This window comes from Salvelinus alpinus, chromosome 4 (genome assembly GCF_045679555.1).
Source record: "Salvelinus alpinus chromosome 4, SLU_Salpinus.1, whole genome shotgun sequence".
In the NCBI taxonomy this organism is placed as follows: Eukaryota; Metazoa; Chordata; class Actinopteri; order Salmoniformes; family Salmonidae; genus Salvelinus; species Salvelinus alpinus.
In genome coordinates, this window is record NC_092089.1 from 45,991,045 (window position 1) to 46,056,286 (window position 65,242).

Below are 65,242 nucleotides of genomic sequence, written 5' to 3' on the forward strand. Positions count from 1 at the left end.
GACTCTGCCCTGCTGAGGTGCACAGTAGGCCTGGTGCGTGGTGCCGGAACTGGAGGTACCGGGATGACGGCACGCACTTCAAGGCTAGTGCGGGGAGCAGGGACAGGGCACACTGACCTCTCGAAGCGCACTATAGGCCTGGTGCGTGGTACCGGAACTGGAGGTACCGGGCTGAGGGCACGCACCTCAGGGCGAGTGCGGGGAGAAGGAACAGTGCGTACAGGGCTCTGGAGACGCACAGATGGCTTAGTGCGTGGTGCCGGAACTGGAGGCACTGGGCTGGAGACACGCACCATAGGGAGAGTGCGTGGAGGAGGAACAGGGCTCTGGAGACGCACAGGTGGCTTAGTGCGTGGTGCCGGAACTGGTGGTACTGGGCTGGGGCGAGGAGGTAGCGCCGGAAATACCGGACCGTGTAGGCGTACTGGCTCCCTTGAGCACCGAGCCTGCCCAACCTTACCTGGCTGAATGCTCCCCGTCGCCCGACCAGTGCGGGGAGGTGGAATAACCCGCACCGGGCTATGTAGGCGAACCGGGGACACCATGCGTAAGGCTGGTGCCATGTAAGCCGGCCCAAGGAGACGTACTGGTGGCCAGATATGTAGAGCCGGCCTCATGGCACTTGGCTCAATGCTCAATCTAGCCCTACCAGTGCGGGGAGGTGGAATAACCCGCACTGGGCTATGCACACGTACAGGAGACACCGTGCGCTCTACTGCGTAACACGGCGTCTGCCCGTACTCCTGCTCTCCACGGTTAGCCTGGGAAGTGGGCGCAGGTCTCCTACCTGCCCTCGGCCCACTACCTCTTAGCCCCCCCCCAAGAAATTTTAGGGTAGTACTTGCGGGCTTCCAGCCTTGCTTCCGTGCTGCCTCCTCATAACGTCGCCTCTCCGCTTTCGCTGCCTCCAGCTCCGCTTTGGGGCGGCGACACTCCACTGGCTCTGCCCAGGGTCCTTTACCGTCCAGGATCTCTTCCCATGTCCAATCCTCCTTTTCCCACTGCTGCTGTCGTGGCTGTCCGTTAACCCGCTGCTTGATCTGGGTTTGGTGGGTGATTCTGTAACGGCTCTCTTTCGGTGAGTGAGTAGACCAAGGCGCAGCGGGTGATGAATACATAATGACTTTATTGTAAGACGAAGACAGACACGAAATACACTTGACTAAATATACAAAATAACAAAACGAACTAGACAGACCTAAACTACGAACTTACATGAAACGAAGAACACATGAACAGGAACGACCGAATGAACGAGACGAGACGAGACAGTACCGTGTGGTGCAACAAACACAGACACAGCGACAATCACCCACAAACAAACAGTGAGAACAACCTACCTTAATATGACTCTCAATTAGAGGAAAACGCAAAACACCTGCCTCTAATTAAGAGCCATACCAGGCAACCCAAAACCAACATAGAAACAGCAAACATAGACTGCCCACCCAAAACTCACGCCCTGACCATCACACACATACAAAACAACAGAAAACAGGTCAGGAACGTGACAATTTCAAAAAATGCTTGCTAGTTCCTCATAGAGGATGATGTCATCCTCCTGAGGAGGATGAGCTGGCCAATCAGCGGTCTACTGTCATTAATATTTTTTATGGTCAGTATATGCCCACACCATTCTGTTGTTGAGGTACTCCCGAAACATTCCAAATCTAATCAAATTGTATTTGTCACAAGAGCCGAATACAACACGTGTAGACTTTACTGTGAAATGCTTATTTACGAGCCCTTTCCCAACAATGCAGAGTTAAAAGTAAGAAAAATGTTTAAATAATAATAAAATAAAAATGTGCTAAATAAAACAAGGAAAATAGTAACACAATAAAATAACAATAACGAGGCTATATACAAGGAGTACCGGTACCGAGTCAATGTGCAGGGGTATGAGGTAGTTGAGTTAATTGAGGTAATATGTACATGTAGGTAGGGAGAAAAGTGAATAGGCAATCAGGATAGATAATAAACAGAGTAGCAGCAGCGCATGTGAAGAGTGTGAAAGGGTATAAAAGACTGTCTGTGTGAGTGTGTGTGTTTGGCGTCAATATGCATGCATGTGTGTGTGTGTGTGTGTGTGTGTGTGTGTGTGTGTGTGTGTGTGTGTGTGTGTGTGTGTGTGTGTGTGTGTGTGTGTGTGTGTGTGTGTGTGTGTGTGTGTGTGTGTGTGTGTGTGTGTGTGTGTGTGTGTGCGTGTGTGTTGGAGTGTCAGTGTAGTATGTGTGAGTGTGTCGGTAGAGTCTAGTGAGTGTGCATAGAGCCAGTGAAAAAAATATGTATACAAAAAACACAGAAAAGCTTTTTAACATACTTCATTACTGTTTTTTGAAAGGAAAACAATTTTACACATATTGTAATTAATTATAGGCCATATTTGATACAAATCTGACTTCAGTCTCTTATGGGTGATATCATTAGAGAGCGGAAAACATGAGGTGAGTTGAACCGTACTCATCACTAGGTGTGTCACTACCTGCTGAGCATTGATGTGATCAGTTTGCTAAGAGAGAGAGGGGGGGATGACCTAATACCCAAGAAAAGCGATGAAGTCATAGCCACCTGACTCATATTCCCAGCTGAGACCAGTTTTCCCAATCTCCATAAGCCTGTGTGTGTGTGTGTGTGTGTGTGTGTGTGTGTGTGTGTGTGTGTGTGTGTGTGTGTGTGTGTGTGTGTGTGTGTGTGTGTGTGTGTGTGTGTGTGTGTGTGTGTGTGTGTGTGTGTGTGTGTGTGTGTGTGTGTGTGTGTGTGTGTGTGTGTGTGTGTGTGTGTGTGTGTGTGTGTGTGTGTGTGTGTGTGTGTGTGTGTGTGTGTGTGTGTGTGTGTGTGTGTGTGTGTGTGTCAGTGCATGCAAGAGAGAAAGTGAGTGAGTGTATGCCTGTCCAGGGAGTTGTTGGGGAGGATCATGCCTTTAATAGCGAAAGAGGGTGTTGAATAAACCTTGGTGTGGATATGTTTGTCACACCAATCCTACCACTCTCCTGTTACAAACACATTCCCTAACATACAGTAAATGGAGCTTGCCTTGTAGTGAGAGAAACACATTAACAGCCTCACTCACAAAGAAGTTTTATGGGGCTGTATTTATGGATTGCCGTTCATTGAGAAAATGCTGCCGTTTCATTGACAACTTCTACAGTGTTCAGGGAAAAAACACAATCAATTGGATAAAGTCAAAGAGGCAAATGAAACCAGCAAGGACCAGGTTTAAGTGAATAACATATTGATAAGTGTCATGTTTGTCTAAGTCAAGCTAACTGATTATGGTTTATGTGAAATAATCTGCAATATTAAACTGATCCTCTTACAGAGGATTCTATTGCCGTCTTGTCTGCGCAAAGCTGATGCAATGCAGGGCATTTTAGGCTATATTCGGCTTAGAATGAGATATTAGTGCAAGATATGACATGGTGACATCATATGCAGGAGGAGTTACGTCATCCACATGTGCTGGTTCACTGTATGACATCAGCATTTGGCGCCAGGCCAACATCTCCATTGTGCTCATAGCATCATTCAGGCGACAGCGGGGCACCAAACATGTCATGAAAGGACATCTGGACATGAAAATCAAAGGGATGCCCCTTGGGGGTTTCTTAAAGATGTATTTACACTCCATTAAGTCCCCTTTGAAAGACAGACACTGTCCATAGGTGGATACGGTGTTTGCATGAGTTGTTGGACAAAGAGATTGTTGTCTGTCTCTGTGGCACAGTAAACCAAAGCACCTCCCCACAGATGCAGCTTCCCTTTCAGAGGGTGCAGAAGGGAGACAGGCATAATCAAACAGCCAGATGGTCAAGATCATTGAGAGTTTTTTATGTGGGCATGTAACATGACCTCAGCACTCTGGGTTTTATCAAGCATCCTCCATACACGCACAGCTGATGAGTTTGTACACTCAAACTACTAGGTAATAACATCTGGATGTAAACCAGGCCTGCTGTGTCTGAACTTTTAGCGGCATACTGTGTGAAACTTGTACTGGGGTGGGGTCAGATCCGGGTCCCTAAATGTAGGTTTATAGAGAGAAATTAAGTAAGGAATACAGTATCATCACAAACAGGCCCATAACCCGGAGCCCCAGACATCCAGACAGACTGGGGTGGGGGGGAAAGATTATCCCTGATCTGTCCTCTTTATTGATTGGGCCTTGGGCTCCCTGCAGACCCCATTAATGGAGGCAGATGACCTCTTGGACAACACTGGCTCTGTGTGTCACTGAGAAGCTGTTCCTTCTCCAGCGTCTGCCCCAAAGCCTCTTCCCCATCCTCACACTCTCCCCAGCCCTCAAGCCTCTCTGCTGAGTTAGAGGGATACAGACTCCATCCCCCAGTCCTTTATTCATCCCCAGCAATCAGGCTGTTGGTGCTGTTGTTGTCATAGATGCCTTGGGGTTAGGTGGACTAATACAGGGTTTTTAATCCTGTATTCCTTTGTACATATTAGTTCCCCTCTCCTCATGGGCCAGCCTTGGGAGAGCACTCCTTTCTGATTAGCACCCAGGGCAGGTGTCAGAGTCTAGACTCTCTAGACTATGATTATGCACAGGTACACCTGAACTGACCTTTGTTGTGACAGTGTCTTTCAACACATGACATAGCCTACTCATCTGTAGTGACTCAGTCAGTGTCTCATGTGACCAGAAGAGAAAGTTGAGGGATTTCAATCAAATGTCTTTACACAGGATTCATTTAACTATTTACAAATGAATTACAGAGATTATGGATGAAAACATTAGCTCATCTGCAGACTCTGGCACATTTACAGTACATTAATGTGAACACTGGAACGTTTACTGACTCATGTGAACTATCCCTGTAAAAATGATTTATTGAGTAATTGTTTCTCAGTTTCATACATACTCAAATTGTAATGGTTGTAAAAACAATTATGGCATAAACATCATCATGGTTATAAATTAGTGTTTTTATGAACGTATTAGGCTAAGCATTCATTATGAACATGTATTACTGCTGTATTACCACATTATTAGGTATAGTTATTGTATAGGGATTTGTGCCCATGAAATGAGTGGCAGACTGTCTGATCACATACCCAGTCTGTCACATCCCAAAATGAAGGAGAGTTGTTGTTGTTATCAGTAGTGTAATGCATGACAAGGCCACATACAGTATATGGTGACAAGTGATTAATTGAACTCACTCAGTGGGGTTCAAGTCCTCAGATAATCTGGTTAAACAAGTCCATCCAAACCATATCCCCTTATAATAATACAAAGAGAGCATCAAATACAAAGAAAGCATCAGATCATCCGATGATATTCATAATCGGTTAGGCTAACTATAGTTGTGTCAGTGCTGAACATATCACCCATTTGAGGGTGGCTTTGGTGACAAACGTCAAGGTTTCCACAGTTAGTTCGAAGGACACCAGAAACAGCAAGATAACATAATTGCTTATGCGAAGTGCACAGTAAGAAGTAATGGAAACGGTAAATTACCGATCAAATGAACCGTATCGTCGTTGGTAAGAGAGCAAGCAGTGATGCCCCCCAGTTTGCCACAACACTGCCATGCGCACCCACACTGAGCCCGCGACAGGCACTATAGGCTACATTAGAGATAGACTACTGCTCCGCTCCAATTCACTATTGAGAGTTTGTATTGTTCACTTGTGAAATGAGACATTGGAGACCTTTTAACTTAAAACACTGGAGATAGATTGTATTATTCAATTGTACTATTATTTGTATTATTATTATTACTACTAAGCACATGTGTCTTTGTGTTATTATACAACCATGCCGCCAGGCGTGGCTTCTCTAGAGGACATTTTGGTATGTAGATTTCGCGAGGCAAACGCGGTTCTTTGTTCGCGCCAGGCAAGAAATGCTGCAAGCAAGAGCTCTGCTTACGGGAAATATGTAAGGACATTTTTTTTTTAAAGATCCCTGCTGCACAGGGTCTGCAACGCCTGTCTGACAACTCCCTTTCTCCTCTCCTCCTCACCCCCTCCTCCTACGTTACAGCCCCCATGCGCAACGGCGCCCGAGACAACAACGCGGTGACCTGCCGCAACCCACGACGAGTGGGGTGGGCGGAACCCCGAAATATGTCACTTAACTCCTTCATTCTCGATAGACAGAATAACGCAAATCCTCCCCAAGACAGTGAACGAAGTCGTTAAGATTTCACAAATAAACTCCATCCAAAGTTAATCTATCCCTCAGTAGGCTACTGCGTCCCACCATAGATAATACAACATTGGCAATATACCAAAACAGTACGCTCTGGTGCCCAAATAGTAACTTGAATCGGGAAACAATCCTAAATGCATCCACTTTTGACATTTTATTGAGGGGGAATTATTAAACTATAGCCCATGCATCCTTGTGTAAGTAGCCTACAGTAAAAATACCGTTGCGGTCTTGCATTGCAGGGATGGGGAATGAGTAGCGTTGCTTGGATCTAACGCATGGCTGATATGGACAAAGGAAAGGTGGAGGGAATATTTTTTATTTTTTTCCATACGTGAGGAAAAACGCGGGGGTTGGTTTCTGAGATGCCACAGGCTTGGGAACCTGAGACGGAATGGTATAACGGGAGGGCGGTTCGTTTGTCTCAGCAAGGAGGGGACTGTGTACCAGACGGGGTGGAGTGATGCATCGCCTAGCCCCTCTCCGTGTAGACGGCCTTGTGTCCCGTTTGCCTAGAGCTGGGAGACTACTGTATTGCAAGTAGGCCTATAGCAGACAGAGAGAGGGGCAGGTCTATGGGAGGGACTAGCGCAGAGGGAGAATTGGAAGGAGGAGGGGGCGGGGAGGCGGCACGGGTGCTGTTTCTCCAGTCTCTTTCCCCTGTCTTTGTCTCACACTCTTTTGTTAGCCATGCCTAGCCTGCTGGTTCTAGCAGGGATCATGGAGAAAAATGGGGGCTACGGCGGGGATCTAGCCGGCTCCGGGTTCGGAAGCGAAGGTCTCCTAGTGCCACCCGACGAGGAAGAAGACGACTCCCGTGCCCTGAGGGTCGCGCTGGGCCAGCTGTCTCTACTGGGGCTTGGTGAAGGCGAGGACGGTGGCGGGGCTCCTGGAACGGGAGTACAGGATCGGAGTAACAATAACAATAACCATCACAACCATACCAATAATATTGGCGGAGGTATTGGTGACACAGGGCTTTTGCAAGGGAAGAACAAGTTATGTGTCCTGTACGAGGGTTCTTCAAGTGAGACGAAAGGACGAGGCTGCAACATAACAGAATGCGTCCCCGTGCCCAGCTCAGAACATGTGGCCGAAATAGTGGGGAGACAAGGTAAAGATTCCAACCAAATGTTCCTATTGAAAGTTATGTTGCAGTACTGAGCTTAATGTGTGTCCCTGTAGTTTGTAGGGTGTTTTGATAATGCTCTATAACTGTTACGTTAGCTGGTGTTATTGATATAGAAAAGGGAGTGGTGTTATTTTTTGTTGTATTCTTCTACACAGGCTTCCTTACCACTCTTTGGCCATGGTAACAAATCTGTTTCAAGTTAACATACAGTGGCAGAAACTGCAACATTGTTGCAACTAGGCTCTGTTCTATTGTCTGTCTAGTGGATTTCAAACGTGGGGAGACACAAAGCAGGACTGTAACCGTTACCTCATGGGCGCATTATTCTACATCCAGCCATCAATGTCAGCTCACAGACGCACACTTCAGGCAGGGATAGCACTTGCTTCCTTTGTCGTCTGAACGCGCGAGACTGTTAAAAAAAAACGCAACGTGCTGCTGGTAACGGAGGAATCTCGTTCGCCCTGAAATGTTTACAAATTATTTATTCTCTTTATTGTGAATAGAACTTGTATTTGAGTGACGATTGATGTTTTCAAGCTGTTGTTTTCGGTTTCGTAAATTCTAATTATGTTAATTGTTTTTTGTTGCTGACTGCCCCAGTGACACAATTAGACAATGGCAAGTGTGTTTCTCTATATTCTCTTTTCTTGAGCAGTTTAAAAGTGAATTCACAGATTTAAGATGGATATATCTGTGTATTGAGTAATTATCGAAGACCTCGACATGAACTTGAATGACAGCAGCTGTCAAACAAAGGTGTGAAAGTGAGGGGAGGGGTACCTTATTAGGCAGTGTTACCAGTAGACACTTGGGATGATCATAGGAATCGAAGCGTGACTCAGCCAGAAGTTGGACCAACGTGTCGAGTTGAATGTTGTGTGGTTCTTCTATTTTCTGATATAAAATAAGAACAAATAATAACAAAATATGTTGCCTTTTTAAAACCTATTGCCCATATTGTTATTGTGATCAACTCAAATTGGCTATTTATCAGACTGTAATATATTGATTCTCCAGATTGCTTGTAACCTGTACGACTCTCAGAACCAGCAACTTATTGCTTTGTGCTACATGGTGGTTTTGTTTGACTGCACCTATTGTTGTGATGAGTCCAAACGATACAGAGGGGTTGGTTAGACAAGCAGGGATAAATGGATGGGTGGATGGTTGGTGGGTCAGAGGCACTGGGTATTAAAAGGGAGTCACACCCAAACCAAGCGCTCCCTTACCTAATGGGGGGGGGGGGGGGGGGGGGGAACCAATTCAGCTAGTGGATCCTAATTCATGTTTTTGGGGGTTACACAAATCCACAGGTCCCTAAAATGTCAACTGGGTCCAAGGCAGCAGAGACCATTTGCTTCAACTCCATTTTTTCTACAGATGTGGGGATCTGGTTTTTGTTGTGCCGTTAAGTGCCCTCATCTTCCTGTGCGTCTCCTGTTCATTACTCTGAAGTGTAAGCTTCGCATTTTAATGGGGTAACTGAAGACAGCCGGAGGGTGGATCCAGTGAGCACAAGTGCAGCAGAGGGCTTTGTGTTGACTGAGAAGTGCTGATTTGGGGGATTTGGGATGAGCTCTTTTTGATTCAGGGCCTCGTTAGTTAGTTCACATTCAACGCCCTCCTTCCCAGGGACGACTACTGCCTGGTGAATCTGGCAAGTTAATGTCCCGTCCTGGAGAGGCGAATGTTATCATTTTCTCCTTTGTCAAAGTCATTTGAACTGAATCCGGCCGGAGGATGCTTTTGTGTCGTCTAGGGCTATATTATAACGACTTTAGGTCAAGGGTGGGTTTGCTGTGCATGCGCCACTAACAATGCACACAGTACTGGAAAGCATGCTCTCCAAGTGAAAGAAATGACATACAGTTGTGGAATGATTTAGAATGATCTTTGTCATTTGCCTGAAGGAAATTGTAAAGGTTCCAGTGGAGTACTTTTCTTTGTCTCCTCTGTTCATAGTTTTACGTTTTATGTCACCTATTGGTCTCAACTTAAATACCCATTCACCTTCCTGCTACAAAGGATCACAAAACCTTACATCTATCCTAAGTTAACACATGGTTTAATATAATAACATTGTGGTTATTGCATGAGTTATAATTATTATACATATATATTAAATAACTATCATACATATTATAAAGCTTGAGTGTTCCATCTAACACCATCATGCTTGAACCCCAACTAATATCATCACCGCCATCATCCTCAATAAATAAATAATAATTGTAGTTTGAACTCTTCAGCCCTCAGAGTGTCACTGAGTCACTCAGTCAGTGCCATCTAGGCTTCTGAAGTTTGTGCCCTAGTAAGTGGGGCTATTTAGTAGCATTAGGGAAGCACATCTCCCTTGGTTAGAGGTGTTCAGACATTTGATCCACACCGCTAAAGTCCCTGCCCAGGGACTGCAGTTGAAAATAAGTAGGCTGGCTAAAACTGGCACTTTTATAGTAATGTTGATTAATGTGCACTGTCCCTGGTAAAACGACATTTAATAAAGTAAGTGAAGTAAAGCGTATTTAGGCTACTGATGTAATGGTGTGCTGTGATTTGTAGTGCTACTCAGAAAAACGAGCTGAGACCTGACCATTGAATAAATTGCTAGTTATTGTTACCAGACCACAGACATACATAAGCCTCTTAAATACACTGCTAAGGGGAGACACTCAGGGATTCTTAGAGGTGGAACATAAACTTGCATTTCAGAATGAGAACGGTAGCTGCACACCTGCGTATATGTCACCACAGGCTGCCGTAGTGGTGCGTTGCATGCCGTTTCCTGTTGGGTGTAATATACACTGTACGGCTGTGTTTACCATATCCCTCTTGACCTCAAGTGCTCTTAACCACCCTACTCTACAATTACAATTTTTTTATTCCCCTCTTGTATTATTATCTCGTCTCAGTATTAGAGGCGAAGGTAATTTGACATGATATAGCATTAGCCTGTACTCTCTCAAATCTAGACTCTCGCTAAAAGCACTTAATATTGTCAGCTTTTACACACTGATCAAAAACTGAACATATGCACTGCAATAAATGACCCAAAAATGATGTATGTGTGGGCCGGAGGTACCAGACTTGTCAGTTCAAGGAGAGGGGCTGGTTGTTCGTGGCAACACTGTTGAATGCATCCATAACTGTAGCCATAGCACAGAATAGTTCTGATGTCCTTTGGAAATGTGTACAATAACTCATCTGTTTAGCAATGTTAGATATAGGAAATCAAATAATGGGGTGTTCTAAAAATACTTTGAGGTCTACAGTATCTTCAATTATTTCAGATTGTACAGCAGATTGAGACTTGATGCCATGTGAAAACATGTGACTTAGTAATGATAATCTTGGCAGAAATGGGAAAAAAAGTGTAATACTGTAAAATGTTGTAAAGGGGATAAAGACTAGTGACCATTGCTGGACTGTCTAAAAACTCTGAAGTTGTGAGCATTTTAGCTTAAAATTTGCCATCTTTTAAAAAGGTATGTCAAAGGTCAACTATCAATTCTGTCTTTGTTTCCATAGAAGAAGAAAAAAACATAAAAAATAGCTTTGTATTACCATGTAGTAGTAACAATCTTAGCTATTCCAAATTCCTCATCTTTGATGAGTGTATCAGAAAATTGAATAAAAATGGTGTCCTTGGCTTTTTAAAAACTTTGTCTTTTGTTTCTGCAGGTTGCAAGATCAAAGCCTTGCGGGCCAAGACCAACACCTACATCAAGACTCCCGTGAGGGGCGAGGAGCCGGTGTTTCTCATCACGGGCCGAAAGGAGGATGTGGCCCTGGCCCGGCGCGAGATCATCTCTGCCGCCGAGCACTTCTCCATGCTCCGAGCTTCCCGCAACAAGCTGGGTGTGTCGTTCAGCGGTTCCCCGCCTGCGCCTCTGCCGGGCCAGACCACCATCCAGGTGAGGGTGCCCTACCGCGTGGTGGGGCTGGTGGTGGGGCCCAAGGGTTCCACCATCAAACGCATCCAACAGCAAACCTGCACCTACATCGTCACCCCTAGCCGAGACCGTGACCCCGTCTTCGAGATCACGGGATCACCTAGCAACGCCGAGAGGGCCCGTGAGGAGATCGAGGCGCACATCGCATTCCGAACGGGAGGTCTGCATGACCACAACAACGAGAATGACTGCTTGGGGCCGGATGGCGGCAGCCCAGTAGGCTCCGGGGGTCTGGAGAGCCGCCTGCAGCAGGTGTGGGGTCTGCAGGGGGGCCAGCGCAAGCCGTTGACCAGCAGCTTCCGCCAGAACTTCTCAGATGCCATGGTTGGAGGAGGAGAAGGAGGTGGGGTAATCTACAGCAAGGGCAACTTCAACAGCCCTGGAGAGAAGCCCTGCTCCTACTTTGGCTCAGAGGGCACCCAGAGTTGGGGAGACCCAGACTACCCAAAACAGGTGGCCTTCTATGCCCAGCAGCGCTCCAAGAGCTTTGGAGGCCTGCCCCTGCCCCTGACCAGACTCTCTCCAGGCCTTCCTGACCCCTGTGGAGGGAACAACGGCAACTCCTCGGGCACCAGCATCACTATTCTGTCTGGCTCTCCTCATGCCCAGGCCCGCCGTGCCCACAGCGAGCCAACCTCGGGAGCGGGGTTCCCTGGACGCCTCCCTGTACCGGACTCGCCACCGGCCATCCTCCGGGACTGCATGACCTGCTTCGAGAGCAAAGTGACGGCCGCCCTGGTGCCCTGCGGCCACAACCTCTTCTGCATGGAGTGTGCCATCCGCATCTGTGAGCTCAACCATCCAGAGTGCCCGGTGTGCCACACCCTGGTCTCTCAGGCTATCCGAATATTCTCCTAAAAAACACCACGTCAGTTTTTATCATTCGTTTTATCACAGTGTTTGTTCGACAATTATTTACTATTATTATTATTATGATTATTATTATACTTTTCTTTTCTCAGAAAATGTTAAAACAAACAAGCAGATATTTTAGAAGGCACTGCTTGCTTTACTAAAAAGTATAAGAAATATTTTGAATTTTTTCTTTTATATATATACATATATATTTTATAAAAGTTTTGTTTATAAGAAAAGTATAGTACCTAGCATTTTTTCCGTTTTTTTTACTGCTGCTGTTTTTCATTCACGAATCACAGTATGGGCGGAGTAGTAGGAACGTGAACATTTTACGATTCAGATTTATTTTACCATGAAGTGGTTTTATATGGAGAAAAGGAAGGAGGTGATAATTGAGGTTTAGTTTAACTCCCTGGTATCTTATCTGTACCTGAATGATATGGGAAGTCAAAATCAAACAGAAGGAAAAAGATTGAATCTTTCATTGCACCTTATAATCGTCTTAGTTTCGGATAGTCAGATTAATGATTGTCAATCATCCCGAAAAATAACGTAGCTGATGAAAAGGTAAATCCCTCAATGTGGCTCGAAAAAATGGAACAAGCTTTGATATTGTCATTGAAAGTCTAAATTTGTTCCAATCGAAGGACAGACTATTCCATCATTGTCATCTTTCTGACATTTGTGTCCCTTTACAAGCTCTTTGTTATACCTGGTAGTCCTCCCTAAACACCTGTTAGAATGGTAACAATATGGGACAGAATAGCAGACAAACGCCTTTCTTTATGCAGATATGTCTTACAGATTTCCTTTTTCACAAAGAGGTGAATGAATGCAACACATTGTATTGCTGAAATATCACTGCAGTTTGGTGAAAAGTTACAGCGATGCCTGTTCCTCGTGGCACTTGAAAAGCATGTTTCTTTCGCCGGTGTTAAGCACTGATTTAATTTGTGAGGCCAAAAGCCTTGGAATTCATCCAGTTGGCTAATTTGGGAGATCCGTCTCCCCGACGGACTAGTTTCAAAGCCAACTTATACCCACTTTATTGTCTTATGTGGTAATTTAGCTGTTATCTGAACGATGTAGGACAAAAATGAGAGCCACTTTTGACAGGCATCTCTCTGAGGTTTGCGCAGTTAGAGCGTCAGCCATTAGAGTGGACAGAAGCTGAGGAAAACACTGAGCTGTTCTCTGAATTGGTAATAGAGTGTGCCTAAATGGGCGAAAAGCTCCTAGAATACAGTACCACCATCCACAACGCTCCCTCGCCACCCCCGTCCAGCAGCTTTGTATTTTAGCTCAGAGGCCTATAATTATCAGAGCTGTGCAGAAGCAGGTGTTTAATAGCCCCCTCTTTTTCTATTTTCTTTGGGAGTGGCTTACCCCCCCTCGCTTACTGTTCGATCGTTGGCTGTTGAAGGTAGTAATGACTGCAGCTGACCCACAATGCATTGCCTCCCTGAGTGGGGCGTATTGTCTGGGCCCAGCGGTGGCGTGGGCCCGGAGTGCTCGGACACGGCCCGGAGAGACTCATTGATAATTAGGCAAATTGTCCGGTCCAGGTGCGGACCGTGTGGCGACCCTGGTGCTGAATGGGGGGTGAGACAGAGTCCCGGCGTGGGCTGCTGACCGCCCCACCCCTCTGTCACAGGCACAGAAGGTCCAGTCTGGGTGCAGCTGGGCGAATGGGACCCCTCCTTCCATATCCCCCTCCCTCTTTCCTTCTCTGCTGCTCTGAGCTATCCCTACTGGGGAGAGGGGCCTCCTTTGTCCCAACACTCAGGAAAAAAGCAGCATATGAAAGAAAGAGACCAACTGAACAGGCTGCCAGCTCTGAAATGAGAGTGAGGGGACTTTGGAGAAAGAAAGGATATCTACAGTGTCAGTAGATACAGTAATTACCTAGTGTACAATTCTGACACACAGATCCAATTCTTTGAAATGCCCCACTGAACTAGATGTCTCCATGTGTTCTCAATAAGATAAGGGCATGAAAACATGCAGACATATATCATTTAAGAGTACGAGGAGTCTGATCACTTGGAGTTCATCGCCCCCCCAATTTGGATGGAGGCCTTTGTGACAGAGAGCGAGTGCAGATCGAAGTTTCCATAGAGAGCACCCCCGCCCCCCTTTATCTCCTGTCTGTATGGGACATCCTGCAGCTGCCCACTCACCACAGACACACAGGCTTAGCCAATGGCAGGCTAGCACTGGGCCTTCAGAATGAAATCAGACGATTGTAATTGACAGGAAAGCGGAGGAAACGCCCCATTTAGCCACCACTCATGCTGAATCAAATTACACACCCTTTGCCTCTGCCTTAGCCCCAGCCTGGGGATTTCAGAGGGAGGGAGGGGGGATTAGAGCCGTTGGAGGATAAGAGGGGGGCTTTTTGGGGTGGAGAGAGAGAAGGCTGCTCCCAAAGAAAAGAGAACCTGCAGATCTAGTCTTTGTGAGAGGGGTAGTTAGAAGGCTGCTGCCTCATGTTTGCTGGTGGTGGCAGGTGAACAAGGACATGCTGGTGATTCAGCTGGTCTCCCACTAACACTGCATCAGATCGCTCTATTAAGTTGTTTTTTCAGGAGAACTCTTTTGCTCAACTTTTGTCCATCAAAATATGATGAATAGTTACAATAGACTGTTGTCCCTAGTCTAGGCAGCAACAGAGCCCCCCTTTCCCCCATTCTATTGTCAGCAGACCACTCCTGTTGTCCATGGACTGTGAAGAAATAGAACTGTACTTTCAGAGTATCTAAATTTTATTACATATTTAGAAATCAATTGACTATTTATTAATGGGGAGAACTGCACAGTGGTTTGGTCTGAACTGTCAATGACAATTTCAAGGCAGTATAACGCTGTTAACTGAATATAGTATTTTCTATTCTTTTTTTATTTTGTTTTAAGCCTTAATATTTTGTATTAAAAGATAAATATTGCTTTCACTTTGGCATGAAAGTTTAGTGACATACAGTAGGCCTTCAATAGTATTGCCCCTTAAAAAAAACTTTCACGTAACTATTTGTCAGAAAAGAACGTGAATCAACCGGGTTGGGTGGGATTAAATGGAATTGGGAAATTAGCCTCTTAAACCCTTTACATTAAAATATAGAGTAAAGCACCTTATTGTAAGAAAACACATATAATTAATACCAAACCGACCACTGATGGTGAATATTTCTTCATAGATTTTGAAAAACATGCACATAAGGTTTCCCTATCATGTTTTTATAATATAATTATTGTTATTCCTTGTAGTAGTGGTATTATGGGAGACCTCTCATCCATTCAGTCAGTACTGATGACTTGGTTGAGTTTGCACTGGTTTAATGTAGAGGGCTTTTTAGAGAGTCTCACTGTTTTAGAGGCTGTGGGAGAAATTTGCATTGTGCTTTATGAGAAAGGATTCTGCGCATCTGTGTGTATATATATATATCAGTAATTTACATCCAGTCAAATGCCTGCTATATAAGTGGGATTTTGATTATTTTTACAAGGTGAAAATATCCTTTTGAATTTGTTTGTTTATGGAATTTTAAGATCACTTTGATTTATATATATATATATAATGTCCCCTCATCCTTAAACATAAAGACATATATTGATAGGCTACTTATATGTATGGATCTAATAAACTTAAGCATTTCATCAAGTCAAATATATAGATAAGAATACCACAATACCACATACTGTAATGATGAATACAGGGCTGTATTGATGTTTCCACTGACATATACCGATACATTCTCTCAAATATGTAAAGACATGTGTTCTAAAATATTCCTAGATCCTTTTGGATGAATCAGGTTTTATGTACATTAGGATGAAAAGCAATAATGTCAATACTGCAACAGTAAACAAAAAAGCCAGTTTAGTAAGTTCATAGAATTCAGCACTATCCATAACGCAACCTTGATTCATTTGAATATTATTCCATTTTTGGTCTAATATCTTCTAAAAATGCATATGGATTTATGCCAATGTAGGATGAGAAATGTAATTAATTAGTAACAGTTTTAGGCACAATAGCATGTTTTTGTTGCTTTCCTACGTCTTGCTTTTAGTAATTTTTGACTGCTTAATCCCGTCTTTTTCACATTGAATATTAATAAGACTGCAAGTATACCTCAAATACAGGGTGTGCCAACACCAGTGCAACCTCAAGATTTCCTCCTCTTAGTATATGTGGAATTTTGAGATCACAATACCTATTATTTGGAAGAAACCAATTGCATTGTACAAGTAAGCTTTTCAGTGTAAACATACAATGCTTTTCAGAAACATAACATGAACAATTGAGGCATTTCCTGTCTGTCGAAAGCAGGAACTCATAACAACTTAAATCACACACTAAAGTAGACACAATGGTAAGACAGAAGGTTGGATTATTTCCATAGGATCTGTCGAAGACCTCTTCCATATGAACGTATTCTGATGCCCAATGCATTGAGCCAAACATTTTCATCACTTGGGAAAGTAGCATTTATTTAACATGTATTACTCTGTATTTATTCATGTTTAGGGAGAAACGTTTATAGTTACCATAAGCATATCATGAGAATATATTTCAGTTTTTAGATTGGTTCCAAAACATATTTTGTAGCTGATTTGATGGCACAAATTAATTATTTCTTTATGCTGTCTGTTATAAGTAGTTGTCATTATCCAGCATTTAGCTGATTTAAAATAAAAGGTCAAAAGGTAGCCAAAGAACAAAACCTTGGAAGAGGTTCGAGGACATCTATAGGAATGATATTGCGAATCGTAAGCTTACAATTCTACGAATGTTAACACATTTCGACCTTATCATAGTTTGGATTTATTGATGAAGGTGGCTGAGGTCAATACAATAATAATCAGCTTTCATTTTTAATAACCCGCTAGTGATAGTTTTGTCAAAAGTCATACAGCATACAAGCTTCAGTCAATATCTGTGAAATGGAGCTTGTCTCAATAAAGACATCCTGTTTCAGTTTGGTCTTTTTTTTATGCTACAGTAGCTTCAGTGATCGAGTACCCAATCACTGCCCAAAGACACCAGTCCTAATGCATCACCCTCTTAAGTTTTATTTATATTGGTATTATTGCCAACTTAGATTTATGAATAATGATGTCAATAAGTTTTGTTTCATCATCACAGCTCTTAATATGAAAACGCTAGACTTGTCTTGGGAAGTTTATGTTTCTTCAGAATGGGGCAGGAACACATACTAAATGAGAAAAATAAGGGTTCGAGATTTGTCTCGAACTTCAGCTGAAGGGCTAGATTCGTCTCAAAGACCCCAGACTGAACAATAGTTGAATAATGCATAAGAAAGTTGTTAAGATTACACAAATACCCTGCAGTACCTTTGTTAGAGTTCAAAAATAATACTGCGGTTTTAATTTAATATTGTTTCTAGTTAACTCTATTCTCCATGTCGAAGTATGATAGCTGAAGTTTAGTACAGTACATAAGAGTAACAGTAAAATTAAGATCCTATGGCATTAACATATTTCATCAACATAACCACAAGGTGTATAAAAAGCTTTAAAGAAATTAAGATGGACATATTTCATTCCATATATTTACCTTGAGGTGTAATTGATATAGAAATTCAAATAATGACTGTCTTATAAGATGAGGTATAGCTTGATATATGCACCCAGTATATGAAGTACTCCACTTCCTTTAGTGGTGAAACAAAGATGGCGGTGAGAACTCTTAGGGGGGATGTCTATTTCATTAACTATTTTTTTCAATTGTTAGTGTTCTTTATAATATATTAAAGTAACCATAGAAACTCTGAACAGTTTTTTTCTCTTTAACAAATGTACAACTCTTTATGCATTATGTATAACAATAATAGCACCCCTTTCAAGGAGTGATAGGAAATCCTTTATATTGATGCACTTAAGCAATTATTCTGACCTATCATAATCACAAGATGAGCAAGTAATGCATTTGAATGTAAAATAAATTACCATTGCACTCTTTTTACCTTTTGGTTTATACATTTTAAAGTGAGCTGGAAAGAATTTGTGAGAAGGTTTCACCGCAGTCTATAGAGTTCTTCCACATACATTTATAGAAAGCAACTTTAAAAAATGAATATTATTACAGTTTCTTAAATCTATTTTGCTAACATGGGTTATTATTTCATAGAAAGACGAGGATTAAGTCAGTTTCAGGATGTTATTTATGAAAATCTTAAAATGAAGAAAACATATTTATGAGTAACCTCAAGAAATTTGTTTTTAAATAAAAATACAAGAAGTTAATATATTTCTAAACACAGGGAAGTTGGTTTCTACTAACAGTTAAAAAAATAAAATACGTTTTATTTATGAAAGTTATGGACTCACCTCCACTGTATTTCATTGTAAATGAAATAAGAGCTGATGTGGGTTCCCCATAGCTTATATTTTAACTTCCGATATGCACTATTTCAAAGAACACCAGTGCATTCACAGTGGAATTATGACAGAAAATAATATAATATTTTTAGGATTTGGAGGTATTTTAGTCACTGAGCATCAATATTGTGCCTCAATTACACATTTATTTCTTGCATCAGCACTCTCTCTATGCTGCTTGCTTACCTTTTCCCCTTTGACTAACCCCATACTGACTGGCCCCATTACACATTTCCTCTGGAGTCTTAACTTGCTTTTATTAATCTCTAACTTTTTATGCTAACACAGCTTCAGTTGTGATTGCAATGCTGAGAACGAGTGATTCAGGTGTCCCGCAGGGGCACATGTTAAACACATTCAGATAAACACATTCATATGTCTACTACTTGGGACCCTTTGTGATTGGTAAGGCAAGAGAGGACATCATCAAAGCCTTAATGAATGATTACCTGAAAATTGGGCTCAAGTTTCTTTGTGAAAACATGACAGGGTGAGAACTGAGCTGAGTGATCAATAGTTTAGCACATAGGCACACTGTGTAGTAGATCTATGGTAACCAGCCACACACACACACCAACACATTCATAACCGTACTAGTTTGCATGTATCTTGTATGGTCACCTAGACTGGATAAACACCACAGATCCTATGTGTTTGGTTTTAACACAAGGGGTCTGGGGCTGGTTGTTCCTTGTAGATTTTCATAGTTGGCGCCCCTTCAGAAAACAGAAAAGGACAAGTGTTTCAGGTGAAGCAAAGAGAGGCCGTTTCTGTCCCCATGTGACACTCAGTATTTTACCCTTTTCATTTTCTCATCCCAGTTCTATAAAAAGGGAAGGAAAGCTTGATTGTCATTCCTTCACATATGGATGAACCTAAAATGCATTTATTTAATCTCAAAACTAGGTAGTTAAAAGTTAATATTTGTCGTACATTTCAATATGTCAGGACGGTATATTTTCCGCCACAACTGACTGAAGCACGGGGACTGAAATGACCTTCCGGCCTTCACGTCGTCCTCTTCTGAAGGGACCACCGCAGTCTGACAATTTGTCTTTGGTAGTGTTTCTTCAGATTCTCCCGGCACCGTAGAAGTGTTTCATACCGGTCTTATAGTGGTCTTAGTGCATTAGTTTTGGGTCAGCATCTCCTGGCTTTAGTTTCTGGTTTCTCTGTGATCAGTGAGAGAGGGTTCGCCATGTGGCTGGCCGTCACTTTGATAAAATAAAGTCTTTTTTGAACTGTTACAGTGTGTCATGCCCGCAAGAGGCATGTGATATTGCAGGTTTATTTCTTAGCACATGTTTTTGTGAATAATTTGATATTTTATTATTGTATCTGCGCCATATTAGTTTTGGTTTCTGTTTTTTTAAGATTCAAGATGTATTGTAAATGTTTCTAATAAAACAAAAATGAAATAATTTCCAGATGGATGCTCTGCTTTGTCGCATGAGTTTAAAAAAAAGTTGCAGTTGTGAAATGGCAAACAAGTACCATACAGTAACTCCACAGTATGCCATTTTTCAATGAAAAGTAGGCACAAATAAGGCATATGGTTAAGGCATAAAATAAGGAGCAAGACTTAAGAAATTACATTTATTTAAACATATGCAATCTAAATATACACATGAGAATTAACATTTTAAAAACCTAACCTTTACTACCCAATTTACTATTGGGAATGCCACAAGGGAGAAAAAAAACTCAGCAGGATAATGACTGTTTACACTTGACCTTTTGGCCGTGGTAATGGCACCCTGAAACCTTCCCCACACCTCCCTTCTTTTGCCAAACTAGCAGATCTATAAGGGCTAGCATCCTCCATAGTGCTTACTCTTACCAACCTGACAGAACTAAACACACCCAGAAAAAAGAGAAAATAAAACCATACAAAGAGACCTGGGATACTCTTATGGGATATCCCAGAAGGCATGATACTGTTCCAGTTACAATGGAGTTCATTTACAGTAAAACAAGCCGTCTTGTGTACATCAGAGACCCAGCAGCGGGCAAGGCTGATTGCCCTTACTACCCATCTCTTGCAACATGAGCTGTCCACCCATCCAGGACAGCAGGGAGGGCTCCACTGAGACCATGGTATATGACCACCACCACTACAAACAATATCCCCTCATCACCCTTCCATATCTCCACAGCCACGGGGAAAACGAGAGCAATTCAGTTAAACCAGAAAAAAAGATGGTTCACGGCAGTAAAGGAGCAAGACTGGTTTGTTAGCAAAGAAGACATAGGCCTATGTGAGAAAAATTGCTGTGCACAAAGTACTTTGTAATGGGTTTCATCAGAAGAGCAAACTTTATTCTGTGTAAAGACAAAGGGAAGTCCAAGTGCACTGATAAAATGGACATGAAAAGTTCTCCACGGACCCCCATTTTGTGCAGTTTAGATTGGCCTGACATTCGACCAGGTACATTGGGGATGAGATGGCTTAACTCCTCGTTCCCCATTAGCCACGGGTAGTTACATTTAACAACTCCATTATAAAAGGATTTGATTACCAGTGAAATCAAGAACAAAAAGATAGACACCCTTCATATATAGTAAGCAGCTTCAGATCAAACCCACCCAGTGTTGCATGTTAGCACAAACCCTTTGGTCAAACAAGACCTCAATATAGTGTTAAATAAATATCATTGGGACAAACTCAAATACGTTTGGGAGGAGCTGACTGACAATGGAGAGGGGGGGGGGGATTACACTTCAGTGAAGTCAGGTCTTCACTGCTGAATCTTATTGCCCTTTTTCTGTGCTATGGAATTGGGTGTGTTCACAGGCTTATTAAATTGAGCTGACAATGGGGGATCAGTTCACAATGAGTGAGACAAAAACTGTGTAAAGACATGGCGGACCATACCCTAACATGCTCAATTTCTCAATTCATGTAAATGAATTCAAATCATGTCCTCTTTCATATTTAAAACCGATCAAGCCAAGGCATAACCATAAAGCTTATTGAATTAGATGGGGACAGACTTCACAGAAGAAACAATGCAAAGAGGCTACAGAAACACTTGGTTGCCCCCCTTTGTATCTCTCCCCTTGTTTCTGTCTGCCTGTATCCTTGTCTCTAGGTTTCTCTTCATCTCCCAGTCCTCCCTCCCCGTCTACCTGTCTGTCCCTGACTCTCCCTGGCGGTGGTGAGGCCTCAGTTGTTCTGGCAGCAGGCACTGGACTTGGCAGCGTTCTGCGTGGGCTGCACCGTGATCGGCACCACATTGGAGTTGGGCGAGAAGTCGGTGTCGCTGCGGCCCGTCATTTGCCTCTGAGACACGATGTTGTAGATGGCTGCAGGAGATGGACAGAGGCAAGTGAGAACACAACAGTTGCTGTTGGGTTAGGTGATGAGAAAGGGAGCGTGTTTCGTCAAAGACTACAGTGGATACAAAACTCAGGTCCCCATTGCATTACCATCTTGTTCTAACAGCATTTCACTTTCCAGGGTTGTGTAAATAAATATCAAAACAAACATAAAATGGAGACAAGTTGTCATAGAAACCAGCAGCACCCTGTGGCTCCTGAAGTTCTGCACCTTCCCTAGGATTACTCGAGTCTGGCACGCAAAAGTAACTTCAGACTGACTCATACATGCCACTGACTGATGGTGAATCCCCAAGTCACTTCCCTGCCTCTAAATTAGCAAGAGCTTGAAAACAAGCAGACAAGATGACCTCAACTAACCCTTGATCTGGTATTTCAACGACTAGCTACAGTCAGCATGCTTCCCGGGTCAGGGAGTCTCTAGTTCAATTCCTACATGGCTGTGTTTGAGCACTGCTATGCACTCTGTTCTCCTCTCTTAAATTAGCTAATTAGAACTATCATTAGCGCAAGTTTCTATGAATGAAAAATTTGTTGAAGAGTAGAATTACTAATTGTACAAATGCAGGCAGTGGGAATTGTATGTGGAGGGGGAAAGCAGAACACAAATAGCAGGGAGCATGCTGACAGCCCTTTATCAACTGATTTGAAGGCCTCACTCAGTGAGAAGCTTGTTCCTCAGACACTCTTGGGTTTTTGAGTTGTCCGTTGCTCATTTTCTATTTTATAGCGGCCACACATTAACAAGGGCCTTTCTAAGGTGTGGCTAATACGTCAGTAAGTTGCTCTTGTAGAGGTACTTAATGTGAGTTGTTCTGGGTGTGAGGGACTCAATTGTGTCTTCCTAAAACGATGAGACATCTGGAAAGCTCATATTTGCATTCCAATGTACATATTGCAGCCAGACCCAAAATAAATGCTTTAGTGGTTTCCTGTCAAACATCAGATCTGATTGAGAATCACACAAAGTGTGATTGTCTGAGTGTCCTTTGAGCGTGCCAATTACAGATGCATTTGACCTTAATAGAAAAGTGTCAGGTACTGTTCAATTTACTGCAGAGTAATCTTACAGTAGAGGTCTCGTAATAACCTGGATTTTGCTGCCATCTATTGGTGGAAGATGAGTCACCCCTGAACAAATGGATTACAAAGCTCTCAAGAGTACAAATAAATAAATAAATATACACTAAAGGAACGTTTGGTATGGCCGTTAATATAAGATGTGTGAAGGGGAGGCCTTTACGTGGACAAGTGACTCTTTAAGCCTTTTAAGTGAGAGTAGGCCAGCTGTTTCACAAGATGGCATGATTCTGTGTGCACTACAGGGTGAATACAAGTTGCTTTGGGGCAATTTCACTTTAAAATGTATACCAAACAAAAACCATTGATTTCAAAGTTGAACAAAACATAGAACCCTATACATAAAGACTAAATGTAACAATTTCCACCGGCAATTCTACAAAAACACATTTACAGGAAGAACTGCGCAGATACAAAGTTTGGTAACAGAATAAAACTGAGGGAGATTTTACCGTAATTCTGCAGTTTTTCCAATAATTTACTTCAAAAATATTAAATCAATGGTTTATGTTTGGCATCCATTTTAAAGTGAAAAATCGGAGTCACAGTGTAATTCCGTAACGATGGAATCGCCCCTTGTTAAAATCACAAGCAGTTCTAGTGTATATGGTAGGCAGTATACACTAACCTGTGAGAATGGTCTGGAAAGCCAGCTCCACATTAGAGGAGTCTAACGCCGAGGTCTCCAGGAAAGACAGTCCATGCTTCTCTGTGGAAAGTGGAGAGAAAAAATTAAAATAAATAAAAAACACACTCACAGGCATTATTCAGTGTCCGTACAAGTAGGCACTTCATAAAACAGCCATCCAGTCATTATACGTCACCAATTAGGCTATTTGCAACAGCCACCACAGAATAGGCTAACTGATAAAAATGACATGATGACGATGACCTTTTGTAGTCGTGCTGCATGAGCCAACCCTGGTGACAAATCAATAGCAGAAATTGAACGAGAGCCTGTGATATCACATGGCATGCTTGTTTACTCTACACAATGATGTCTTCTAGAACAATTCCATTCAAGAACAATTCCATTCATTCATATATAGCCACTCTTATCAAGAGCAATTTACGAGTCAAAGTGTATTCCATGCATGAAATAAGACTCAAGGTCATAAGTAAACACTTGAAACATTATGCAGAGCTACAAAGGAGAAGTGTGATAAGCTGGAAATGTCACATTGGAGTGTGTAGAGAAGCTAAAATCACAAGTCATAATGGAGCCAACTCAACTGGCTTTTTTCCCCAATTGCTGGGGATGTGCATTCAGAACCATGGGCTGTTAATCACTGACAGTGGCAGCCTGATAGGAGCTCTGTTGTCTCCACATCAAAGAGCAGCCCTAAGGGGGAAGTAGACAGTGACAGAGAGTGAAGAGCATTCCCTTGTCCACTGTGAAGCTCAGGTGCATCACTTTCCCCAGGCCCAGATTCTTTTTGAAATGTGTTTGAAATGCCCTTGTTCCAATTTTGAAAGCAAGATTATGGTAATACTTATCAAAAAAATTGTAGTGTGTTGTTCAACTTTCCGCATCGCTTTATGTCCACTGTTATTGCGAATAAAAGTGAAAATTATTGAGGGAGAAACAACTCTCCTGTACTGTCTCCTTGGCTTGTAATACTGTAGTAGAATCAACACAAACAGATCAAGTAGCTATAAAAACTAGTTGATGTGAGGGTACCTGCCAAGGCCTTGGCCTCGTCCATAGGCACGGCCCTGAGGTGGCGCAGGTCACTCTTGTTGCCCACCAGCATGATGACGATGTTGCTGTCAGCGTGGTCCTGCAGCTCCTTCAGCCAGCGTTCAGCGTTTTCGTACGTCAGGTGCTTGGCGATGTCGTACACCAGCAGAGCCCCCACTGCCCCACGGTAGTACCTACACAGAGGACAGGAGGAGGGAACTAAGTGTTACTGGGAGCAGCGGTGGACAGAACACCTGAGCATTGGCTGAGTCAATAGAGTGGTAGATTTAGTTTGTCGTTCCCTACATGAAATGCTATTGCATACATCATAAGCAAAGGACTCAAAGTTGTCAACAAGATGAGAACATTAGTACATTTGCAGAAGTAGGCTGGAATGTTCTGTACGCACAAACATCCTCAATGGCTGGGTTTACACAGGAAACCCAAGTCTGATATTTTTTCTATTAGTCAGTCATTTGACCAATCCCATCAGATGTTTATACATCAGATCATTCAGAGCTCATTTGTGAAAGGATCTGACGGATTGGTCAAATGAACAATTTGTTAAATAAAGATCAGAATTGGGCTGCCTGTCTAAATGCTGCAAATATGTCAAAAGATGCCTGGCAGACAGACACAAAACAAACAAATCTCTAGCTGTGTTAATACTCACGCGGAGGTGATGGCTCTGTAGCGCTCCTGTCCTGCCGTGTCCCAGATCTGGGCCTTGACGGTCTTGCCCTCCACATGGATGCTGCGCGTGGCAAACTCCACCCCAATGGTGCTCTTGCTCTCCAGGTTGAACTCGTTACGGGTGAAGCGGGACAGCAGGTTACTCTTCCCCACTCCAGAGTCCCCAATCAGCACCACTGGAGCACAGAGAGAGGAGCGAGGGCATGAGTCAGACAGATACCACCAGAATAACAATACAGTATGTTACCCACTGTACAGGGGTCGACAATCAACTTGTTTTCTACGATGTAGGAACAGGAACACTCAGTGGGGGTAAAACAGGTCTGACAAAGAAAATCATGGTAGAAGAGACGACAGCTCCTGATTGGGTCTAAGAGCATCGCCCCATGTGTCTGCTGCTCTGTTAGTGATTAACGGTCTACTGAGAGGGCCTGACTGTACTTGACTGTAGTTCAATAAACAATATTTGTGCAAAACACAGGCCATCTGGCTTGTTTTTGCTATAGACAAAAGACCCATGAGGTGAAGTTTCAAACTTTGTGAGGTAGCGCCTAGGCTAAGTATTGTCATAAATGACCAAAGATTGATTTAATTGACCAAGAAGATGATGCCTTGTGAAGTTTAGCCTATTCACTTAGCGGCACCACCTCTGAACCCTGCCATTATGGAGCAATGAAACATTTGGCACATGTTCCCGTTTTGACACCCATTCATTTCCAAACACAAACAGGGGTGTGTTGGGAAAGAGGATTTTACAATGACTGAAATCCAGGTGAGTCAGGAGGAAAATCCTAACTCATAAGCTCACCACCCTGTTATTAGGAAATAGGAACTGGTTGTGTGTTGACGAGGCCTTATTGACACATCTCCCACAGAACGTAGGCAAAGCTCATCACATGAAAATACTACAGTGGTGCAACAGACACAGGTAGAAACCTGCCTACCAATTGACGATTGCGCCGACTGACTCAAGCTAGGAGAACCAAACAAAAGTTACCTTGTTCCACAGGCAATTCATCGGCAACTCTCCATATAAGTTAGTAACATGAGAACTGTGACTTTGTAGTTCCAAGAATATCCTTGTCAAGAAAAACTCTGAACTACAATTCCATTAGACTTGCCTATCTGGTAACCGTGATAATACGGTGGCTGAGGAAGGAACAAAAGCATCATGCAACTTTCAGTGGACTTGTCACCACAAACATAAGATCACCAATTTAGGCTACGGTATTGTGTAAGCTGCATTCCAGAGTTATAATGCTACAACCATTGTTTCATTATTGGACGCCATCATCACATAACTTAGGCCTAAACAAAGGCCTAAAGAGTCTAGTCGCTCTTCCTTAAAAATCTCAATTCTGGCCTCCCGAGTGGCACAGTGGTCTAAGGCACTGCTTCGCAGTGCTAGCTGTGCCACTAGAGATTCTAGGTTTGAGTCCAGGCTCTGTCGCAGCCAGCCGCAACCGGGAGACCCATGGGGCGTCGCACAATTGGCCCAGCGTTGTCCGGGTTATGGGAGGGTTTGGCCGGCAGGGAAGTCCTTGTCCCATCACGCACTAGCAACTCCTGTGGCGGGCCGGGCACCATGCACGCTGCCACGGTCACCAGGTGCACGGTGTTTCTTCCCGACACATTGGTGCGGCTGGCTTCCGGGTTAAGTGGGCATTGTGTGAAGAAGCAGTGCGGCTTGGTTGGGTTGTGTTTCGGAGGATGCACGGCTCTCGACCTTCGCCTCTCCCGTGTCCATACGGGAGTTGCAGCGATGAGTCAAGACTAACTACCAATTGGATACCACAAAATGAGGGAGATAACAGGGTAAAAAAAAATATATATCTAAATTCTATTTCCCAATACAGTATAAGGAAGTTATTTTAAGTAGGTCTATCTTATCTAGAAGTCGAATCAACAAGAAAGCATTTCATTATCTGTAAAGAGAGCACTCAGTTTAAAAAGTACACAGTCATTTAAACAAGAAAGCTGGTCAACTTGCTGTGCAACATTTACAGGCTCCTAGTCGAGAGCAGTGATTCAACCACTCACCTGACTGACTCATGCCTAAACAGTGAGGGTGCAGTAAAGAAAGCAACTAAACACAGGAAACTGGAGGAAGAGGAACCAACTGGTTATGTGGCCTACTGACAGTCCTCATTTTAGGCTCTATGGGGCAGTGCGTTCTAGCTGTGTACCACTAAATTCAGATAATTGTGCTATTTGGCCAGCACCAAGGTATTTTATCTGAAAGTGAAGTTATGCTCATCTTCCTTACTGTCAGAGCCCTTCTGTATAGGGACACACACAGACAAACACACACTCACTTGATTCATGCAGGTCTTTCCAGTTTGACAATGCATGTTCAAATGTAAAACCCCAAACAAAGGATGCTGTGCACTTTATTTCCCTTGTCCAGGACAAAACAACCCACAATGGAAGTAGTTCGTGTAAGTGAGTACAGGGGAGCAGTAAGTATCCACTATCATTGTAACATACCAATTGTTGCTGTATTCTTACAAATGTAGGCCTACACATTCTCATGTGTAGGCCTAACAATAGGCTACAGTGCATGTGCACAGAAAAGTCTGGGAAAGGTATGACTAGACAACATAGAACACAAGGTCCTGACAAGTCATGTTGAGAAGGGGCCAATAAGCTTTCACTCTATGCTATCTGTTAGATGAATTAGATTTCATTTGGCCAAGGTCATCTTTACTCCACTTCATTCAGATGTCAACATATCGTGGAGATGACCACTTTCTCTAAACCCAGAGTGACCCACCACTACACCAGGTCAATGGAATCCCTACAAACAGAATGGTGCTTAAAGGCTAAACCATGTGTTCACTGGTCACCTTGGGGCAATCGGTTTGAGTAAATGTATTTTGAGGTGTCATCCTGCCATAATCAGTGGGCTATATGACTCATGTTGACCAATACTTCCTCTCCTGATGATTGCGTCATAGGCCCACCACAAGATGACTAAACAGATATCACTTTGGATAGCTACTTGGTGCTTATTAAATGTCAGTGTGCAGTGCTGTTGCAATCAACTAGCCTACTACACAGTTGTATCCATATTTCTACTGGTTTGAAACAATAGTTGCAGAAATTCAGAGTGAAGTTGTTACTGTAACTGGTAATGCTACGCATTACCTCATGTCATCGAGAATTGATTTTGGCAGCGCTCGTTACGTAGTTGCAGCAACACAGTCCGATTACTTTTGACAGGGCGGAAGCGGCGACAAATGAAATGTATTATATTGAAATCGGTGTGGTGCTGAACCGACTCTAGGTCGAAATGACTACACTCATGAAATGGCAATGTCCTAGTAAAGTATCGTAAACACACTCACCTTTGAAAAGATAGTCATATTCGTCTTCTCTATTCGTCATTTCTTCAACGTTTCTACCTATGGAATGCGAAATGTTCAAACCCTCCCGTGGTGGTTTCTCTGTTCAATTCGACAAAACTTCTTGACCATTTATCTCGCAACCGACCGCTTCGGTAGAACAAACAACCGAGTCAAAAAGGTAAATTCTCACTATTGTCAACGCCTCTAATATATTATTCGACTATAGGTCTCATATTTCACTGTGAAATTTTAAAAGACAACAAACTACCTTTCACAAACTTTCGACTCCTCTTCCCTACCACTTGTAATTTGCCATTTGTGAGCGACGTAACAGCGAGTTTCTAGCCCCGCCCTTTACCCAGTTTCGACTGGCCAATCAACGACAGATACCTGTCACTGGCTTTCCTGTGATTGGTCTACTTTGTTGTCATTCATGATTTTCCTCCATTGATCCTACTCATCGCGTCTTGGGTGATGTCTTTAGTCTCAAGCCTTTCCAGGTATGCTGATGCCGCGTTCAAAACAAATGGGAACTCGGATCTCGGGAATCTCCGACTTCGGATTTCAGTGCGTTCAAATCAACTGGGAACTACTGGCACACAGCTCGGACACCCATGCATACCCCACAAGACATGCAACCAGAGGTCTCTTCACAGTCCCCAAGTCTAGAACAGACTATGGGAGGCGCAAAGTACTATAGAGCCATGACTACATGGAACTCTATTCCACATCAAGTAACTCAGGTCAGCAGTAAAATTTGATTTAAAAACCAGATAAATACACCTTATGGAACAGCAGGGACTGTGAAGCAACACAAACATAGACACATACATACAAACACGATAACATACGCACTATACACACATATACACATGGATTTTGTGTTATATATATGTGGTAGTAGAGTAGAGGCCTGAGGGCACACAATATGTTATGAATGTATTGTAATGTTTTTAAATGTATAACTATCTTAATTTTGCTGGACCACAGTAGTAGGCAGCAGCTAATGGGGATCCATAATAAATACAAAGCTCTGAAAAAAATAATTCTGACTGGGAAAAATCTTTTTGAACGGTCATCCAACTCGGAATTCCAGGTCGGGAACTCGGACCTCTTTCTACAGCTCCGACATCAGGATTTGACCACGTTCTTTCAAAGTTCCCAGTTGTCTTGAAAGCACCATGAGCCTCAGGTTTAATGGATCCTTAGCACAGTATCATAATGACATCACAGCACTGCAGCACTTGAACTGCAGGCTATGCTTATGCAGCTAAATAAATGCAATTAATATATACTTTTGTGTCTGGATGTAGGCCTATCGGCCTATTTATTGTATTTTTTTTGCACCTTGGGTCTGAAAAAAGCACTTTACAAATTAAACGAATCATTATTATCACTACTTATGAGATCAATATGGTCAATGTCTGATCATTAATGGGATAACTTCATTATATTCAAAAGTAATCCTCACAGATGGAAAATGTAGGCTATTCCATTATGTTCTTGTCTATCAGTTGCTGTTTGTGTATTATACTTATTGGCATATGCATTTTTAGATGTATTATTATGATGAATTGGCTATTATTGTGAAGGAAATCTAACGTAAAAAGTGATAATTATAAGGCAAGTAATAATGAACCTGGCATTTGAGTGCAAAAAAAGATTCCTGTATTGTTGTAAAATCACCTCAATAAGAATCAGCAAATTGAATTAATCATGCTTTGTGTAAAGTGATAAACATGGTTTTGGCACCTGTTGTCAAACCTCACAGTCACTAAAAATGAAAAATATTCTGTACATCAGTTGACTACCTTTAAAAATAAAATAAAATAATCCTTCTAAGCAACGTTGAATCTTAGAAGTTTACACAACATTTTTGTTTGATATATTTTTATATTCAAATGATTGCTGGATTCTTTGGGCGGGGGGGGGGGGATGGACCCTCAGCCATGTACATACACATTACATCATCTTTAGGAATGGAAAACTCATTCTGTCTGCCAACATGTAACTAACTATGTCACATCAGAGTGGTCTTGCTCAGCATCATTCTTTTCAATCAGGCTTGCACCCTTTGGGCACACTAACTAGAGGAAGATGGAGTGCTCTATTCCACATGAGGGGGTGGGTGGGGTTTGCAGCTCCATACTGCTCCACAGTCACCCCTTTTTGCACACCCCCATCACTGGGTGGTTTGTCCCATCAGAGGTAACTACAGCAGGGCTTCTTCTCTTCAGGGTCGCCTGCAGCTCTGGGGACGGGGCTGGCCAGAGACACGGCACTAATGGACCCCCGAGTCACCTCTTTACTGCTCACCTTCCTGTGAATCTCTGATGGAAGAGGCACAGGGATACAGTGTGAATTCTGGTGCAACAAACAGTGACAAAAAAACATTGACCACAAACTGCCAGTGACACAACTGCTTACACAAAACAATAATCGTGGCACAAGCATTTTGTTCTGCAATGCCAACTTTCCACTCAGTTTAACTGATGAATTACTGAGCATTAATTGCACTACTATTACACCAAAAAACAAGGTTAGCTAGAGAGCTAAAAACAAACAAATCAATAATAGGGTTGGTACTGTAAATATATAAAAGTCAATTACCTCCAAGGACATTTTGGAATGCAGTCTCAACGTTTGTGGACTCCAAGGCTGATGTCTCTAAGAACAATAGGCCATTCTTTTCTGCATAGAGCAAGAGAGGTAGTGTTTACTGAGTATTTTCTCAAAATGTAGGTTTGTCAAATTTGGGGTGAACTAGTGACTCAAGCCCAGTGCTTGACATGGACTGAAATAGGTTCTGGTACTCATTTTGGGTGCCGATACTGTTTATATTTACAGTAGGTGCAGGAGCTCAACAATACCTTTGAGCTAATATTCTATAAGAGGAACAGGCGCTCAAGCAGTAGAACATTTGAGGTGGCGGTACTCAGCTCCCAAGTCAAGCACTGCTCAAGCCACAAGTTTGGACCATTAAAGGCTATTGGCCTATTGGCTATTGTGAATATTAGTATATTAGCTAGGCAAAACCACAATTCACTATATAAGGGAACAACATTTTGAAGTTTGAAGTTTATGCAATTTATTATGTTTATTACAATGGAGTCATTGTTATTATCCTAGGATATATTCATGGTGCCAGAGTCTTGGCAGCTGTACCTGCAAAGTCCTTGGCATCCTCAGTGGGCACTGATCGCTCTGACCCCAGATCAGTTTTGTTGCCCACCAGCATGACTACGATGTGAGGGTCTGCATGGTCATATAGCTCCTTAAGCCAGCGCTCCACACTCTCATAGGTCAGATGCTTGGTGATGTCATAGACCAGTAGCGCTCCGACAGCCCCTCTATAATAACTAGGGAGAAAATATGAAAGCGAAAGAGGTGGTGAGATAAGTCAACACCTTACCTGTAACCTGATGTTTTTATTCATATTTATAAAGTATGTGATGGGTGATGCCTCCATATCCATATCCCATTTTTCTCTTGAAATGCCTTGTAGGCCTCCATAGTACGAGACATTGAACCGACAAAAGCATTATAACATTCTAATAGACTTGGTTTTTGATTGCAGAAAGACATTTCTAGGGAAGGAAATGTGCATGAGAGAATTATTCAGTAAAGTATTTACTAAACTCTGGACAGAGAAGAACTAATCCTGCTGTGGTATAGCATATTCTCAGATTTTCCATGTCATTAAATTGAATGGACACAGTTTTATTGTTTTGAAACGTGTTTCCATGCCATTAACCCTTCCAGAGTCTTTACAAAAAAACAAGTCAGGAATTTCTTATTAAGTCAGAGAAGAAAAATGTTTGGGTCTGGATGTGTATTGAATATGCCCGGCCATAATGGATATTTAGACCAAAATGCACAAGTAGTAAATGACTGGAACAGTGAACCTGCTGTTTATTCCTCCAGACTATCTGGGCAAAATGTGAAACCAGTGCCTCTCTACGTGGAGTGTTTGGGCCTATAATGCCACCCAAGATGCCCACACAATAGTGAGAAATGGTCCCTTTGTGTGTGTGTGTGTGTGTGTGTGTATGTGGGTCCACAGTTTCACCCAGATTACTCACGCAGAGGTGATGGCCCTGTACCGCTCCAGCCCAGCCGTGTCCCAGATTTGAGCCTTGATGATGAGACTTTTCAGTTGAATTGTGCGTGTGCTGAACTCCACCCCGATGGTGGTGCGGCTGTCGTGGTTGAACTCGTTCTTGGTGAAGCGGGAGAGCAGGTTGCTCTTGCCAACGCCGGACTCACCTATCAGAACCACTGGAGAAGAAAGAAGGGGGAGAGGAGGGCATGAGTTCTAGTGCACCAGAAAGATGTTTGAATATGTGCTTTACATCCCCAGTGAGTCTCTATAATGTGAATGAAGGGGACTAGGTGTTTCATCCTAGACGGGGAACACTTTATATTGCCATAGTGCAGACGCACAATAGTATCAGGTGTAGAGCCTCAAGGTGCCATTTCAGGGCTCAACACATATGGAATTACAATAATGAGAGTAAGTCATGTTTTTTTCACACAAAAACTATGATTCTTCAATGTATCTCTTTCTTTACTGTAATAATCTCACTCATGTCATCGCATTGATTAACACCAACTCATAACTACAATAAGGCTGCTCCCTGAACTTCCTGCACATAGCGTAACTCTTAGGTGAGGCCTAGGTGTGTCCTCAAACAGCCCACTCAATATCACTAACCCTACCCTAAACCCTCAGTCTTAGTCTGCTGTCCATTATTCCCATTATATCATTAGGACTCTCTTCACAACGGTGTTCTATGACAGAAACAGCACCACACCCGTGCAAATAGTTACTGGGATAATTATGTTAAGTGAGGAATGTAGAACAAACCATCTGAGAAGTAGCATCAAAATCATGGCTCAGGTGTCTTTAAAATGAATTATCATTCATGTTCGTGTTAATTATCATCTAGGAAATGGGAGCTAATATGTTATTATTTCGCTGTGTAGGTTAAGAGATAAGAGATATGTAGTATATACAGTGATGAGGGGTCAGTTGTTGAAGAGAACCAAAGGAGAACCAGCGGGGGGGGGGGGGGTTATTGCATTGCTCTTGGGGAATTTCCTGTAATGAAACAGGCCTTCAAAAGAGGAAGTAACTAATAAAATCAGGTGGTACAGTTTACACTGATACTCTATCTTGCTGTGAGCAATACTGAGTCCAAACAGATGAGGTACAAGGAACAATGAAGCCCCCCTGTATGTTTCAGTGACTCATGTGTTTGCTTCTAGTGTGAGCAGCTGACTCAGAAAGCCAGCCTTGGCCTACTTGACAAACATATAGGAAAATTGGACCACATGTCACAATGACACCGTGATTTCAACACAGCCGACTGAGCTGAGCCAAACACCAATTTCTGCTTTAATCTCAACCATGAGAATGTGAGCTGAACCAAGATAGGCATCCAAGTTCCAATGGCACACCAGCAAGAAAGATCTAAGAAGTAAGTACCCAGGAAACCAAGAATGTGATAAACGGCAGTGTGCAGAAGGTTAAAAAAAAAGAGTGACATGTTTATTCAGTACGGTCACCTAATACATATTCTATTTATTGCCCTCCAAACCACTAGTGGGGATAAGATATGCAAGTATTGATTATCTTCCCTGCATGCTGATTTATGCTGCAGAGCTTTTAACAGGCGATAAGATATTTGTCAAAAGCAAAAATGTTGGGATCATGCCTGTTCATGTTCCCAGACTTACATTCTAAAGCAACTATCCAGTTTCTGGTCTCCGAACCCAGTTTAGATTTAACCTGAGGTGTAAAACAGGCAGCAGGAAAGAATGTTTACGAGATGTTCTACTTTGGTTTGTTTTGGGTAATTGTTCACTCCATTGGCAGATCATTGTTCTGCTTTTGGTTTTTATTAGGTGAGATGAAAATGTTGCCATTTCCCCTCAGATACTCAGTAACCTCTTATGCAAACAATATCCCTGGTTTCCATGGCAAATAGGATAAGAGGCCTTGAAGCATTCTACTGGCCTGGTTTGACTTTGTTCTGAGGCAAAAGGGTATTAAGTAAGTTGCGGGAAAAACTCCTCATCAGATTTACTTGAATTGATTTATGACTGAGCAGTTCCCTCAACTTATTTACATATAAAAGCTGCATTTACTTTTAGACAATCAAAGCAGGGAATCATTTCCATTTTACTTTATGTCTGGATGGTTTAAAAAATAAAGCTATAGTAAAATTAGGCCTAGTTCTTCATTCCAGAATGAATGGCAGAAACTTCCATGTGGTTCAGTGAAAACACAAAATTTGACTTCATCAACATCCCCTGGTCCAACTAACCGGGTTTTCTTGTTTCCCTAATCGACAAATCACTTCACCTCATCATGCACAACATCACCTCCTCTTCCATGCCTGTAGCATATAGGACTTAGTAAGTCATGTAGTGAAACAGCACACATGCTTCTCTGGTGTGACTATAGACATAATGGAAAGAGTGATAGGATCAAATATTCAGGAATGTGTGTTTTCATGGAATGATATTGACAAGCTTGTGAAACTCACCACAATAACAGTTGGAGGTCAAGAATGTATTCAGTTACAGAGAAATAGCATTCAAGCTCATAGAAATAGCAACATTCTTGAAGTAGCACTGTCTTGACTTGTAAAATACCAACAGTAGCTTATTAATGAACCTCAAGGTGAGATGCATTCTTAAAAGTACTGGATAAAACTCCTAGACCTGGGCTCGTATCCACAAAGCATCTCAGTGGGAGTGCTGATCAGGATCTGTTCATACAGTCATATTCATCATGACCTAACATGCTAAACTGATCCTAGATCAGTACTCCTACTCTGAGACGCCCTGTACTACAGGACTGGCGTAAACATAATTGCCAATATTTCTTGAGTGTATGCACTATGCAAGGCAACTTGCTTCTGAAACAGGGGGTGTCCTGCTCCAGGACACACCCTAGACTTTTTCTGTAATTTCAACACAGGTGGGAGTGACCTGCATCCTATCTGTGTGGCAGATGTGTTACTAACAATCTACTGTGTGCTTTTGATACTGTGCTGGCACTTAGCTTCTAGCCTTAGCATACACACACCAAGTGAGAGAATCCAATGGTTGTCTGTACTGAGCAACACTGCACTAGCTCTAACTACAGAAAAAGTAGGTTTCAGAGTCACTCTGTTGACATATACACTATATCATCATGGTGGCTCAGTTAGTAGAGCATGGCACTTGCAACACCAAGGTTGTGATTTCAATTCCCATAAAAGACCAGTAAGCAAAAGTCTGAAAATGTATGCAATCACTACTGAATTTAACAGATTTCAGAAATCAATCTGTTAAATGTGAAAGAACAAGGACTCACCCTTAAAGACAAAGTTGTAGGCCTCATCTGAACCCATGAGGTACACCTTCAGTGGTCCAGCTCTCAGAGTGTGAGGGGAGAAAGGAAAGATGACACTTCCCCAGAAGCCACTCACCCTAATCTTCAGATTTAAAAGAGCCGCACAAACACTTTGCAAGTCACCTGTCCCCCTCTACGTTTAATAGAAACCTAGATTGTTTACAAGGAACTTGCTCCACTGTGTCATCAGGTAGTTCTGCTGAGGAATGATGGGGGTTGGGGGAGTGGCTTGGTGTAAGTCTATGGCAGGTTGAACAGGTAGGACAACTACATGAGCAACTGTATTGAAAAAAAATAGCTACATGCCACCTGCTGGACAAACCAAATGATTGTCTTCATGAAATTACTGTTTCCCTAGCCCTTTTACATGGCGAGAGACAATCATTGCTTCCTCTGAGGTGTATTCACTACGAACCAAACGGAAGCAAACGAAACAGGGAGGGACCTACCTGTCAAATAGAACCTAATTTATTGCAAAACGTTTTGCTACGGTATGCAACTAATGAATAAACCCCTGGTTCTGTTAATCTCAAACCAGGAACACAAAGCAACAGTAAAAGGGACCTAGAAACAGTGTTGATAAAGGTCTGAATTGTCAAACACAAATATATATCAGTAAGAACAATACTGTCAAACAACTGACAAGGTAATGCAATCTTAGTTCTGTTCAGCAAACCTGTAATGTCAGTTCTGCAAAAAACTCCTTGGTACCACTAGAACTAAAAATCTAATGTATGAATCAAATAAATGGTTTTATGTATTTCATATCTTTGAAGACAAAAAAGTATAGATTTTTAATTGAAAAAAAATACAGTTTATGGATAGCCTGTTACAAAAGGATATCACAAGTGGTATTGCGTGGCAACAACAGACAAATGTAATATTCTGACTAGGGTGAACAGTGAATGCCTTAAAGTTAATGTGTCAGCATTTTCAGCAGCTGGGAAAGGAGTCCTCTTACAGGCAGTGAAATTCATTGAAGATTTACATAGCTAGCCTTACACAATGTGTGAACTTGACATTTGAACTGCATGCCACAAATGGCCAAATTACTAAACTCAAGCATTAAGTTAGAGCACACGGAGTATAAATACAGTAATCAGAAGACAAATACTCAGTTCATTCATACACAGACTGCAGTGGTTCATGAAGACCAGGTGAAGCATTCACATAAGCAACAAGTGTTCATGTATTATCACGGGAGACAAAATTGAAGACAACGCTCCAGCCAGACTTCCCCTATGATGCAGCAACTTGGGTTAAAGGTTCCTCCAGGTACAGTACCAGCGCTTCAGCCTAAAAATACCATACAGACAGGAGATATATGCTTAGTATGGTATGCAGACATGGTCTGTGCTCATGGCTCTTTAAAATGACATACATACTTGTTCTCTTCAGGAAATAGTCATTGGTGTTTTGTCCTTTCAAATACAACACAATTTGCACACCAATGTCATCCACACTCAAAGTATTCTTCCTCACCTTGGCTTTAAGCATTCCAAAGCCCACTGTCTCTTTGGCATACATGCACAGCAGTAGGTTAGCTACCCGTGTGATGGCCACCCTGCCTTCCTGCAAAGATAAGATAAGAAAGGAATAGATAAAAATGCAGTGGGCTCCAAAATTACTGGCACCCCTGACTGGCAATGCACAAACAATACTTAAAAAAATATAAACAATATAATTCTAGAGAAACTCAAAATACCAACATGTGAGAAATACAGTACTTTATTAATGTTTCAATGGAACCCACCAAAATCATACAATTATTTAATACAAAATACATTTCACCAATATCAAGGTTTCATAATTATTGGCACTCCTCATTTAGTACTTAGTGCCACCACCTCTGGCAGGGATAACAGCATGGTCTTTTCCTGTAATGTTTGACAAGGTTAAGGAACACATTTGGAGGGATTTTGGACCATTCCTCTATGCAGATCCTTTCAAGATCCTTCACATTCTTGGGTTTGCGCTTATCAACTGCCCTCTTCAACTCAGCCCACAGGTTTTTGATTGGATTGAGGACCGGTGACTGAGATGGCCATGGCAGAACATTGATTTTGTTGTCACAGAACCATTTCTGTCTGTTTTGGGTCATTGTCTTGTTGCAAAGTCCACATACGGCCAAGTCCCAGACTTCTGGCAGAGGCAACCAGATTGTCAGCCAGAATTGCCTGATACTTGGTGGAATTCATTATGCCATCAATCTTAACTAGTGCCTCTGGACATCTGGAATTAAAACAGCCCCAAAACATCACTGACCCACCACCATATTTCACCGTGGGTATGAGGTGCCTCTCCTTGTATGCATCTCTGTTTCAACGCCAAACATGCCGATGCTGTATCTGACCAAAACGTTCAATTTTGGTCTCATCTGACCAGAGCACCTTCTTCCAATCATAATTTAAATGACGTTTGGCAAACTCCAAGCGCTTGCGTCTGTGTCTTGGGGTCATTAAGGGCTTTCTTCTGGCAATCCTTCCAAAGAGCCTGTGGTTGTTTTTTGTTTTGTTGCTTCTCTCACGATCCTCCTCCCTATCCTTGGGGGCAAAATGCATTTGCGTCCTCTACCTGTGAGGATTTCAACTGTTCCATATCTTTTGAATGTTTTAGTAATTGCCCTGACAGTGCTCAGTCATATATTCAATCGTTTGTGGATCTTCTTGTAGCCATTACCAGATTTATGAAGGTCTACGACCATCTGCCCCTTTTGAACTGCCAGTTCTTTTCTATTCTTCATGGTGTTGGATGACAAAGGGATATTGCGTGTGTGTTACCTCATTTTTATACCCTAGTGAAAAAGGAAGTGATGTAATGGCTCAATATAGTTCCTTAACACTTAGATAAACTTAAATAAGTGGAATATAATTCCTGGTTTAATTTTGGTAGATGTTATTTACAATAATATTTAAGGGTGCCATTAGTTGTGAAACCTTGATTTGGAGGACATTGACTTTTAATTAAATCAATAAATTATTTTGGTGGGTTCCATTGAAACATTAATAAAGCACAGTATTTTTCACATGTTGGTATTTTGAGTTTATCTCTATAATTATATTGTTTATATTTTTTTAAGTATTGTTTGTGCATTGCCAGTCAGGGGTGCCAGTAATTTTGGAGCCCACTGTACATTGAATTTCAATTGACCTTTGGTGATACTACCTCCCAAGCTGCCAACTAGCCTAGGTCATCCTTTTCTACCACTATTTAACTAACGTTATAGGGCATACAGCATACTTTCTCTGGAGCCTCTGACTCTGATACTCAATGGATAACCAACGCAAGGCAGAATTATGTAACAAACATTTGGTTCATGCATAATAACTAGACCATTTAGTTCAAACTAACCATGCAATCCATCAGAATGAATTTCAGTTTATCTTCGTTAAAAGCTTGATGCCCATTCTTGTCATAGGCCGACCAGATGTTGCTTGCGATGGCAGCGGTCACTCGAGCATCAGTGTCCCCATAGCCAGAGTAAGCCAAAAGAGACCCTTCATTATTTAACAATCTGCGGGGAGAACATGTAAATAAGTTAGCCATGGAGAGTGTTAGCTAAGACTTAACTACATGTAGGTAGCTGTCGTTACAAGTCATCTTAAGAACAAATAATTAACCGATTTAGCTAGTTAGAAGAAAATAACTCTATATTCACGAGCCTCTGCCACTCAGTACTTACAGTGTGCTTTGTACTCCGCTTGTATTTGCCTGGCTGAGAACTTGCGTCAATGCTTTTGGCCGCAACATGGTTGGAGTGAGCAATACTTTGCAGCAACTCAATTAATTTAGGCGAAATTATGAAGTGTATTTTATCATCCAGTTCAGTGACTTCTTCAACAACAACGCAAACACAATCCAGTCAGCTGACTCCTTCAACTTCCTGATACAAATCGTAATGCATTATGGGAATGGCACTGGGTGCGTTCCAGACGATTGAAACCGGTCACTGGAATAATATATTCAAAGTGCACTTATTCAGCTCAGATCTGCCCCAATTATAGAATTGATATCCTTTTCATGTTGCTCCTGAGATGTTTAACACTTGTCTGAGTAAGGGGACTGGGGGGGAATCTGTATTAGAAGAACAGAGTTAACTGCAGTATCCTGACTGTGGCTAATTGCCATTATTGAAAGGCACAAAATGGCATATATCCCCATCATATTTTCAGAAATGGGATTCCAATCAGTTAAAAAATCGTAATAGCTACCCCGAGTAATCTCTTTGCAGAGACGCCGGATGAGTCTAACACTTGCATTGCTTTCAACGTCACAGCCCAAGCATAATTGATGAGACTGAACTAGCCCCAGTCATTTGTTTATAACTTACACAGCTTTCCTTTAGCCACCATTTTAGACTAGGATCTTCAAAGTTATATGAAATTATCATAAATTGAAGATCTAAGATATCCATGCTTATTATTCATTTGGTCATCATGGAGGAACATAAACGAATCCAAGCTCCACTCTGGTGAATGTTAAAACAGCTTAATTGCCATTAAGATACTTCAATGTTTATTACAGTTCACAATTTATATTTTCAAGCTTGGTCCTTTAATGAGCTACCAAATATGCATGGTCACCACTAACTTTCCCACCCCTCAGACTACACACAACAATTCCCGTACAAGTTGAACAAATCATCCATATCAAGTTAATGTAATTCCATAACATAGACAATGTAGACTAGTGTTAATCACACCTGGTCCTAGAGGGTTGCAGTCAGTGTGAACAGGCTAAGTCTACAACACTACCTACTCATCAAGATCATGAAAAGCTGAATCAGATGTGCTTGTGCTGGGCTTACACTCTATTCCAATTTTACTCTGCCAAAAGGGTGCGGATTGGCGTAAGCTTGGGCTAAATGGAGTTTCCACCACATTTCTCACTGCAGTCCAGTCCAGTGCTTTTAAATCTGAGGTGTGATGAACAAGTGTGCATTTTGAGAAGGATTGATAATCTGAATTCAGCATAGGACATAGGGTACATCCCTCCAGGATCAGGAGTGAAGACTACTGGTGTAGACCATGCTTTTGAACTAAATGAATCACCACCACACACTTGATCACATTTCTTGAAAGTTATTATTAGAATAGATAACAGAGTGAAGGGACTCCAAGAAAAAGGCAGAGCTGAACAGATTTTCTTTAAATGTAGGTACTGCAACTAATATGTATGGGTTTAAGAAAAATAATTCTCTATGCCATTAGTACACTTTTTCATTATAGATTCAAATTATTTTGGAATATATTGCTGAAAACAATACATACATTTTTATCAGGCACTACATCACTGCTTGTATGAAAATAGACTAAATGGTTAACGTAAATGGTGTCTGCATTTTTATCATTGCTCAGATTAAAACCATTGAGGTCTGATCACTTAACCCATAATCAGAGCCTAAACTGTTGAAGAATTTACACTCAATAGCATTCATTGACTCAATGTAGCATTAACTACAGAGCTCACCAAGCTACCTTGCTTGACCTTCCAATCTGAAAATCATCCCTTCCAAAAAAGCTGAAAGTGTAAGCAAACAGCTGAACCAGGGGCGCTATAGTGCTCAAACCGAGAATCCAACAGCCTGTATCAGTTTTGAAGGAACACATCAAAATGTCAAGAAATTCTTAAAGCAGAAGGTAAACTGAAGGTGAGTGGTAAAGAAAAGAGAAGGTAACTTCTACAGCCCCTGTAATAAATACTAGCCAATCAGGCATGATAGAGTGAAATTAAGTAAAAACAAGCAGGCTCTCATGAAAATGAAAGAATGAGGGATTCCTCTGACCTATGATTTCAACACTCATATTCCTCCAAATTTCAACTTGTTACCGGCTAAACACAATCCATTAAGATGGGTTAAGTTGGCAACCTCATGCATTTCCAGCAAATGGGCACAGTCATTTCAGAAATAGTCTCCCATAGTCAACAGAGGAAGTAGTCATGTTAGTGGTGGCGTCATTTTGCAGCGATGTCATCATTCCACAGGGTTGATATGAGGTCTCTCCAATAGAAACTTGAATCTGAACACCCACTTCCTGCCCCCATATCTTTCCTACGATTCACAGATCAGCCAAAGAGATGAATAGTAATTGGAATTCAATTGAGTCTGTCTGAGGGGCTTGTCAGACTGTGATGGACTGTGTTCATTTGTAATCTCCCACTCCAGCCCCCCCCCCCCTAACCCTTCTCTCCCGGTAATCTCAGGGGGCTAAGGGAGTTAGGATGGCTGGGAACCCAGCAGTCTCTCAATGGCAGCATTGATGTCTCCCCCAGTAGCGATGAGGGCCTGCAAGTTGGCCTCGCGGTTGATGAAGCCCATGGCGCTGAGCTGGTCCAGCTGCTGCTGAAACCGCACCTCCGGGGTTCCGGTCTGGGTCTGTGAAAGCCAAAGTCCTTTTTATATGAGCCTGCAAGGAAAATGGTGCTGGGGTCCTATTTGAGTGACTGTTAGGAGACAAGTCTCAGTGCCAGTATTAATTGGTTTTAGGTCAATGAAGCCAGTAGAAACACAAAGCTAATGCTAACCCACTGGACAATAGCAAAGTATAGTTACCAAGTAAAAAAGTCAGAAATTGTGTTTACAGCTCAATGACATACCGATGAGCCGCCGCCTCCTCCCCCAGCAAACATCTGTAACATCTGCTGCATGAGCTGCTGCTGTTGCTGGGATGGGTTAGTGGCAGCGGTGGGATTCGAGCCCTGTGTTGGGGGAGGAAGGGTTTCTGGGGCCACACTGCCTCCTGTGGTTGGAGGAATCACTGGGATCTCACCAGGAGCCAAACTAGGAGAAGAATCATAGTTAAAGTGGCATCATCAAGAAAATCAAATGTATAAAGCACGAGTCTCTCCAGTAAACATCTACTGGATAACAGTTGGTACAGTACCTGGGCATGAGCCCGGGGGCTTCCGTCTGTAGGGTCTGCAGGCCCTGCTGGATCTGCATGAGAGCCTGCATGGCCCGGGGGTTAGTCATCACGGACAGTGACTCAGGATTCTGCATCTGTAAAATAACCATCCATTTGGTCAATCCAAATGATGTTCCATTTAGTCACAGTTAGAAACTCAATGCCTTCCTTAACACTCTGTCGTCTTTCTTTTTGTCACTATGTGGAACTAAAGTGCATAACTGGAGACAGAAATCTGACCTGTTGGAGAAAGACCGGCATCTGATGTCTCAACTGTTCCTGTAACTGGGGGTTTCCGGCAAAGAGGGGGTTGTTCAGCATTGCCTGAGGAAAATAGTATAGGATTAAGCAATGCTTCTACTTGTCACACAAAATAGCCTAGAATATTCATCTTATCAGTAGGATTCAGGACTTCTGAATCCTACTGCAGAGAGGGATAAAGTTGTGCAGACCTGCGAGGCCAGGTCAGGGTTCTGCGCCAGCGACTGCATCATACTGCGCATGTAGGGCGCAGACAGCATGTTCTGCATGAGCTGGGGGTTCTCAGAGATCTGCTGCATCAGACTCTGCATGCCAGGGCTACCGAACATACCTGGACAGATTATAGGGAGTGGAATGTAAGAAACAGACGGATCAGCTAAGCAGCAAAACATGGGTTATACTCAAGGGTGGTATGTTAATACAGGTGTAAGGGGAAATATAGTTTTGCAGATTGACTAAAAGGTGAAAGTGCTTCTTCTGAGGTAGTGGTCTTACCGTTGCCCAGCCCAGAGGCGTTGATGCCCAGGGGGTTGGAGGCACTGGGTGCAGTCCCGCCAGTGGAGGAGGTTGTTGTCGTGGAGGCGCCAGTCCCCCTGCTCTCTGAGGGGGTCGTTCCAGGGGGTCCCCAGGGGTTTGGTAAGGGTTCCCTGTTCTCTGTTCTGGAGGGCTGCACGCCAGAGTCTAAGTTGCCCCCCAAAGCAGAGAAGGGATTGTTTCCAAACTATGGATGAAAAAGAAAAAAAAAGAAAAGTGGACTAAGTCACACAACCGGATTTGATTCAAGACGATTGTCTACATATGGTATTCGCAGGAATAATAGCTACCTGCTCTCTAGCGGCACTGAACATAGGCTCCTGGATGTCTGTGTACATCCTCCGGAGGGCGTTGTATCCCCCAGGGATGCTCTCCAGGTTGCTAAGCGCCCGGTCCTGGTTACGCATCATCTCTTGCATCATGGCTGGGTTCCTTGCCAACTCCATGGTCTGAAAAGAGGAAGGGAGTTAACATTATGCATCTGCGCATGAGCCTCCTCACATCCATTCCTCCCACCGTTTTGAGAGTGGTGCGGTCTAGTTTAAGCCTATGTACATTTGCAATGTTACATAGACACCTTTTTACACTTAAACTACATTGCAAGCTAACTACATAAACAAGCAAAATGGTTTGAGTAATATGCTCATCAAGCGTCGGTTCTTTAGAGGGATTCAAATAAAGACAAGACACACAATGATTCCCCAAAACCAAGTCTATGACACCTTGGGCAAAGGACCCATCTGAGCACCAGACCTGACCTGTCTCATAAGTTCAGGGTTGTTGAGCATGTGGGAGATCTCAGGGTTGCGCTCCATCAGCTGCTGCATCTGAGGGTTGGTCACAATCATCTGCCTCATCAGGTCTGGGTTGGACATCATGTTCTGCACCAGAGGGTTGTCCATGATCTGAGACAGCATCTCCGGGTTGGACATCAGCTGTCTCTGCATCTGCTGCTGCATCTCCATGAAGTTGGCCGAGCCCATGCCCATGCCTGACAGGCTAGATAGGTCACCAAACCCACCTATGCAGACACAAGGGGGCGGTGGATTACTGGAAGGATATAGGATAATGCCTAGTTGTGTGGATGTTGAGTAGTTGTAAGGCGATATAGTCGTCTTTCTGTGAGATGGTTTAGTGGGGACTGGGTCACTAACTCAGTAAGTTGGGTGGCTGTGTGGAGGCTGGGGTAGGCCCAGTGCCTGGTGTTGTGCTGGCATTGGGCACTGCGCTGGGGTTGATGCTGCTGTTGGCCTGGGGGGTCCCAGAGCTGGATGCAGAGGACTGGGATGTGCTACCAACTGTGGCCCTGGAGAAAATGCGAGGTCATTAACAACCTAAATGTTCCCATTATGTATCACTTACACAATGATGTTACTAGAATAGTGGACAAGAAAATATTCTTACTTGGGAGCAGTCTTGATGACAAGGTGAACAGTGAGTCCGTCCTTGATGCCGTGTTGGTTCAGTGTGTCTCCATCTTTTAAGATTTTGCCAGCAAAAATCAACACCAGCTGGTCCTGCTTGGCATTAAACCTTTTGGATATCTCCTCTTTAAACTGTATGCAAGAGACAGAATGAAGTGGCCGGTGAAGACAAATGGGAATAAAGACTATAGGTACACACCAAAATCATTCAGTGTTATATTGGCTTAGCTATCTCGAAATCTAACGTTAGCTAGTTAACTATGTGAATCTGCTAGCTGTCGCTTTTAGTTTTATAAGAACCATGAGGTCAAATGTTAATGGTTTAGGAAGTCACCAAATACAGCATTAACCATGTCGCAAGGCGTAAGATTACGATCAATTTCCCGAGGGTGGGTATAATTTGTGGAACGTTCCAACATGAATATGTTCCATAACAAGGTTGCCAACAAACAACGCATATAAAGTTGTATATCGGCAGAATAAGATACCGGGTAGGGTGTGAGCTATTTTACTAAATGTTTCACTCACCAGATTTACTCAAAAAAATGTCTGTCCTCACTCTGGTGGACAAACACTAAGAATAAGCTACGTGGTGAGTTGATGCCTATTCGGCAGCTAGTTAAATGGATCATGTTACTGTATGCGTTGTTTGTTGGCAACGTTGTACTTTACGAAGTTTTTGAACAGATTCCTGTTGGAACGTTCCACAAATTATGCCAATCCGTTTCCCAATTGGCTTTCGCAATGGCCGGAGCCTCCGTTGACTAGCCGGTTATCAGCTAGCCTGATCGCAGCTCAAATTAGCTAGCTAGATGAGCCTGACAGCGACAAAACGTAGCTGGCTAGCTTGCTCACAAGCTAACGTTAGCTAGTTACGTAGTTAGCTAGCTCATGCTTGCTATATATGTCTTTATACAGTGCCGATTCGTGTTTTGCACAATCAAACTACTATTAGGCAACGATTTAAGGAAATGGACAAGGTGAAAAGAAAGATTACTAGTCGGGAAATTGGGATAATTCTTCCCACTTATCATCGTAAACTAGCTAGGTAATAGTTGGCTAGCTAACTTCGATGTATGCTTGTTAGCCACAGCATGACTTGCATAACTGACTGTGTAAATAAATGCAAATACCTGTGCGACAGAAGAATCCTCCGAGATCGCTATCTCCTCTTTATCTTTCGGAGTTTTTACCGTGACCACGATCATAGTCCCGTCTGAGGCAGCATTTTCAACAACGTTGGAATCCACAGTGGGATCTGTGCCGCTGTTCTCCGCCATCTTTACTCCTCTTCAAATTCACTACATCCAGAGAGGAAGAGGTGAAGCGAGAGGTTTTACTCAGCCCAAAATCTGTCAACGAAAATACGATTTGTTTGTATGGTCATTGAGTGTCGAATTTGGTTCGACACTCAATGACAAAATGTTGTATATTTTATTTGCTATGTGGAGGATCATTTTATCAATAGAAGTTTCGTAATGGTGTACGGACGTGGCATTTCGGCAACTTTGAAAAACACGACTTCATATTGGAGTTGTGCCTGTTGTCATAGAGATAGATAGAGGACTCATCATATAACACGTTCACGCATGGACATTGCCATTGAGGGCTTCTACCATTAAAGCCGTCAACTAGGTGGGGATTCCTATGAGTTGGGAGCACTTAGCCGATGAAGAAGAAGATAATTTACAACTTTAAAATGGAGATAGCCTCAAAGGCGCTGTCACAGACACTATAATCGCACATACAAAGATGAGTCCTCTATCTATCTCTAGGGCCACTCGTTTCGGCCCTCTCATTGGCTAGAATGTTCCCACCTGCTCTCACATCGCCCGCCTTCCATCTTTGAGGACATGTATTTCCATTGTTATAGCGGTCACTTTACTATCTTGTCAATATAATAAACAATCTTTGCTACATCACAAAACTAGCTAACAAGATTCTCAAGCTGAGATGAAAGCAGTATTACCTGAGGTTTTTGCAACGTTGAAGTCTAGTGGTGTGGGGGTGTCATTGCATTTGACCAAAATGTATGTGTGCTACTCAATTGTGTAAATAAACCCAGATGTAAATCATTGGTCCTATACTGTCAAATCTAAAATTGTAATGCTGAGAAAAAAAGTGGGCAAATACTTTATATATTATATTTTAAGGGGCAATCTGTAGTTGCTACATACATTTTTGGACTTAAGAATGAATGATATAAATTGATTCTTGAAGAATATAATTTATGCCTCATGATCTTAGTTCAACTGTCACACCCTATCAAAACCCAAAATATAAGATTGGAGTAAAACAATGTTTGTAAACAATGCAAACAGACACTGCATTCTAAAAACTTGGTTGAAAAGAAAATGTTAATATCGTGGATGGTCAGTCCTTGCACCGTCATGTTTATGAAAGTGAGAGTGGTTACATTTCTCCAGGCCCATCCCTCAGCTTTTTTACCATAACATTACAGAGTTGGGGTGTCTACTTTGTTATTGATTTAACTGCAGATTGGCCCTTTAAATTATTGGAGTTTTTGTGCGGTAATGAGCATAAAATCCCAAATGCATTCATTTAATTCTTTAATGACATGAAAATTAGGTTTAGAAGGTGAATAACAGCCTATTAGGCCTAATAACTAAATCAAAGCACTGCACGACCCTAATGCATTTGACCTAAAGTCCTATCTTATAAAAAAATATTCATGAAAGCTGTGATGGAAACAGGACGTTTCGGTAGGCTTCAATGTTATAAATCCCAACAGATAATTTGTTCATTGGACATGGCGGGATCTTTTTGTGTCGGTAAAATTAATTACGCGAGAAATGGCGGTGGAAACGCCTTTATGAGCAAATATTGATTTGATATAATAATTATCTTATGAAAGTACATTTGGATGTGGCGCGCGCGCAGGGGGAAGGGGGTCCCGAGTGAAAACGTTTTGGGATCCACTGGTATAGATAATGATTGTAGGCATACTATCTAAACCAGGGGTGTCAAACTCATTCCATGGATGGCAGAGTGTCTGCGGGTATTTGTTTTTTCCTTTCAATGAAGACCTAGACAACCAGGTGAGGGGCGTTTCATACTAATTACTAACCTTAATTAGTCAATCAAGTACAAGGGTAGAGCGAAAGCTCGGCTCTCCGTGGAATGAGTTTGACACGTGATCTAAACTGCCGTGAAATACATTTTCCGTAAGCAAAAATATAGAATTTTCAGCTGTTTGAAGCTAGTGTAGCCTACAAAACCGAAAGTAAAAGACGCAAAACTAACCTTAAAACTGGGAGCCATAGCCCACATAAAACTGTTCTACCGCTTCTTAGTAGGAAAAATAATGCACTCACTACTGTAAGTCTTTGCGAAATGACTAACATGTAAAACATCTTACACTTGCTTTCAATGGGAATGACAGTAACAAGTTACATATTGCAGCTTTAAGCGAAAAAGTACATTTTGTGTGCACTACATCCTCACGCATGGACTTTTATCCACAACAAGCATGTTTGGTGGAAACACCACTGGTGGGAAAATGTGTATATTTTTCTTTGTGTATTTGAGAATATTCATATGAAAATCTGTTGCCAATTGGCAGGAAACCTAGCTATAGACGTTATTAACGAGGCTCGTCTCACATTGGTGATCGCAGATCAAGGCTGAGAATGTACTATTTGAAAAAGAGAATGTACTATTTGAAAAAGTTTGCTTATCTTTCTCTGACACCAATGTCTTTTTAGACTGAGTTTATACACCATTCATAACCCTCAAACACCAATATTTCGATGACAAACAAATGATGAGTCAATCCTTTGTTGTATGATTTACTTTTAGAGGTTTTTGCCAAGGAAAGGACCTCTTCTTCAATGACAAAGGACTCCTACTCCCAGAATCCTACAAGATTGGCTGGATGGAGGCCATTGATGACAACAAAATAATCTCTGATATCACCATACCTGGTAACCATGATATCATGGCTTTCTATGGAGGCCCAGCGGCAGAGTTCTTCAGTATGGGCAGGAAATCAAATCAAATCAAGTTTATTTTATATAGCCCTTCGTACATCAGCTAATATCTCGAAGTGCTGTACAGACACCCAGCCTAAAACCCCAAACAGCAAGCAATGCAGGTGTAGAAGCACGGTGGCTAGGAAAAACTCCCATGAAAGGCCAAAACCTAGGAAGAAACCTAGAGAAGGAAGAAACCTAGGAAGAAACCTAGAGAAACCTAGAGAGGAACCAGGCTATGAAATGACAGGAATCCATTATATGTTTATTATTCAGTGAGGGAAGGGTTAACCTCTCAGGATCTCTTTAAAGTGAGGAGGAGGGCCTGTTGGGAACTAGCTGAGACTGGCTGAGCCCTCCCTACCAGCTACTTCCCTGTAAGGAAACCAAACTGCGCAACAAGCAGACTGGTCTGCCACTGTGATTGAACAGGACCTGTAGAGGTGTCCATCTCATTTGCAGGAACGGGTGAGCTTTTCTCTAAAATATATTTTGAATAATACATTTTGAGTGAATTGAAATCTGTGTGTAGTTGTTTCATGCTCTCAAAAATAAATGATGTAATTACAATAGTAAATAAATAGATGATATTAAACAATTCACACTGCAAAGTTCAGCAGTTATAATCTATGCAAACATTTGTCGTGGTTTACATTCTTTTGTGAGTCAGGGGGAGGGATTTGAGTGTTTTGGAACACCCAATGGTTGAGTTTGTTTTGCATGGCCTGGTGGGCAGAGTTTGCTTATTTTAAACCATTCCATTGGTCCTTAAGTGAAATCTCTACACACCCGGGGCACCGGGACATGCAAAACGAACTCCACCACTGACAGACGGATGTGTAACACCTGGATAGTACTGTATTTTACAGTACTGTTTAATCTGGTTTACTGGGACATTATATGGTATGTGTACTTTCTGCTGCTAACTAAAAATAATTTAACACTATTTGTAAATACCTGTAGCCTATTTGGTACAAAATGGGTGGAGTGCTTTCTAATTCAAAATGGCTGCCATTGGTGTTTTTTTTCTACTGTATTATTGACTGTATGTTTGTTTATTCCATGTGTAACTCTGTGTTGTATGTGTATATCTCCTTTTCTTGGCCAGGTCGCAGTTGTAAATGAGAACTTGTTCTCAACTACCCTACCTGGTTAAATAAAGGTAAAATAGAATCACCCAGATGGGTCTTATACATTTGAAGTGGATGATGTGAGTTTCCCCTGTTTCAAGTAATTTCCCAGAAGAGGGGGTTTTATTACATTTACATTTAAGTCATTTAGCAGATGCTCTTATCCAGAGCGACTTACAAATTGGAAAGTTCATACATATTCATCCTGGTCCCCCCGTGGGGAATGAACCCACAACCCTGGCGTTGCAAGCGCCATGCTCTACCAACTGAGCCACACGGGACCACGTTTTATGTTGTGCACTTTATGTTGTGTTGTCCTACAGATACAACACAGACTTTTTCAGATGTTATTGGAATGAATGTGCACCTTTTAACATCATGACAGTATAAGGCATACACTTATTTTAACATTAAGGTGATTGTTCTGCCTTTTGTTTTAGAGCTGTGTAACCAAGAGTGGCCAGCATGTCAGTGACTGTGACCAAAGGTGGAGGGGTGACTGTATTTACTGTGAACTCTAAAGAAGGAAGCAGTTGGCCCCTGCTGTGTCAAATACTTGGGACCTTGTGCTACAGCCCATCATGTTCTGTGTCCCAGGGACTGAGGAGGCTCCAAGCAAGTTCCCAGACAGCTCTGGGGGTGGGTGAACTAAATTAACACACACACACACCACAACATACATGTCTATCATCACTGGGTTGCATTTGTCATCGGAAGTGAGAGAGAGATTTCTAAAATTATTTCTTTCACAGACTATACAGATCATGGTGGGAGTTCTCAACATTGGCTTGGGAGCAATCCTTGTTAGCACGGATTATTCTAGCTCACTGCGATGGAATGGGGTTCCTTATTGGCTTGGTGGTGTGGTAAGCTTACTTTATTTTGTTATCGTTTACCATGTCATCATGTTTAGTATGGAAGCATGTGATTTCACTTGGAGTTATAACCACAGTAAACAAAACCAGGAAACATAAGTAACTGCCTACCCACACTTAGTCTTTTTTAAATAAAATAACAGGGTTAAAGTCATATCTGTTTTTTTCTTATGACATTTTTGTTATTTATACGGACAAATAATGTGTTGATTGTAGGTGGTTCGTATTTGATTTTGATATGTGTGCCTTCTACTTAGTTTATAGCCGTTGGCATCATGTGTATCTTGGCTGAGAAGTTCCCCAGTCCCTGCTTGGTGAGTTGTTCACTGATGCACCTTTAACTCTTTCCTGTCATTCCTTAGCCTCATTCCCTTCCTCCATTGAACAATCATTCAATCTGATCCAGCTGAATTATAATCATCAACTGAATATCTGAGATATCTAGACCTCCGTGGTTTACTCAGTTGAGTCAAACTGGTTTTATATTCCCTGATTGTGTTTTAGGTGGGCATCAATGTTTTGATGAACCTGTCAGGTGCTGCTCTGGCCATTACTGGAATTGTGCTGTATGCTGTAGACCTGGCAAACTACAATTTCTGGTGGATTTGCAATGATGACAACTACAACTGGCGAGATGACTACTATGGCGGCCAGGTGACAAAACCACCCAGTGATCCGGAGAGGGATAGACTCTTGGCGAAATGCAAAGATGCCAAGCAGATTGCACAGGTGAGTGCTTTTCAATAAAGTTTTTTTTAATGATATCCATAATGTGAGGAAGGTGTCCCTTGTCTGTTCTAAGTAAAATATATGAACATTTGATTAGATGGATCAAACTGCTTAATTTAGCAACGAACATGTGTCCCTAAACAGAGATAGTGGGTACCATGTTTAAAGCACATTCTAATAGCTGGTATGCCAGTCTGTTTCTGTATTTTCCAGTGTTCACCAACAGCACTATCTTGCTAAACAATCCAGTCAACTGTCAATATGTTAAAATCCTCCATGTGTTTGTTCTACCATTAGATGTTGATGAATGCCTTGGACATCGTGCTCATCGTCCTTACAGTCCTTCAGCTTTGTGTCACCATAAGCTCTGCAGTGTTGGGTATCAAGGCTTTGTACAAGAATGGAAAGGAGGGAAAAGAGGTATGAACAGAGAACCCTTGAACAGAGCGAATACAACGGCCATACAAATGGAAGTAGAATACGGATATGTAGATACACACACAACCAAGGTAATGTTTGTTGTGTCCTGCCAAGTAATGTGTAACTTTGCTCTGATATGTTGCAGAACATCCGGGACCTGGAGCAGTATAAGCCTCTCCTGGAGGAGGTCACCACTAACCCTGCAGCTTAAAGAGCACTGATCTGATATACTTTATTGACCACGTGGGGAAATTTGTCATGGATGATTAAAGAGTGATGCTGCTTCCACATGGAATACATAAATAAATAGAATGAAATGTATTCTACATAAATTGATCATCATACACCCCCCTCCACACTCCACACCCACATTTGTTGTTATACATACAGTATGTAGTACATATAGTTAACTTACTTAATTTACTGTAACGCCTACTGTGATTTTGCTTTATTTAAATGACAACTGACACTGATTGTATGTCTTCATGCTTTTTGTATTTGTCATTTTTCCAGAACTGAAAGGACAGTTATAAAGGGGACTATATCAAGTGAATTAATGAATTGACTGTTGTATATTCATTTTTTTCTGCATTTTGATAATTTCTTACTGTATCTTTTATTCTGTTGTCCCCCCCCCCAAAAAAAAATAAACAAACTTTCTTAGCTCAACTGTTTTGAAACTGTACTGTCAGGTTGCATTCATTCCCATACAAATATACACCATTGGTTGCTCATAGGTTTTCTTTGAGGTAAATACAGGTAAACTGCCAAAATAAAGACAACACCAACATAAAGTGTTGCATTATCTACTAAGTTAATATATGGAATTGTTTTAAGATGGTTGTCATCAAATTGATAATTTAGCCACTTGAATTTGAGGACCCCTGTAGGTATATAAAAAAATATATATATTTGATGAAACATTGAATTTGGCCTTTACTGCTATAAACCATAGAAACATTAACACATTTAATATTCGCAAAACAGACAGTCCAAAAATAAATCATAATGTTTTGAAGTATCTGTCCTATACCCTGGCGTTATGCAGTTTCTCTGGACCCCCGCAAGGTTGGAGTGGGCCCCCCACTCCCTACAATAAACATAAAATGCATCAGCCAGAGAGCCACTCACAAAGTTTAGACTACCAACCACTGTCCATGGTGCTGAAATTAGGACATATCTATGTGGTTGCCTATCGGATCGATGAGAGGCTTTCTGTGGTGCCAGGGCATGTAGCGTATAGCTTTGCTTTAGCAAATGGATACATGTTTATTGGTAGGCCTATTTGGTTGTCATTTTCTCATGTTAAGCTTAACATTTCACAAAGCTGTACACAGTGCCGCAAGGCTGCCATGATTTAACATTCTGGCTGGTGGCAACAATGTAAATAAAGTTGGAAATTGAACTTTTTCACACGTGAGTCTGAAACGGTCGCCCCAGCGTGAGTTGTTTTATGCACGTGATGTCAGAATGCACTCACTGTTCCAAAATGTGATTATTACGCAACAGGACAGTTAACATGCGCTGCCTACTAATAATCTATAGGCTGTGTTTCAACTTGTCAGTTTCAAATTATTTTCAAACAAGTTGTATTTTCTAACAGTTTAAATAGAGGTGTGTTAAGCCTCCTCATTAATTCACATTCAGTGTTGCGTACAATTTATGTTTGAGGCTTAACTGAGCCAGATAAACTTCTCTCTTCGAGGAGAGCCCACCGCACTTCACTCATGTTTGCACAAATCATGCATGCATATATTTGCTCAGTCTTGCAGGAATTGGAACATTTTCTTGCTGGTGCTAGCTTTGCCTAACTTGTTGTTTTCCTTACAAATAATAACTTTGGACATGTGTGAGTTCCTATCAAAGTAAGTTCCTTATTTTCTGTATATCGTGTTGTCGTTTCTACTGTAGGCGCATACTGCATGTACATTTGAAGTCGGAATTTTATATACACTTATGTTGTAGTCGTTAAAACTAGTTTTTCAACCACTCCACAAATGTCTTGTTAACAAACTATAGCTTTGGCAAGTCGGTTAGGACATCTACTTTGTGCATGACACAAGTAATTTTTCCAACAATTGTTTACAGACAGATTATTTCTCTTATAAATCACTGTATCACAATTCCAGTGGGTCAGAAGTTTACGTAGACTAAGCTGACTGTGCCTTTAAAACTTTTTAGGGATAGGGGGCAGCATTTTCACTTTTGGATGGATTGCGTGCCCATAGTGAACTGCCTCCTACTCTGTTCCAGATGATAATATATGCATATTATTATTGGATAGAAAAGACTCTGAAGTTTCTAAAACTGTTTGAATTATGTCTGTGAGTATAACAGAACTCATATGGCAGGCAAACTTCCAAACAGGAAGTGGAAATTCTGGGGCTGGTTGATGTTAAATTCATCGTCTATTCACATCCCAGTAAGATATGGATCTGCTCGCACTTCCTACTCCTTCCACTAGATGTCAACAGTCAGTAGAACGTGGAATGAAGCCGTGTGATGTGTGATGTGGGGCCGGATGGCAGCTATTTGAGTCAGTGGTCTGGCAGAATGCTAGTTCCTGGTTATGCGCATTACTCATGATATCGCCATGCATTCCATTACTCTGTAGACAAAAACGAATGCTCCGGTTGGAACGTTATTGGATATATATGATAACAACATCCTGAAGATTGATTCTCTACTTAATTTGACCAGTTTATTCGACCTGGAATATAACTTTTTGAAGTTTTCGTCCGAGTTCGCCTGGACCGGCGCCAGCGTTTGGACATGTGAACTAAACGTGCTAGCAAAAGTAGCTAATTGGACACTAGTAATGGACATTATCGAACAAAACAACTATTTATTGTGGAACTAGGATTCCTGGCACTGCATTCTGATGAAAGATCATCAAAGGTAAGGGAATATTTATGATGTAATTTCGTATTTCTGTTGACTCCAACATGGCGGAGAAATGTTGTGTATTTCTGAGCGCCGTCTCAGATTATTGCATGGTATGCTTTTTCCGTAAGTTTTTAAAAGAAATCTGACACAGCGCTTGCATTAAGAACAAGTGTATCTTTAATTATATGTAAAACATGTATCTTTCATCAAAGTTTATGAGTATTTCTGTTATTTGACGTGGCTCTCTGTAATTACTCCGGATATTTTGGAGGCATTTCTGAACATGGCGCCAATGTAAACCGAGATTTGTGGATATAAATATGCACATTATCGAACAAAACAGAAATGTATTGTGTAACATGATGTCCTATGAGTGTCATCTGATGAAGACTATCAAAGGTTAGTGATTAATTTTATCTCTATTTCTGCTTTTGTGACTATCTTTGGCTGGGAAAAATGGCTGTGTGTTTTTTGGATTTGGTGGTGATCTAACATAAATATATGTTGTGTTTTCTCTGTAAAACATTTTAAAAATCGGACACGATGGGTAGATTAACAAGATGTTTATCTTTCATTTGCTGTATTGGACTTGTTAATGTGTGAAAGTTAAATATTTCAAAAAAATATTTTTGAATTTCCCGCGCTGCCTTTTCAGCGGAATGTTGGGGGGGTTCCGCCAGCGGAACGTGTGTCCTAGAAAGGTTTTAAACAGCTTGGAAAATTCTAGAAAATTATGTCATGGTTTTAGAAGCTTCTGATAAGTTTTTGATATAATTTGAGTCAATTGGAGGCGTACCTGTGGATGTATTTCAAGGTCTACCTTCAAACTCAGGTGCCTCGTTGCTTGACATCATGGAGAAATCAAAAGAAATCCAAACAATTGTAGACCTCCACAAGTCTGGCTCATCCTTGGGAGCAATTTCCAAACGCCTGAAGGTACCACGTTCATCTGAACAAACAATAGTACACAAGTATAAACACCATGGGACCACGCAGCCGTCACACCGCTCAGGAAGGAGATGCGTTCTGTCTCCTAGAGATGAACGTACTTTGGTGCGAAAAGTGCAAATAAATCCCAGAACAGCATCAAAGGACCTTGTTGGAGGAAACAGGTACAAAAGTATCTATATCCACAGTAAAACGAATCCTATATCGACATAACCTGAAAGGCTGCTCAGCCTCAGCCACTGCTCCAAAACTGCCATTAAATAGCCAGACTATGGTTTGCAACTGCACATGGGGACAAAGATCATACTTTTTTTGAGAAATGTCCTCCGGTCTGATGAAACAGAAATAGAACTGTTTGGCCATAATGACCATCGCTATGTTTGGAGGAAAAAGGGGGAGGCTTGCAAGTGAAAGAACACCATCCCAACCGTGAAGCACGGGGGTGGCAGCATCATGTTGTGGGGGTGCTTTGCTGCAGGAGGGACTGGTGCACTTCACAAAATAGATGGCATCATGAAGAAGAAAAATGATGTGTATATTTTGAATCAATCTCAAGACATCAGTCAGGAAGTTAAAGCTTGGTTGCAAATGGGCCTTCCAAATGGACAATGACCCCAAGCATACTTCCAAAGTTGTGGCAAAATGGCTTAAGGACAACAAAGTCAAGGTATTGGAGTGGCCATCACAAAGCCCTGACCTCAATCCTATAGAACGTTTGTGGGCAGAACTGAATAAGCATGTGTGAGCAAGGAGGCCTACAAACCTGACTCAGTTAAACCAGCTCTGTCAGGAGGAATGGGACAAAAGTCACCCAACTTATTGTGGGAAGCTTGTGGAAGGCTACCCGAAATGTTTGACCCAAGTTAAACAATTTAAAGGCAATGCTACCAAATACTTATTGAGTGTACAGTGGGGCAAAAAAGTATTTAGTCAGCCACCAATTGTGCAAGTTCTCCCACTTAAAAAGATGAGAGAGGCCTGTAATTTTCATCATAGGTACACTTCAACTATGACAGACAAAATGAGAAAAAAATCCAGAAAATCACATTGTAGGATTTTTAATGAATTTATTTGCAAATTATGGTGGAAAATAAGTATTTGGTCAATAACAAAAGTTTATCTCAATACTTTGTTATATACCCTTTGTTGGCAATGACAGAGGTCAAACGTTTTCTGTAAGTCTCCACAAGGTTTTCACACATTGTTGCTGGTATTTTGGCCCATTCCTCCATGCAGATCTCCTCTAGAGCAGTGATGTTTTGGGGCTGTTGCTGGGCAACACAGACTTTCAACTCCCTCCAAAGATTTTCTATGGGGTTGAGATCTGGAGACTGGCTAGGCCACACCAGGACCTTGAAATGCTTCTTACGAAGCCACTCCTTCGTTGCCCGGGCGGTGTGTTTGGGATCATTGTCATGCTGAAAGACCCAGCCACGTTTCATCTTCAATGCCCTTGCTGATGGAAGGAGGTTTTCATTCAAAATCTCACGATACATGGCCCCATTCATTCTTTCTTTTACACGGATCAGTCGTCCTGGTCCCTTTGCAGAAAAATAGCCCCAAAGCATGATGTTTCCACCCCCATGCTTCACAGTAGGTATGGTGTTCTTTGGATGCAACTCAGCATTCTTTGTCCTCCAAACACGACGAGTTGAGTTTTTACCAAAAAGTTCTATTTTGGTTTCATCTGACCATATGACATTCTCCCAATCTTCTTCTGGATCATCCAAATGCTCTCTAGCAAACTTCAGACAGGCCTGGACATGTACTGGCTTAAGCAGGGGGACACGTCTGGCACTGCAGGATTTGAGTCTGTGGCGGCGTAGTGTGTTACTGATGGTAGGCTTTGTTACTTTGGTCCCAACTCTCTGCAGGTCATTCACTAGGTCCCCCCGTGTGGTTCTGGGATTTTTGCTCACCGTTCTTGGGATCATTTTGACCCCACGGTGTGAGATCTTGCGTGGAGCCCCAGATCGAGGGAGATTATCAGTGGTCTTGTATGTCTTCCATTTCCTAATAATTGCTCCCACAGTTGATTTCTTCAAACCAAGCTGCTTACCTATTGCAGATTCAGTCTTCCCAGCCTGGTGCAGGTCTACAATTTTGTTTCTGGTGTCCTTCGACAGCTCTTTGGTCTTGGCCATAGTGGAGTTTGGAGTGTGACTGTTTGAGGTTGTGGACAGGTGTCTTTTATACTGATAACAAGTTCAAACAGGTGCCATTAATACAGGTAATGAGTGGAGGACAGAGGAGCCTCTTAAAGAAGAAGTTACAGGTCTGTGAGAGCCAGAAATCTTGCTTGTTTGTAGGTGACCAAATACTTATTTTCCACCATAATTTGCAAATAAATTCATAAAAAATCCTACAATGTGATTTTCTGGATTTTCTTTTCTCATTTTGTCTGTCATAGTTGAAGTGTACATATGATGAAAATTACAGGCCTCTCTCATCTTTTTAAGTGGGAGAACTTGCACAATTGGTGGCTGACTAAATACTTTTTTGCCCCACTGTATGTAAACTTATGACCCACTGGGAATGTGATGAAAGAAATAAAAGCTGAAATAAATCACTCTCTCTACTATTATTCTGACATAAAATGAAGTGGTGATCCTAACTGACCTAATAAAGGGAATCTTTACTTGGATTAAATGTCAGGAATTGTGAAAAACTGAATCTAAATGTATTTGGCTAAGGTGTACCTAAACTTCCGACTTCAACTGTGTGTATGTATGTAAGTATGTGTGTATGTAAACTCAGCAAAAAAGAAATGTCCCTTTTTCAGGACCCTGTCTTTCAAAGATAATTAGTAAAAATCCAAATAACTTCACAGATCTTCATTGTTACGGGTTTAAACACTGTTTCCCATGCTTGTTCGATGAACCATAAACAGTTCATGAACATGCACCTGTGGAACGGTCGTTAAGACACTAACAGCTTATAGACGGTAGGCAATTAAGGTCACAGTTATGAAAACTTAGGACTCTAAAAGACGCATTTCTACTGACTCTGAAAAACACTAAAAGAAAGATGCCCAGGATCCCTGCTCATCTGCGTGAACGTGCCTTAGGCATGCTGCAAGGATGTGGCCAGGGCAATAAATTGCAATGTCCATACTGTGAGATGCCTAAGACAGTGCTACAGGGAGACAGGACGGACAGCTGATCGTCCTCGCAGTGGCAGACCACGTGTAACAACACCTGCACAGGATCGGTACATCCGAACATCACACCTGCGGGACAGGTACAGGATGGCAACAACTGCCCGAGTTACACCAGGAACGCACAATCCCTCCATTAGTGCTCAGACTGTCCGCAATAGGCTGCGAGAGGCTGGACTGAGGGCTTGTAGGCCTGTTGTAAGGAAGGTCCTCACCAGACATCACCGGAAACAACGTCGCCTATGAGCACAAACCCACCGTCGTTGATCCAGACAGGACTGGCAAAAAATACTCTTCACTGACGAGACGCGGTTTTGTCTCTTCAGGGGTGATGGTCGGATTCACAATCATCGTCGAAGGAATGAGCGTTACACCGAGGCCTGAACTCTGGAGCGGGATTGATTTGGAGGTGGAGGGTCCGTCATGGTGTGGGGCGGTGTGTCACAGCATCATCGGACTGAGCTTGTTGTCATTGCAGGCAAGAACTGTAAAGAACTGGCAAATCTGGTGCAGTCCATGAGGAGGAGATGCACTGCAGTACTTAATGCAGCTGGTGGCCACACCAGATACTGACTGTTACTTTTGATTTTGCCCCCCCCCTTTGTTCAGGGACACATTATTCCATTTCTGTTAGTCACATGTCTGTGGAACTTGTTCAGTTTATGTCTCAGTTGTTGAATCTTGTTATGTTCATACAAATATTTACACATGTTACGTTTGCTGAAAATAAACGCAGTTGACAGCGAGAGGACCTTTCTTTTTTTGCTGAGTTTTTGTATGTATGTAGTATGATGTATTTACAGTTTTATTTACTGGTGACAAATAATGCATTCCGATTATTGCATGTATTGTAATGGACACCTATGATGTGTGTAAAATACTTTTTTGAAGGTTGTACTGATTATAATGAGCTAAGCTATTTGCCAGCTACCATGATTGTTGACATTATTCAACGCATTCTGGGTGACCAAAGATGTTATAATGAGGTGAAGGAATGGTTCAGTCATCTTTCGGGTAAACTTACGGAAGTGAATGAAGGGAAGTGAATGATGGTAGACGACACACCCCCTTCAACATGCATACTGTAAACAGACCAAACTCATCTTGTCAATGGTGAGCTCACCCGTGATGTGATTAATTCTAAATAGTAATTGCTATTAGCTAATTCATATTGTAGTTTCTGTCAGCCGAGACTTATAAACATACGACAGCTTGTGTTACGTCAATCTTTCCTCAGTTAGCGCTAGGACAAATGTAGCCTACATTTTCTGGTTTGGATGATTGTGTTATGTTCTAGCTACTTCGGTGAATGTCTGAACATTGCATCCAAAAATAAACTGGTCACATTCTGGAAATAACTTTGTAAAGACCGTGTTTGTGCAAAATGTTTCTGTGAAAAAAAGTGTTGCCAGCTCAAATGCTGATTGTTGCGTCAATCGAAAATGAACTTTCTAATTAAGCGTTCTAATCACACCGGTTTGATCGTACCCAACAGGGACCACTATAGAATGATCACACCCGTTTGTTGGTACTGTGAAAAGGTTAAACATTGCAGATTGTAAAATTTATTTTCGACACAACAGAATACTAATTAGCAACCAATTTATTTAAAAAGACATACAACTGTCCTGTATATCCTACCTGAACCTGCATGACATGAGCAGTCCTCGTGCTCTCTCCCAGCTTGGATAGAAAGTTGTTGGGTGTAAAAACCAGTCTAATAATGCCAAATGACACTAGTTTACTATGGATTGTTTCATTTAGCAGTGTAGCCTACTCTCTATAGCTATATACATTATTTAGCTGCTATTTATACACTTTTTATAAAAATTACACATCAAATAGCCTAACAATGAGGAAAAAAGTATTCAGCTTGAGGATAAATGTAGCCATTTTTTATTGTTGAACTCAGCAGGATCTGTCTGGCTAATAGCATTCACAAATGGACGGCAATCAAAGTAATTTAGATTAAATCCAACTTGAGAGACTCCTCTGGTCTTATAAAGTCTTCCTGAGATGTTGTGCATTATACTGTATGTCCATTGCGCTGCACACAATTGAAACTTAGTCTCGAATGATGCATGCCAAGATATACCAGAGATAAAGGACTGTTGATATTGCAACCACACAACTCAAACACTGGTTCACCAGTATGAAGAAAATCGCAAACCGATTTTTGAGTTTGTACCCTCAACGCCCTCAACAAAGATGATAATCTGTTTGCATCTACCAATTTATTGGCTGTCCAGTATCCAGATGACCTGTCCCAGAGCATCCTCTACAGTTAATATCTTTCTGTAACGTGTTTGCACCACAATTAAAGAGAATAAGAGACTCAATTAAAGATGTTGCAGAACTGCTATATTTGAAGAACCACTCCCTTCTGCCCAGTTTCCCTGATGTTGCTATGGCAATAAAGCGTTTTTTAACCCTCTCTGTAACTGTGGAGGGGTGTCCGGTACGCCAGTGGTCCTATGTCTGAGAAATATAGGAAAACAAATAAATAAAATAATCTAGACTCATGTTTGGTCATGTTATTCGTGGCACATTTGACCGCCTATGCACTTTTTGCCATTTTTACAGGGTTACCTTCAAATGACTCCACTGAAGTTTGTGTGACTCATAGAGCAGAACAGCCGACACCTTTGTGTTCATGAGAGTGTCGGTTTTGTGAGAAGACCTCTTCGAAATGAGGACGTCCGCGACAGAGAGTTCAGATGTAAAGCTTGATGTCAAAGAGCCAAACAACCGACACTGTTGTGAGTCTCATCTCTCAATGATGGGTTCGGGTTTTACACCCGATTTTGTGACGATTTTCTTGTCCGGATTCTCTCATGTGTAGAAAAAGACCACTTTCACAAGCCTCATGATTTGGAATAAGTGCAAACTTTATATCGGCAGAAAGAGGGGATTGAGTTGCAGCCACTATAATAAAGCAGTAAGTCTCTAGCATAAACACACGGGGAGCTGTTCAATATTCAAAATGATGTCACAGTGTGATGCACGGGTACGCCAATCGACTCTTAATAGGGCATTGGGCATTCAGAGGCAGCTAGAACAGCTTCAATGCGCCTTGGCATAGATTCTACTGTGTCTGGAACTCTATTGGAGGGATGCGACACCATTCTTCCACAACAAATTAGATCATTTGGTGTTTTGTTGTTGGTGGTGGAAAACGCTGTCTCAGGCACCACTTCAGACCCCTATTTCAGTCACTTCTATTTTGTTGTTGATTTTACCACTTTTTCTCCCCAATCTCATGGTATCCAATTGGTAGTTACAGTCTTGTCCCAGCGCTGCAACTCCTGTACGGACTCGGAAGAGGCGAAGGTCGAGAGCCGTGCATCCTACGAAACACAACCCAGCCAAGCTGCACTGCTTCTTGACACATTGCCCGCTTAACCCAGTAACCAGCCGCACCAATGTGTCGGAGGAAACACCATACACCTGGCGACCGTGTCAGTGTGCACTGCGCCTGGCCCGCCACATGAGTCACTAGTGTGTGATGGGACAAGAAAATCCCTGCCGGCCAAACCCACCTCTAACCCGGACGACGCTGCAACAATTGTGCACCGCCCCATGGATCTCCCGGTCGCGGCCGGCTGCGACAGAGCCTGGACTCGACAGAACCAGAACCTCTAGTGACACAGCAAGCACTGCGATGCAGGGCCTTAGACCACTGCGCCACTCGGGAGGCCCCTATTTCAGTCACTTCTAACCATGGTAGCTAAAATACTCACAAGCTAACGTTAGCTAGTTACGTAGTTAGCTAGCTCATGCTTGCTATATACACACAAATATATATATATACATACGGACGTGGCATTTTGGCAACTTTGAAAAAAATGACTTAATATCAGAGTTGTGCCTGTTGTCATAGAGATAGATAGAGGACTCATCATATACACGTTCAAGCATGGACATTGCCATTGAGGGCTTCTACCATTAAAGCGGTCAACTAGGTGGGGATTCCTATGAGTTGGGAGCAATCAGCCGATGAAGAAGAAGATAATTTACGACTTTAAAATGGAGATAGCCTCAAAGGCACTGCCAATGCTGTCACAGACACTATAATCGCACATACACAAAGATGAGTCCTCAATCTAAATCTATGGCCTGTTGTTCACACGTGTCGGCCCTCTAGAATGGTCCCACCTGCTCTCGCATCACTCGCCTTCAATCGTTGAGGACATGTATTTCCATTGTTATAGCGGTCACTTTTCTATCTTGTCAATATAATAAACAATCTTTGCTACATCACAAAACCAGCTAACAAGATTCTCAAGCTGAGATGAAACCAGTATTACCTGAGGTCTTTGCAACGTTGAAGTCTAGTGGTGTGGGGGTGTCATTGCATTTGACCAAAATGTATGTATGCTACTCAATTATGTAAATAAACCCAGATATAAATCATTGGTCCTATACTGTCAAATCTAAAATTGTAATGCTGAGAAAAAAAGTGGGCAAATACTTTATATATAAAATATTATTTTTAAAGGGGCAATCCGCAGTTGCTACATACATTTTTGGACTTAAGAATGAATGATATAAATTGATTCTTGAATAATATAATTTATGCCTCATGATCTTAGTTCAACTATCACACCCTATCAAAACCCAAAATATAAGATTGTTTTACTCCAATGTTTGTAAACCATGTAAATGTAAACAAACACTGCATTCTAAAAACTTGGTTGAAAAGAAAATGTTAATATCGTGGATGGTCAGTCCTTGCACCGTCATGTTTATGAGTGTGAGAGTGGTTACATTTCTCCAGGCCCATCCCTCAGCTTTTTTTACCATACCATAACAGAGTTGGGGTGTCTACTTTGTTATTGTTTTAACTGCAAATTGTCCCTTTAAATTATTGGAGTTTTTTGTGCGGTAATGAGCATAAAATCCCACATGCATTCATTTAATTCTTTGATGACATGAGAATTAGGTTTAGAAGGTGAATAACAGCCTATTAGGCCTAATAACTAAATCAAAGCACTGCACGACCCTAATGCATTTTACCTAAAGTCCTATCTTATAAAAACATATTCATGAAAGCTGTGATGGAAACAGAAAGTTTCGGGAGGCTTCAATTTTATAAATGGCAAAAGATCATTTGTTCATTGGACATGGTGGGATCTTTTTGTATCGGTAAAATTAATTACGCGAGAAATGGCGGTGGAAACGCCTTTATGCGCAAATATTGATTTGATATAATAATTATCATATGAAAGTACATTTGGATGTGGCGCGCGCGCAGGGGGAAGGGGGTCCCGATTGAAAACGTTTTGGGATCCCCTGGTGTAGATAATCATTGTAGGCATACTATCTAAACCAGGGGTGTCAAACTCATTCCATGGAAAGCAGAGTGTCTGCGGGTATTTGTTTTTTCCTTTCAATGAAGACCTAGACAACCAGGTGAGGGGAGTTTCATACTAATTACTAACCTTACTTAGTCAGTCAAGTACAAGGGTGGAGCGAAAGCCCGGCTCTCGGTGGAATGAGTTTGACACTTAATCGAAACTGCTGTGAAATACATTTTCCATAAGCAAAAATATAGAATTTTCAGCTGTTGGAAGCTGGTGTAGCCTACAAAACCGAAAGTAAAAGACGCAAAAACTAACCTTAAAACCGGGAGCCACAGCCCACCTAAAACTGTTCTACCGCTTCTTAGTAGGAAAAATAATGCACTCACTACTGTAAGTCTTTGCGAAATGACTAACATGTAAAACATCTTAGACTTGCTTTCAATGGGAATGACTGTAACAAGTTAAATATTGCAGCTTTAATAAGCGAAAAATAACATTTTGTGTGGACTACATTCTCACGCACGGACTTTTAGATTTTAGAATATTCGCATGAAAATCTGTATCCAATTGGGTGGAAACCTACCGACTGGTGGGAAAATGTACATATTGTAATGAC

At 42.0% G+C, this 65,242-nt stretch overlaps 7 protein-coding genes across 11 annotated transcripts in view; 3 read left to right on the top strand and 4 right to left on the bottom strand.

Annotated features, from left to right (window-relative positions):
* Positions 1-6,780: 6,780 nt before the first annotated feature.
* LOC139573720 (RNA-binding protein MEX3A-like) lies at positions 6,781-12,250 on the top strand. Its single transcript, XM_071397506.1, has 2 exons — positions 6,781-7,286; positions 10,986-12,250. Exons 1-2 carry the CDS (start codon positions 6,863-6,865, stop codon positions 12,113-12,115), a joined length of 1,554 nt encoding a protein of 517 aa, XP_071253607.1. The 5' UTR covers positions 6,781-6,862; the 3' UTR covers positions 12,116-12,250.
* A 7,849-nt stretch (positions 12,251-20,099) lies between these two features.
* LOC139573721 (ras-related protein Rab-11A-like) lies at positions 20,100-29,010 on the bottom strand. Its single transcript, XM_071397508.1, has 5 exons — positions 28,658-29,010; positions 25,291-25,486; positions 24,618-24,811; positions 23,565-23,645; positions 20,100-21,823 (listed from the first exon to the last, which is right to left on the bottom strand). Exons 1-5 carry the CDS (start codon positions 28,695-28,697, stop codon positions 21,684-21,686), a joined length of 651 nt encoding a protein of 216 aa, XP_071253609.1. The 5' UTR covers positions 28,698-29,010; the 3' UTR covers positions 20,100-21,683.
* Positions 29,011-30,530: 1,520 nt separating this feature from the next.
* On the bottom strand, positions 30,531-36,274 carry LOC139573722 (ras-related protein Rab-25-like). Its single transcript, XM_071397509.1, has 5 exons — positions 36,024-36,274; positions 32,740-32,935; positions 31,823-32,016; positions 31,268-31,348; positions 30,531-30,987 (listed from the first exon to the last, which is right to left on the bottom strand). Exons 1-5 carry the CDS (start codon positions 36,058-36,060, stop codon positions 30,860-30,862), a joined length of 636 nt encoding a protein of 211 aa, XP_071253610.1. The 5' UTR covers positions 36,061-36,274; the 3' UTR covers positions 30,531-30,859.
* Positions 36,275-36,831: 557 nt separating this feature from the next.
* LOC139573723 (ragulator complex protein LAMTOR2) lies at positions 36,832-40,011 on the bottom strand. Of its 2 annotated transcripts, XM_071397510.1 has the most exons (4): positions 39,745-40,011; positions 39,414-39,576; positions 37,545-37,634; positions 36,832-37,358 (listed from the first exon to the last, which is right to left on the bottom strand). In XM_071397510.1, the coding sequence occupies exons 1-4, from the start codon at positions 39,810-39,812 to the stop codon at positions 37,302-37,304; spliced, it is 378 nt and encodes a 125-aa protein (XP_071253611.1). In that variant the 5' UTR covers positions 39,813-40,011; the 3' UTR covers positions 36,832-37,301. The 2 variants fall into 2 exon arrangements, with proteins under 2 accessions (XP_071253611.1, XP_071253612.1); XM_071397511.1 differs by lacking the exon at positions 37,545-37,634 and having other exon boundaries at positions 39,745-40,000.
* A 523-nt stretch (positions 40,012-40,534) lies between these two features.
* LOC139573724 (ubiquilin-4-like) lies at positions 40,535-46,730 on the bottom strand. The gene is made up of 11 exons (XM_071397512.1): positions 46,320-46,730; positions 45,167-45,318; positions 44,917-45,068; positions 44,521-44,783; positions 44,053-44,211; positions 43,724-43,949; positions 43,420-43,559; positions 43,208-43,291; positions 42,947-43,062; positions 42,660-42,843; positions 40,535-42,438 (listed from the first exon to the last, which is right to left on the bottom strand). The coding sequence occupies exons 1-11, from the start codon at positions 46,464-46,466 to the stop codon at positions 42,280-42,282; spliced, it is 1,782 nt and encodes a 593-aa protein (XP_071253613.1). The 5' UTR covers positions 46,467-46,730; the 3' UTR covers positions 40,535-42,279.
* Positions 46,731-49,010: 2,280 nt separating this feature from the next.
* On the top strand, positions 49,011-53,001 carry LOC139573725 (transmembrane protein 176B-like). Of its 4 annotated transcripts, none has more exons than XM_071397513.1 (9): positions 49,011-49,130; positions 49,491-49,646; positions 50,287-50,340; positions 50,749-50,947; positions 51,061-51,174; positions 51,441-51,497; positions 51,688-51,912; positions 52,210-52,332; positions 52,478-53,001. In XM_071397513.1, exons 4-9 carry the CDS (start codon positions 50,774-50,776, stop codon positions 52,541-52,543), a joined length of 759 nt encoding a protein of 252 aa, XP_071253614.1. In that variant the 5' UTR covers positions 49,011-49,130; positions 49,491-49,646; positions 50,287-50,340; positions 50,749-50,773; the 3' UTR covers positions 52,544-53,001. The 4 variants fall into 4 exon arrangements, with proteins under 4 accessions (XP_071253614.1, XP_071253616.1, XP_071253617.1 ...); XM_071397514.1 differs by lacking the exon at positions 49,011-49,130 and adding an exon at positions 49,952-50,081 and having other exon boundaries at positions 49,588-49,646; XM_071397516.1 differs by lacking the exon at positions 49,011-49,130 and having other exon boundaries at positions 49,516-49,646; positions 52,210-52,321; positions 52,476-52,889.
* Positions 53,002-64,552: 11,551 nt separating this feature from the next.
* Positions 64,553-65,242, top strand: part of LOC139573727 (1-phosphatidylinositol phosphodiesterase-like) — a 15,877-nt gene continuing 15,187 nt past the window's right edge. The window contains exon 1 of the mRNA XM_071397519.1: positions 64,553-64,735. The gene's annotated coding sequence lies outside the window, so the exon portion shown is untranslated. The remainder of the gene's footprint in view (positions 64,736-65,242) is intronic.

Bases quoted from the DNA above. Each gene is read 5' to 3' on its own strand.
- LOC139573720 (XM_071397506.1), top strand. From the start codon at position 6,863: ATGCCTAGCCTGCTGGTTCTAGCAGGGATCATGGAGAAAAATGGGGGC. The intron at 7,287-10,985 runs GTAAAGATTCCA...TTGTTTCTGCAG, and splicing joins CGAAATAGTGGGGAGACAAG to GTTGCAAGATCAAAGCCTTG.
- LOC139573721 (XM_071397508.1), bottom strand. From the start codon at position 28,697: ATGACGAATAGAGAAGACGAATATGACTATCTTTTCAAAG. The intron at 24,812-25,290 runs GTGAGTATTAAC...TCCTCTGTGTAG, and splicing joins TACAGAGCCATCACCTCCGC to GTACTACCGTGGGGCAGTGG. The intron at 23,646-24,617 runs GTACCCTCACAT...CACTTTCCACAG, and splicing joins CGAGGCCAAGGCCTTGGCAG to AGAAGCATGGACTGTCTTTC.
- LOC139573722 (XM_071397509.1), bottom strand. From the start codon at position 36,060: ATGGGTTCAGATGAGGCCTACAACTTTGTCTTTAAGG. The intron at 31,349-31,822 runs GTACAGCTGCCA...TGCTCTATGCAG, and splicing joins GGATGCCAAGGACTTTGCAG to AAAAGAATGGCCTATTGTTC. The intron at 30,988-31,267 runs GTAATTGACTTT...CTCTTCCATCAG, and splicing joins ATTCCAAAATGTCCTTGGAG to AGATTCACAGGAAGGTGAGC.
- LOC139573723 (XM_071397510.1), bottom strand. From the start codon at position 39,812: ATGTTGCGGCCAAAAGCATTGACGCAAGTTCTCAGCCAGGCAAATACA. The intron at 39,577-39,744 runs GTAAGTACTGAG...TTCTCCCCGCAG, and splicing joins AGCGGAGTACAAAGCACACT to ATTGTTAAATAATGAAGGGT. The intron at 37,359-37,544 runs GTGAGGAAGAAT...TGGTATTTTTAG, and splicing joins TTGGAATGCTTAAAGCCAAG to GCTGAAGCGCTGGTACTGTA.
- LOC139573724 (XM_071397512.1), bottom strand. From the start codon at position 46,466: ATGGCGGAGAACAGCGGCACAGATCCCACTGTGGATTCCAACGTTGTT. The intron at 43,560-43,723 runs GTAAGACCACTA...TAATCTGTCCAG, and splicing joins CGCCTCTGGGCTGGGCAACG to GTATGTTCGGTAGCCCTGGC. The intron at 43,063-43,207 runs GTCAGATTTCTG...GTTATTTTACAG, and splicing joins TGCCGGTCTTTCTCCAACAG to ATGCAGAATCCTGAGTCACT.
- LOC139573725 (XM_071397513.1), top strand. From the start codon at position 50,774: ATGTCAGTGACTGTGACCAAAGGTGGAGGGGTGACTGTATTTACTGTG. The intron at 50,948-51,060 runs GTGGGTGAACTA...TTTCTTTCACAG, and splicing joins GTTCCCAGACAGCTCTGGGG to ACTATACAGATCATGGTGGG. The intron at 51,498-51,687 runs GTGAGTTGTTCA...ATTGTGTTTTAG, and splicing joins AGTTCCCCAGTCCCTGCTTG to GTGGGCATCAATGTTTTGAT.